Source organism: Populus euphratica, unplaced genomic scaffold (assembly GCF_000495115.2).
Source record: "Populus euphratica unplaced genomic scaffold, PopEup_1.0 scaffold11.1, whole genome shotgun sequence".
NCBI lineage: Eukaryota > Viridiplantae > Streptophyta > Magnoliopsida > Malpighiales > Salicaceae > Populus > Populus euphratica.
Window position 1 is genome coordinate 1,316,349 of NW_011499878.1, and position 61,339 is coordinate 1,377,687.

The following is a 61,339-nucleotide window of genomic DNA, read 5'->3' on the forward strand; positions in this document are numbered from 1 at the left end:
TGATATTAATAGAACACACTGCAGGATTAGAAATTGGTTTCACAAAACAGTAATTTGATGGTTAATTGTTCAGTTCCCAGGCTGTGAAATGATCACGAGAACAAGCTTATACTTTAAACACAAGGATATTAAAATTAAAAAAAATGTATGTTCCTATAAAAAAATAAAAATTTATCTAAAAACAGAAAGAAAGAAAGAACAGTAGGAGGAGGAGGAGGAGGAGGAGGAGGTAATTTGGAGCTGTTGAGGTTTAATTTTCTGTAATGAAATCTTTTAAAATCGTAGTAAATAACAATACGGTGAAGGTCACTTGTCCAAACAAGAATTACCGGAATATTAAAGAGAAAAGGGCAACCAAACGAGGAATGAAGTGATGGCAATGAAAGAAGGCTGTGTTTGGGGCTCAAAAGGGAATGACTTCCTCGTAGAAGAGATATCATGGTCCGCAAGGAAGGGCGTGATGGCTACGAGCCCTTTAAAATGCTTCATGTCACAGCGGGGCCCCGTTGAAACACAGTTTAGTATCTGTGCCCCTAACGAGGAGCTGGGCCATAGCTAACTTGCATCGTATTCGGTTCCTCATTCACCTTTTCATGCTAAAATTACCGGTCTGATCTCCATTGTGTGAACACTTAGCTCTCCTTTTCTATTTTTTTTTTCTTTCTTTTTTCTCAATTCAGCCTTTCTATTTTTTTTTAATTTTATTCTTTTTTTTCAGTTTTATCCTTAAACTAAATTTATTATTTTTAAACTAACCAATCAATTATATAATATCAAAATAATTTTTACACAATTTAATTTTAAAATTAGATTAAGTAAAAAAACAAGTTGAAATATTTTTTTAATTTTATTTTTTTAAGTTTATCTTTTATTTTTTTATTATTAATCTACTATGTTACTTTTAAATCAGTCAAATTAATTAAGTTATATCAGTATAACTCTTATACAATTTAATTTAAAAATTTTTAAAAAATTAAAAAAATAAAGAAATATATTTTAAATTTAACCTGTGGATCAGATTTAATAATAATTGCAAGTAAATCCTACAACTTTTTTAGTTCCGGCTAGTACCAAACTACTTAATATCAAATCACAGGCCCCTTAGACACCAAAGAAAATCATCCAGCCCTTCGAGATTTTGTTTGTTTCATGGTCATGGTACTGTCGCTATAGCTTTCGCTGGCCAAGACAGTCCACGCTAGTCAAAAATTTAAAACTGTATTCGTATCCCGACACCAAAGTTGACAGATTTGGTTTCGTATATGATTTTTAAACGGCTTTAATAAGTTTTGTCTCAATTGATGAGTTATTAAATTAATTTAGATTAATATTTTTTAAAAAATATATCATTTCATTTTTTAAATAAAAATCATTAATGGAGACCTGATTGGATTTATCCAAAATTATTCTAGCATGAAGATTAATCAAGTTTAGCTTAATTCATGCTTTTTCCAATTTAAAATGGAACTTGCTTTAAGTTTTTCCAATCAAACAAGTAAGATCAGGTTTAATAATTATGCATCATATGGGATTAAGTGGTTGTGATTTTTGAATGAATTTAAATTAGTCTTAGCTTTTAACTCAAATAAAATATATAAATTTACTTACTTATAGATAATTGTTAACTCAAATCAAAAGATTATTATAAAATCGAATCCAACTTTTATTTTAATAAAAAATGAAGACTCTTGGTCTTTGCTTATCAATTCCAAATTATATTAATCTCATTTCAAGTATCACACACACACACTACTAATGCAACAAGAACTTATACACACACACACACACTACTAATGCAACAAGAAGTCAATCGAACTCGGCATCCAAATTAGATGGAAGAAAATGTAAACCAGATTAAATGCCAACTTGAAAGAGTAATCTTGATAGGAAAGCAAAGTTCGTTCTCTCTCTCTCCTTTTCTTCATTTTCATGGTAAATATTTTGGCATCCCTGGCCTTTGTCAGTGAAAAGGCATTTACATACAATTCTTCTCCTGCTGGTGGGATCAACAGCTACGCGGGCCACTTTACAATGTCAACACGTAACATAAGACAACAAGAAGCTAATATGACCATCATGATGAGCAGCATATGGCCCAGAATGGGAAAAGGCAAAGAAAAATCATGATCGCCGTAGAGAGAAGCGAAGGAAAAGCGGAGGGGTGGGTTGGCTCGGAGAAGTACCGATGGCAGATCAGAATCCAATGAAAAAAACGTCTGCTTTGTGCTTTTAAAGGTTACAAAGCACACGGGAGATGCCCTAAAGCTGTGTGTTGTGCAAATGTGGGTCCCCAAATGGTATAATTTGGTTCCATTTCACCCTATAAAATTCTTTCGTACCTAGGAAGCAAATGTTGAAAATTCCCACGGAGATAGAATATGGAATGTTAGAAAATATGAGGAGGCTCCATGCTACTCATCATTCTCATCCACTACTGAATGCCCTTTTGGATACAGTGGAGCTTTGCATCATTAACCATTGATCTGATCCACTCTCCATTTCAATGGCAGGGAGTAATATATATCCATGTGGGGCACAGCTCCATAGCGGCTAGCTAGCAGTGGCTTTTCTCAGATGGTGGATGGTGTCGTCCCCCCCATCAAATTTAGTATCCATTGTGAAAGACCTCTAGGCCTCATCATACTAGGCCGATGGCCATTCTAAGTCGTGGGTGTGTGTATTCTGACAATAATATCATTTGTTTCGAGCGAATGAGCTTTCTTAAAAAAACACTCAACCACTAGATACGATTACAATATCAAGACCTCTTCTTTGCTTTTCTCTTCGATCGAAATTGCAAACGGGAAAAATTGCTAATAAATAACCATTTTTCTTAATTACAATATCAAGACCTCTTCTTTAAGAAAACGAAGAAAAAAACAATGTATGGAGATCGAATCAAATCATTTTGAAAATTGTTTCACTTTTGATTTGTAAATATTCATGTGCATGCTACTTCCAGCATAAAAAATCAAGATCTTTGTATCCTTCGATGCGTAAAACTCTCACACGACTTTTCACGTGCATGGATGTTTAAAACCAGATAAATTATTCACTTAATCTCTGCTTCTAACGGTGAGTGAGCAGATTAATGCCTAGTTATTAACATGACTGCATAATTAAGACAATTTAGCCCAATTTTTTTATAGGGCACTCAATCACTCCCCAATTTACTTGCACGAAAATGTTTAAAATATCAAAAACAGATAGACAACCTATCCACTTGTTAACCATGCATTATATATCCAGTCCACAGGTCACTGTGAGGGGAGATGCTATCATCCTAGCTGGCAGTGTGGAATTTTCCTTTAATTCATCAGGAATCGTTTGATTTCTTTCCTTTATCCCTTTCTCTCTCGCAACTCGAATATTTTTAATAAACAACAAAAACTTGATTGATAGCCATAGCCATCGAGGGTATGGGTTTTGTTAAACTAGAAAGAGGCAAACAGCTATAGCCATCCTCGAATGGGTTTTGTTAAACTAGAAAGAGGCAAAAGAGGCAGTCATCAGTTGCGTGTAGAGCAGGATCTTTGTTATTTATTGACATTCATATGATTATTCGAAGATTCTACGTATACTAACCATTAATGAGTGTAATTAATTAATTAATGAGTTCAATTTACTTGTTTGAAACCGTCGCAATCTACTTAATTACTAAACTCGGAAGGCGCAAGTATTTACATTGCTTTTCAATTAGGTCCCTCAATAGAGATTTCATTCAATTAGATACACAATGAATCGAAATTTCACCATTGGGCCCGCCAACTGCATGTTAATTTTTTATAAGATTTTAAAAACGAATGTTTGTGAATAGAAAATTAAGACCATCTTAAAGAGAACTTGACGTTTGTTGCTAAGATTTACAATGATTTTGGATGGATAGACTCAAACAATGAATTATGATAAATTGGGAGTCGATGAGAGAGAAAAAATATTAATTTGGGATCTAATTCATAGTGATTGTATAATTGAGGATCAATGTGAGGTTATGCCTTTATCCTATTTTTTTTTTTTTTAAGATTAACATGATGTACAGGTTAGCTTGTGCACCACGAGTAATGTGAGATTATTTGAAATCTAATTCAGAGTGATTGTATAATTGAAGATCCATGTGAGGTTATGCCTTTATCCTGTTTTTGTTACCGCAATTGAGGATAAATGTGAGGTGATCCCTCTATCCCTTCTTTTTAATAGATATTGCGGTATAAAAATGTCTTTTTTTCTCGAAAATATATTAAAATGTTTTTTTTTTGTTTTTTTCTTACATTAAAACTATCAATAAAAAATATAAAAAAAATAGTTTGATGTTTTCTAAAGTAAAATATATATCTAGAAACAAAAACTACTACTATACTCCTAATCATTCACAATTTGATAATGATGATGAATTGAATTGTCACACCCGTTATGATAATTCCATCGACTTATTAAAGACTTCATTAACTAGGAGTGTTAGCAAAAGACAGCATAAGTAAAGTTTTGTAAAATTCACATGATTCAAGACAATGATCGATATGATGGGAATAAGAAAATTAACACTTGATGAAATATTCTGTATAATTAATATGAGCACCAATAATTAGTTTTATTGTTGCAAGAAAATGACTTGGTGCCTAATTGGCTGTAGCTCGGAAGGGTGTGGCGGATTAGCGACAGCCATAAGGGCATGATGAGACTGCACTTGTTCCTATCTACGCAAAATTCAGGTTGGTGTTTGAAAATTATGCCTTTCAGTTTCTATCACGGAGAAAGTTAGCAAATTATTATCGGAAAACTTTGTTGATTAGTGGGTTTATGCTTATTCAAATCAAGTTGTTAGGTTGTTATTTCAGTGCCACGACACGAAGGAACACTTGAAATGTCATTTCGGAGTCGTAGAATTGCAGCTCTGAAGCAATATATATATATATATAGCAATGATTCAAATACAGTCCAAATAAACAACAAGCAATGTCAGTTTTTAGCTAGAAATTGTTCTCTTTGAAAATGTGTTTTAAACTGTATTTTAAAATTTTGAATATTTTTCAATTATTATTTTTATAGTATTTTAATATCAAAAATAATTTTTAAATAATAAAAAAAATTAATATGTTTTTAAATAAAAAATACTTTTAAAAACAATCATTACCACACTTCTAAACATCCCACTAATATATACATACATTTAACTTAACTAGGATCAATTCATTTTAAAATTTTAGTTATGAATTAAGTGGATTAAGTGGAATATAAAGTAACTATATCGGTGGGTTAACTCAAATTATAATTTTAAAATAAAAAAAATTAACAGTGATCCCAAAGTAAAACCGTATTGTTCACCTACAGAAATATGATAGTATACTGTCTTGTTCAATTGTTCGGTATTTTTGCCACAAGAAGCAAGGATCCGGCATTGTCCAACTATCAATTAAATGATAAATGTAAGAAAACTACGCGATACCTAAATACATAGTAAATTGTATGTCAAGGGGTTTTTTGTCCCTTTCTTCCCTTCCAAATACGAACCATTTTTTAATGAGATTCCAAAAATGGTAAGGTGTCAATTTAATGCTGCATTTTCAGACAATATTAATAATAATAATTTATCGTTTCTTATTTATTTCTTTTCTTAATAGAGAAACCAATTATGAAGAAACGGAACCGAGTGTCTGTCTCCAACACTGTCAGCGTTCCTAATGAATGAAATTACAGAGTCAGAAATTAAAAAAAAAAAGTAAAAAATAAATAAAGGTAAAATGATGCTGCGTTATTTTCTGATCTATGAAAATAAGCTATAGTTGTATAGATATTTCACCTCAAGGGAGCACAAGAAAACAACTGGTCGCGAACCCGTGTAGTGCAAGGTCACTGTGATAGATGACTGATCAAAGAAGAGTTTTGACCATAGATGTTAAATCTGTCCCTCGACGAGTCAATTTAAATTGTATTTTATTTTATATCGGTTCCGAGGTTGATATGATCATATCATATAAAACTCGATAGTCAATTTTAAATATATTTAAAAATATATATATAAAAACAAAATAATTTTTTTAAAAAAATTGAAACAATATTGTTTTATAATTGACCTGTAAACATGCAACACAAGCATATGATAACTATGATTGTTCTATGTCCCAATGAATTGACCAGTCTCACCCCACTTTTATTTCGGGATGAAGTGCTAAAATGCTAATCTTCTTGTCAAATATTTCAGCTACGCCATTGCTTCCCGAGCTTGATGTCGCAAGCACAAACTCTAAAAGAATGAAGCCAAACGAGATAGAGAAATAGCATTGCACGCGTGGGATAAAAGCAAGAAGATCGCTATTGGGACACCAAATCACTGTCTATCGATATTTTACAAAAGTGGTTTGCAATTTCATGGCATTGGCTGAAGGTGGTCAGGATTTCTTTCTGAAGTTCCAGAAAGAAAGTTGTCGTGGAGGCATTTGGTGTGGCTTAATATATATAATTGGAGAAGAATTAGGTTGATTTGATTTTAACTTTTGAAGTTGTTCGAGAATGGGTGTAAACGTGATTTTAAAAAAAATTAATTTTTTTATTAAAAATAATTTATATATATATATTTTGGATTATTTTGATGAGTTGATCTCAAAATAATTTTTAAAAAATAAAAAAAAAAAAAAATTATTAAAAAAAATTTTAAAAAAATAAAAAAAATATTTTTTTGATGCATTTAAGTATAATTTTTTTTAAAAAAAGTAATTATAACTACACTTCTAAAATTCTTATTGAATCGTGTGATACATTTAATTATAAATTTTTTTAAAAAAAAATAATTACAGCTACACTTCTAAAATTCTTATTGAATCGTGGTTTTGATATTGTGTTTTTAGAAATTTTTTATTTTTTTATATTTTTTTTATTGGTAAATACTTTTACTCAAACCATATTTTTTTTTTAAAAAAAGGAACTTTAGAAAATGGTTTTTGAAAGTTTGACTAAACATTTTATTTTTATATTTATTGATTTTTGAGAGAAAAAAATCCTTGAACTTCAAAAAGAAAAAACCAGTGTTTCTATAAATCTTTCATGTAAAAACTGATTTGATGATTATTGTACTCAATCAAATTTAAAAACAAGAAAGAAAATAAAATTACAAATCATGGTTCAAATTAATAGATAGTTTTTTATTAAATATTTAAAGCATACTCACATTTTTATAAACTTTATTTTGTAAATTTTAAATTTTAGTTTACATAACTTATATATTGTTTGGAACCAAATCACATATAAAAGAAAATTTGATTCATAAGCAAATTTAAATTTCAATGATAACCTATTATAATTTTTATATTTAGAATAAAATATTAAACCATGTAATGGAATTCGATTTTTTAGAATAAATGTAGAAATGAATTGAATTAACAATCTTTACTATTTTATCCTTAATTCTTAAAACATTTGTTTTTGTTATAATTTTCTTTGCTGCAAGTACCCCTATATTTATTTAAAATATTACAATATATAGACATTTAAAAGAATATATAAATAGACTTGTATCTTATTAATTATTTTTAAAATATTTGTTGAAAATATTAAAAAATATATGTTTGTTAAAAAAAGTTTTCCATCAAATTAATCTTTTCAATTGAATGTTGAGAATAAATTAAATCTTAGAAATATTCCAATAAAAATCCGATCATTTTACTTAAATAAAATAAATATTAAACTAATGCAAATCATATTATCAAATAAATAAGACAATCACTAATATAATTTTGACAATATTAATAATTCATAGTAAATATGTATTCTCGTGCCAAAACTTTTGGTGAAGAAGTTGTGTTAGAAGAAGAGATTGAAGAGAGAGTGGGGATCTTGACAGGTTATGAAGGTTACTTTGTAAGGTTTTTAGGAGAAAAGAAAGAGATAGTAATTTTAGAAAATAATTTAAATGTTAATTTGAATGAATTACTATATCAAATTTCAAAGTGCTGTTCTTGCCTTTTTTTTATGAATTGAATTTTATTTAGAATTCAAACCTCAATTAACAAAGTTTTAATCGGGCTATTAGAGGGGAAAAAATGAACTATATATTTTGTTTCGCTTTACTATAATAAAAGATACTCTTAAACCAAGCATGTCATTCAAAGACAGGATCTCTTGCTCGTTCGGTCTTAATAAAGCATTGTTCACTTACCTGGTTTGTTAAAAAATATTAATAAATTAACTCTAAGATTTGACACTAAAAGGTAAAAAAAAAAAAATGAGAGCGCCCATTTAATTATTAAATTAACCCTTTAATGCTTAGACCAAATATTTTTTATACTGGCTCTTTACAAAAAGAAAAACATCAAAAAATGAAAAGGAATAAAAAACAATATTTTCGAATAAACTCTTAAATCTTATTGTGTGAAAAATGGACTTGAGATTCTTAAACTAGATAAATAAATAAAAATCAAGCAAAGGAGAGGATATAAAAGGTATTTTCGAAATCATGGAGCCCATAATTTTAGATACGTGGTACAGACCTTAGTGTGTTTTTGTTGTTGTTGGGGTTATATGAACAGAAGGCTTGACTACGTTGTTTGTCCTTAGTGGCAGGTCCTTATTGGCAGGTAAAGGCTTTCCTCTTCTTCTCCTCTCTGCCGACGCTGTCGGTTTCGATAATTAAGGACTATGAAACGCGGTCGCTTTCCATCAAAGTGGTCCTCCAGTGACTGTCACGTTGCGATAGAAACTGTGTTGTTAAAGTGAGTTTAATTTAAGAAATTATTAAATTAATATTTTTAAATGATTTTAACGTATTAATTAGAAATAAAATTATCAAAATAAAATTATTTTAATATAATTTCAAATACAAAATAATTTTAAAAAAACTCCCAGAAATAAAAACCATCTCACACCTGCATTTACGGTGAAAATGCTAATGCAGAAAAAACACAGAAACGTGTGGGGGAATGGGGACCACATTTTCTTTTTCGGCTTTTTAACTGCCCTTGGATTCTGTTACCTCTGCGCTCTCCTCTCTCCTCTCTCCTCTGCTCCACTAGCATGATCTAAAGGGTTCTGGGTGCCTTTTACGGGCCTTGTCATCTTGACGCGCCACCGGTGTTGGGTGGGTTTAGGAAATTCGACCATAGTGAGTTGGTTTTGTCGATAATAATGATTAAATAAATACGACGGGTTGGTTATCTAAATAAATTTCTGCGCTGAATTAATTTTTTTTAGTTAGTATTAAAATAGATATTTTTAAGATATAATCATTTTAAAATAAAAAAAAATCTAATAATTTAATACATGAAAGAGACCAGCAAGATCCGTGTGTTATTTGAACAGTGCATAAAAAAGTAAATAAAAATAAAATATCATAAATCAAGGATCTCATATTTATTTTCCTGTAATTAATTTAATTTAATTTAATTAAAAAATAAAATTTATTTTTTAAAAAATCAAGATTTAATGAAGGGAAAAAAAATCATTAAAGTTAACCCTTGTTATTTTCAAACCCACAAAGAAATTTCATAGAAAGCAAAAAAACTTAAATAATATAATTTCGGTGGATGAAATCCAAAAAATTAAACTTTAAAAAAAAATTAAGTAGATGTAGATAAATTTTATAAATCTAAGTTAATTTCTCAAACTTACAACTTGTTAAATTACAAACCTAAACTAAACTAAAAAACTTAACATTCACAGGATTAAATGTTAGATGATGAAATCAATAATTTTCATTTAATTAGAAAAATAGAATTCCTTTAAAAAATGCTAAACTTAGCAAAGATAGGAAAAAAACTAAGGCAGCCCTTGTTATTTTAAAAAGAAAAATAAATTTTATAAAAAGCAAATATAAAGAATGTTGAAGGATGAAATAACAAAAAATAAAACTTTAAAACAAAGAAAAAAAATAGTGAATCACGACTGAATCTTGTAGAATCGGGTTAAATTCTCAAAACCCATAATTCGTTAAATTTTCAACTCAAAAGCTTAATACATGAAAAATTAAATATTGAATGGTGAAATCAACTAATCCAGTTTAATTTAAACACAGTTGTTTTCCACGAAAGCTAAAATTAACGAGAACAAAAAAAGGGGGGGCAACTAGTGTTATTTTCAAAGCGACTAAAAATTCTCATAGAAATAAATAAAAATACAGTTATTTTCCACGAAAGCTAAAATTAACAAGAACAAAAAAAAGAGGGGGCAACCAGTGTTATTTTCAAAGCAACTAAAAATTCTCATAGAAATAAATAAAAAAATAACAACATATTGAAAGATAAAAAAAAACAATAATAATAAGAAAACCCGTGTCAATTTTATCAATGGAGATTAATCTTCCAAACCAGCAATCTGTTAAATTTCAAACCCATGCTCAACAAAAAAGCTAAACATCCAATTAGTTAAATGTTGGAGGATGAAATAATAAAAATATATATACTGCAAGGTAAAAGTATACAACAATAAGAAATAATATGAGATTTTACATGGGAGAAAACTAAATAAAGATGAAATCACAAAAATTATATCAAATAAAATAAATAGCAGTCAAAATGATGAAACCAAATATAACATATGAAAATATCTAATAGGAATGAAATTAAAAAAAATAATTTAATTTTATAAATTATTTTAAATAAAAAAAACTGTAAACAAGGAAATAAGGATGCAATGGATAAAAATCCTTAATTTCATTAACTATTCTAAATATATATATATATATATATACATATAAAATATAGTAAAGAGAATATAAATGAAATCTTAAGGAGAATAAAAAATCAGGGAAGTTCAACAAGAAAATCGAGTAAGAGAAAAAAAAAAAGTTTAAATAAGTCAAATCAGCCACTGTTATGCTATACATGTCACTTATTTATGAAGGGAATGCCGAGTCATTTCGGATGCTGTCTTGGAGGTAAGGTATTAGCCATTAGACAAAGATGTACATACTGCTTGAAACTTGCAGACATTGTTCATGTGCCTTTAACTTTATTATTTTTTTTTATTTTTTTATAAAATCATTCTATTACCTCAAACGACACTTAATAACTATTATTTTACTGGATGCAAAGGATGGGGAAAAAAAAAAACCTAAGACAAAGGTAAAGATTTTTAAAATTCAAGTTTGATGATGTAATTTAACTGTTATAAAATTGAACTTAAATATAAAAATTCCCCCCCTCACCAGAGTTTATTTTTTTGTTGTTGTCAATAGTGATAAAATAATTACACTCTGCAAGAAAAATACAAAAAGATAATTTAACTTTAAAGACGAACGAGTTTTGTTAAAAAGACCTCCCTAGCCCCAAAACAAATCCAATTGATTTTGTAATCACCGGCAAAATATTAGCTTTACTGTATAATTTACACAAGAAAACACTGAGCTCTTTTTAACTTTTTTATAATATATTTTAGTTCTTAGTTTTTATTCAAATTCTGGAATAAAAAATTTTAAACACACAAAGTTTATGTAAAAATGTATCCTTAAAATAATATAAAAATAATTTTAGTTTAATGCATGAATCCTTCGAGAATAGCTATTGACGTCGGTAATAATAATAGTTAAATAGTAAAAGAACATAAAGTATAATAGCCAAACGATTTTAAGGATATATTTCTTATATCAACTTTGTGTTTTTAGAAAGATTTAATAAAATTCTTTTAACTATTAATCTGGATATTTGAATATATAATTTTAAAAAACATATTTTTTTTAATTACCAAACAAACCTCTTTGAGCTTGATTAAATCGTATTTGAGCATTGACACCATTTTGCGGCGGGAAATTAAGGCATTGGCCACGAATTTCGTGGAGCCGTTTCAGAATTGTTGGATTCTCTTAATTTCTATTCTCAACCTGCTGTGGAGAAGGAAAGGGAAAGAGACAGCGAGAGTTTAGCTCTTCTCTGTTGTTAACGTTAGAAAACATCTCTAGGTCCCTTCTTCGCATCGAAAAATCTACCCATCCTAAAATCAAATCATCTGAGTTTGAGAATCAATTAAAATTATTGTTTTTTAATACATGTTTAAGTATTATAATAGTTTTTATAGCTGTGTTTTGTTAAAAATATACTTAACTGTAATTTTAAAAATATATATTTGATTAAAATTATTTTAAAATAATTGTTTGTACTTAAAATAAGTAAAAATAAAATTTTATAAATAAAAAATAAGTTATTTTAGTTTTTATAAAACTAAAATATAAGACACAATTATATAAAACCAAAATCTATCACAGTACCAAATTTTCTATTTATTCCATCGTTGAAGTATTTCAACGTGGATGATAGCTTGTCTTGCCAACAAAGCACGTCAAGTTGACTTTTCTAGTTGAGAATATATATCATTGTGTTGGCAATGAAGGAGATAAGACAACTGCATCACATTAATGAAAACTTGCCATTCAAGGCTTTCGACATCTCAATTAAAAGCTCTGTCCTTTGCGTGTGCAAGCAGGTTTCCAAGCAAAAATCGGCCGAGTTCATAGCTGATCCCTTTTCTTATAAATATTTGTTAAAACAGCCCTTACTAATATTTGAACCTTCAATACAACTCACTTGTCAGACGTCTTCCATGTATCGTCACGTTACATGTCTAGGAGGGTGAAGGGATAAGATCACATAAAACCACTATCCAAAAATTCAATTTGTGAATATTAAGGGACCAGAATTTGCAAAAGGGACTGAATTAATCAATTTCTGAAACTTGAGGATCTACAAGATGCATTTACCATTCACAATCATAGTTACGAAACCCTTCTAGCCACGCCAATCAGGTTTGACCAGGTTAGGTTCGGCAAAGAGATCGTTATATTTACATGAGGAACTGGGTGCGTTCTAGTTTATATTTATTGTTATTCTCTGTAAAAAGTTTTAAAAGTATTTTTTAAAAATATATTATAATATTTTTTAAATTTTTGATATTAATGAATCAAAACTATATAAAAAACTTAAATTTATTTTCTAAATACAACTTACTTTTATAGCAATATTTGAGATTGCAGTTTTACTGTGCTTTAATAAATATAATTTTTTTTTAGTTTTGAATAATTTTTTTATGTGTACGAATTTATGCGGGTACTGAACTGCCGCGGTTGTAATTGGTGGGACTGTCCAATCACGATGACCTGGTGTCTTATGATTGGCCTGTACGAATTTATTATCCAGCTCATTTGTAAACATCGAAAAGTACTATTAAGTTAATAATGCATCATCCACCGTCACACATTTTTGCCCAATTCAAGCCAGGAATCAATAGTGTTGGTCAATAACAGCCGCGTTTTTTTTATTATTAAAAATAGAAAACAAATTAAAGAAACAGGAGGAGGTAAAAAAATAAAAAATAAAAAACATGAATCGATTCACCGTTAAAACAAAAAAAAACCAGAGAGGAGCTGTGCCTGGTAAGAGAAGCAGAAGCAGAAGCTGTGGTCTGATCAACTGGACAGAGGAATCTTGACCAGGGGAAACCTTGGCTTTTTCAACATTAATAGACCGTATAGACATCTCATCAAACAGTCGCTGTGCTGTATAGTAGTTGTATCTGTACTGTATGTGTACTCTATGCCTGTGATCGATTATGTAAGCTGCGCCACAGTGCCATGCAGTGGCATCAAGAAGATCGATTATGCCTCCGATCTATTTACTTTTTTAAAATTGATCATGATAATTTTTCTTGCATGCGACCATATCCATGTCGATGATGTACAAAAAATTTAAAAATATAACTAAAATATTATTTAGTGTTTTGTATAATGTTTAGTTAATATATTTAAATGTTTATATTTTTTCCTTGATTTAAAGAATTATAGGATTATAGTAAAAACTTGAATAATTACAAAATACAACCACAATTGGAGAATTTAAAAATCTTTTGATAATAAAATTGATATATTTATGAAAAACATATTAAATTACTTCAGATAATAAATAATTTAAAATAACCTTAAACTTAAGGAATAAAAATATTTGTTCTTGAGTTTTAAGTTGATTAATATTATAAAATCTATATATCTTTATTTGAAATGATAAAAAGTTATGAGTCTTTTATCTAGACGGTTTATTGAATATTTAATTTTACCCCTTAAAACTTATTGTTTTCAAATAGAAAAGACTATAGAGTCATTTGCTTTTGATGATGAAAGACAAATATTCATTACATATCATTAATAAAATAATAAATGAAACAGATTTTTTAAGATATTTTATATACATCACAGGTATAAAAAAATCATTGCCCTTGTATGAATAATAATTTTAGATGAAGAGGTATGAAGATTTATTATGTTTTTAATATGATCGATGATCATTCATGACTGAGCTTGTAGTCTTAGAACCTGGTAATGTTCAAGTTTTTTAGATTTGACATGTTCATTAAATCTATGTTTCTTTAAACTTGATTAACTGACAAGTCCACATTATTTAGATCTGGCTTGTTCATCAAACTCGTGTTACTTTAGATTTAGGTAACTACAATATCCAAGTATTCTGAATCTAATATGTTTATTGAACATATTTTACTTAAAAAAGATTTATTTGTAAATATCTTAACTAAAATTTAATCCGCCACATGTATAAATTAAATTTGATGTCTCCCTTTTAAATATCAAGAGTGAAATTATTATTGTGGAAGTAAACCTACTAGTAAAATCTAAATCATGGATACTAATATAATATATCACTATGAATAATAACCTGAACTCACCTCAATTGATGGGTATTGAATAATAAATTATAGTTGTGAAAAATATAACAGATAAGATATAACATCTAAATTTTTTATTTAATAAATAATAAGAAGGATATGAATATATAAAAAAAAAATGGCCTGTGGACATCCATGAGGCATGATTGGTCAAATTTAATAGATTTGTTTACAATTTGGCATATTTGACTTAGTTGGAATCAACTGAATTTAAGAAATTTAAAACTTGAATATTTTAAAGCTTTTAATGTATGCATATATGTATATTTTTGAAGATGGTGTTTGATAATAACTAGGTACAAGAAGTGAATTGGTTAAAAATCAAGATTAACTTGTGCCTTCATTAACCTGGGATAAAATGAGATCAAAATTCAACCTTTAACCCGTTAATTTTTTGTAAAGATATTGTTTTAATAGTTTTTTTTTTAAAGTATGTAGCTAATAAATTTTATCCATAATCAATCCTCCATTTAAAAATTATAACCACGGTAAAAACCCTATCCCAACCCACAGGTTGGATCATCCCTTTTTCCTTATCAGCAAGAGTTATAACTAAAAAAATCGGTTAAGATTCTTTCAAGTTGATAATGGATTGGTAGAAGGGAAGCTAATTTGAAACCATGTTTTTTTTTCAATCTTATTAAAATTCTAGCCAGCTCGATTATGTATAAACTTAAAAAACAAGAAAATAATAAACACGGTGATCTTGTAATTCTATATTCTGAGAAAATTTGAAGTAATTCTGATTTTCATTTTGTCCACGAAGGGCTGGCATTGAATATTGCATTACATCAATAACTATAGCATTTAACTTCCCCTTTCAAGCCACTAACATGGCATACAAATGAACAACGACTGCTCATGGCCTGGTTAACGCTGCTCATTAATGGGTCTGGACATGGCAGTTCACACGATGTGCCGAATTCACCATCAACTTGGCTAGAAGAACTAGAAACTCAAGCAGAAACTGTTTAGATTTACTATTAATCATGGCCTTTGAACTTTACTGGTAGAGCAATAAATTAGTCAAAGTAATGTACACCAAATTGATAATGATGCATGTGATTACCAGAAGAAATTAATACAGCGCTCAAAAGAAGAAAAGGCCTTCACAGAAGTCACAGAGAAAAACAATTACGCCCATTGCTTTTGAGGCTTTCAATATCCATAAAAAATTATTGGGAAATTGAAGGAAACCTCAAGCTTAAACATTCTACTCGGTTGAAAGAGACCCTTTGACCATAGAAAACTAAGTACAGACCCACTCTTCTTCATATATGAGTTTTTATATTATAGAATAATATTATTTATCAAAATAATTTTTTATATTTTTGGTTTGGTATGTTAAATAATAATAAAATATTAATTTTTTTAAAATACACTTTTAAAATACTCATTAAAGCAAAAACTATCATGCTAACTAGCAACTTGAAATAATGATGCAAGACTCTAAAAATGTACAATTCATTCATTTTCTTTTTTTGAATTTTGTATCTATACATTTGAGTTTATTTTTTTTTAAATATGGTTATTCCTAACTGCAGCTTTTTAAAAAATCACAATTCTCATCTTTAGCTTGTATCAAACAGTGTTATTGTTTTAAAAAAATTGTGGTCACTGCCAATTTATCAAAATAAAATTAAATGAGCTGATTTTAAAAAACAAATCCTAAAAATTTATTGTATGGACGTATAAATAGTGGCAACAAATGTAGCAAGTAAAAAAGGAGGATCCTTTTATCGGGTCATTGTCTGCCACTTCTTTTGGCACCCCGATAGACCTCATGATTTTCAGTGAGCATTGTCGACCATCGACAGTCGGGTGGAACGCAGGCTACTAGCTAGGCTCCTCGAGGCAGATATGGAGGGTGACTGTTGTCACTTTTGATGCTTTCCTTCGTCGTCACCTCACCTAAACCAGGCTTGGAAAAGAGAAAACTAATGGAGATAATTCCAGAGTGTCAGGGGAAGAGCCTCTCCCACTCAAAGTAGAAAAAAGAAAGGCAAGTTTGAATTCATAATGGGAAGGACGCTCCTTAACTTGAAATGACTGCGCAGTCCAACCAAGTACAAGCGGACTTAGATACACTGAAATAGAATAAGACAGGAACGAATTTCCTTTTTGTTTTTATTTTTTAATAAAAATTTAAAACATGTTCCGAGAATAGTTCTTCTAGCTGGAAAAAATAAAAAAATACATGTACGTTATAAGTATTTTTTATAAAAAAATTAAATTTATAATGATCATTTTAATATTTTGTATTCCTATACTTTAATTGTAAAATATTTTTTTTTATTTTATTTTAACAAATAAAATAAACTCGTGTTTTAAAAAAAATAATATTGCTTATCTTTTTTCCATTTAAAAAATAAAAAAACTTATAAAGAGAGATTAATCATGGAGAATCTCTAGAATATGTTTTTTAAACTCAGTATAGATGTGAAAAGTTTTTAATTTTTCTGAAGGAGAAACGTTGCATTTAAACATGAATTTTCATTTTATAAAAAAATAATTATTGATCTGTATCTAAATAATTTTATATTACCATGAATGCAAGATGAACTCGTGTTTTTTTTTTTTTACTTATTTCACTTGAAATTACTACAATTTTAAAATTAAATAGAGTGTATGATTTTATTAAAATACGTGAAATTGATTGATAAACCACAACAACATTCCATGGTGTTTTTTTTTATACAACTTGCGTTGCTCTTTGGCAGGAGTAATCTGCCTTCTATTGATTCCCTTTTGTTCCGAATACGGGGAAAGGAACAAGCACAAGACAATACATTATTAATTGCTGTCGCTTTTGTCCACTTTCTTCACTCGCCCTTCTAAAATAAATAACAAAACAAAACAAAATAAATACTCCATTCACACTAGCCATTCAAACCAGGCAATGGCAGGGTCAGTCCAGTTCATCAAATGTTAGTTCGAAGGCATGGTTTTAAAGTCTCAATGGAGCTTGATTCTAGGTAATTCCTGGTTGAGAAGGTCAATTTAGATGGGTTTTATTTTTCCAGACAGCGAGTCACTGGTCCAACCTAATTTTTTTAATAATGTTTCGAGGCATAGTGGACAAAAGATTAGGCAGATTTATTTATTATCCTACAGATTAGGCAGCTCATCTAGAGATTAATTACACATGTCCCTTTAACACAATGGAGCATACCTAGGCAATTATCCCCTAAAATCTCCATTATTCAAAGCCTACAACTAAATTTTCCTAGACAGGCTAAATTACAATACCACCTGTAACACAATAATCTCCTCTTGTCCTAGTAATGCAATCAAGAGATTAAAGGTGTAATTAGTGATGAGCGGCTCAGATTTATTGACCGAGGATGATCAAATGAAAGCACGACACATGGTGTGGCCACTACACTTTCAAAGATCATGAGCTGTGACGGTGGTCCAAAGTCGTAACACGCACACAAAGACAGCACAGGAATACATTACCCTCACACTTGCCTCATATCGGATCCAGCTCATCTCTAGATGAATTAAATGGAAAACAAAAAATTGTAAAAATAAAAAATGAAGAATAAAGTTTCACGCACTCACCACGGTGTTTCAGTTGACATTATCAACATTTATTTAGTAAGATAAAAAAAAACGTAAATAAAAGAGATAAACAGGAAGAAAATAATTAAAATAATTATTTTTAAGCGAGTAAAAATATTTTTATAATTTTTAATAAAAATGAATGCGATTTTTTTTCTCTTTTTTATTAAATTAATACCAGTATCTATAACGTGCGTTATAGAATTTTCACGTTCCCTCTCTTCCAATCAAATACTATTATTTTTACTTGTCCCAAAATAATTACATGTTCAAAACATTAATTCATATATTCGTCAACAATGTCGCTAATTAAGGCTAATTTGGAAATAAATCTATAATTTAAAAATATTATTTTCTAAAAATTTTAATGAAAAAAATATAATATATAAATTTTCCAATTTTTTTATTTACATGAAAAATCAAATAAGATATTTTTTAGAATGAAGAAATATCTATTTAAGATATAACAAAAAAAACTGCTCAGTCCTGATATATAAAAGCTGACAAAACTGCAGGACGAACTTTGTTGGAAAAGAGAGAGCGAGGGTGGCAGGATACCACCGCCATTTCTTGCTCCGTCAGGGGTAAATCCGTCAAGAAGAACCACACGTAACTTTCAAGGCACCATTTTTTTTTTAATAAAAAACACTTTCATTAATTTTTTTAAATAAAATAATTTAAAAAGCATGATTGTTTTGGAGCATTTTGCAACGTCTTCCCTTTTAAGTGACACCTCGAACCAGAATATTTTTCACTCTCTTTCTCCCACCACCACCACCACCACCACCACCGTCACCGTCACGACTCTCCTCTCATTTCTCATTCCTCTTAGATCCCATTTCTCTCCTCAACCTCAATCTTACACTTCATCTAATCTCTGACGCTACATTTCTACTGTTGACTGGTGAGTGAGTTTTTTCCTTGTTTCTTCTATTCCCATTACCCTCTGTATTGGCGAGCTATTTTTTTCTTTGGCTGTGAGAAAATAAAAACGAAAATGGAAATGGGTTTTGTTTGGCGTGCGTGTGTGTTATGTTTGTTTCTACTTTTTGAAAAAAAAACATTTGATTTTATTTAGTCCATTTTTTAATTCCTTTTTATCTAAGTGGAGATTATCATTTCTCTATCTGTCGGTGAAGGGTTCCTATTGTAAGTTTTCTTCCAATTGAAGTCTTTCTTCAAGCTTATATTTGTTTTCCTGTTTTGATTATATAACCTATGGCCTTAGCCTTTTCTTAGTCAGTAGCTAAAATGACTTCTTGTTTTTTTTTTTTTTTTTTTTATCAATATCTGTGGATTTTTTCTTGATATCAGTGCTTGATAATGGTGCCATTTGGCAGTAAATTCACTGTCTGGTTTTGATTTTTTCAGTTTAGTACTCTACTCTCACTCTTTCTGTTACTGTTACTGTTTCACTTTGATTTTTTTTTTTTATATAAAATTTTTAATCCCATTTGGTATAGATAAAAACATCCTAGTTCTTCTTAATGTGATTAATTTTATTAATTATTTTTTTGTTGAATTTCTGAGATCTTTATATGGTATTAATTACAAACTCGCTTATTAGATCTTGGTTTTAATAATTAACAAAGCATTATGGGGCTTAATGACAGCATGCATGTCATAGATGATGATTTTTTTTTTTAAATTTCGGATTTGGTTAGAAAAAAAGAGATTAAGTTATGAAGATGCAGGTTATGATTTGCATGATAATAATAAAATCATTGTGTTTGCGTAGCTCTGATGTTTCTGTCTTACTGGGTTTGATTGCTGAGCTAATGGGGGATTTTAAAAGGGAAATTTAATAAGAGAAAATGCTATTATTCCTAGGATTTGCATCACCATTAAAACAAGGGTGCCGCAAAAACCTGGTTCAATTATTAATCATGTTTTTAATTTTTAAAATGCAGGATGATTGTTCTGTAGTCATTTTCTCGAGACTTGCATGTTAAAATATTGAAATGGAATTCGTTTTTTTTTTTTAGAGAGTTGATGAAGATTATGTGTTGTGTTCTGTCTATTAGTTGTTTCGATAGATTGGAAGTACTTGTTTTAATATGTTCGGTTATTGCATTATATATTTTCTGACTGATTTCTATCATTTTAACTCGTATTTACACCTGAAATTCCCAGCCTGATATGGATCGCCGGAGTTGGCCTTGGAAGAAAAAATCATCCGACAAGACTGAGAAAGCGGCTCCCGCAGAAGATTCCGGTGGATCACAGGGAGAGAAGGTATATTCACTGATATAAGTTTTGTTTTTGCTCTGTTTGATAATTCTGTCACCATTTTCTTCCGTTACTGGTTGCTTGTTTTTGATGTCTTATCTCTAGCATCTTCTTTATTTGGATGGCTGAAGACATTGCATGCTAGACAATTGAAGCATTCCCATGAATTTCTCTGTAACTTTGTCCTCGCTAATGAGTGAATTTTTGTGCTGCATATTTTGACATAATTGATGCATATCAGAAAATAAACTGCAGGCTTTCTTGAAAAGGAACTTCCTTCTCTAATTTGCTACATGCCATTTTAGTTTCTTGACCGTTTCAGATTTATTATATAAAAAAGACTAAGGATGAATTAGTGGCTCCTGGTGGAGCATCATATAGTCTCAGCTCCTTTGGGAAGTTAATGGTTTCTCTGTTTAATTCCTTTTTTCTGGTATTCTTTCTATGAGAACAGGATAGCTATAAAAAACCCAACTACGTTCAAATTTCTGTGGAATCATACACCCACCTGACTGGTTTAGAGGATCAAGTGAAGACATATGGGGAACAGGTTGAAACACTAGAGGATCAGATCATGGACTTGAATGAAAAGCTGTCTGCAGCCCATTCAGAGATGACTACCAAGGAAAACCTGGTGAAACAACATGCTAAAGTTGCTGAAGAAGCTGTTTCGGGTAGGACACTGGTCTTGTGATACGACTCGAAGATGATCATGTCGTAGCTTATTTACTCATCAAAATTCTGAAATTTAGTTTGGAATGAATTGTATTGAATTTGGATGCCTTTTAATGCAGGTTGGGAAAAGGCTGAGGCTGAAGCTTTGGCATTGAAAAATCATCTAGAAACAGTTACACTCTCAAAGCTCACTGCTGAAGATCGGGCATCACATTTGGATGGTGCTCTCAAAGAGTGCATGCGGCAGATACGAAATCTAAAAGAAGAACATGAACAGAAAATGCAGGAAGTTGTACTCAACAAGAAAAAGCAATTAGACAAAATTAAGATGGATTTTGAAGCAAAGATTGCGAACTTAGATCAAGAGCTCCTTAGGTCTGCTGCTGAAAATGCTGCACTTTCAAGGTCATTGCAAGAGCGTTCTAATATGCTAATCAAAATAAGTGAAGAAAGGTCACAAGCTGAGGCTGACATCGAGCTTTTGAAGAGCAATATTGAGTCATGTGAAAGGGAAATAAATTCACTTAAATATGAACTCCATGTAATTTCTAAAGAGCTGGAGATTCGTAATGAAGAAAAGAATATGATCATGAGATCTGCTGAAGCAGCTAACAAGCAGCATACAGAGGGTGTAAAAAAAATAGCTAAGCTGGAAGCAGAGTGCCAAAGATTACGTGGTCTTGTTCGGAAGAAATTGCCAGGTCCTGCTGCACTTGCCCAGATGAAGCTAGAGGTTGAGAGTTTGGGTCGGGATTATGGAGACTCTCGACTGAGGAGGTCTCCTGTTAAGCCTCCAAGTCCTCATTTGTCCTCAGTGCCTGAATTTTCTCTGGACAATGTACAGAAATTCAACAAAGAGAATGAGTTTCTCACAGAGCGTTTATTTGCAGTGGAGGAGGAAACAAAGATGCTGAAAGAAGCTTTGGCAAAGCGTAACAGTGAACTGCAGGCTTCTAGGAATCTGTGTGCTAAGACAGCAAGCAAGCTTCAAAGTTTAGAAGCTCAATTTCAAATCAACAATAACCAGAAAAGTTCCCCAAAATCTATCACTCAGGTTCCTGCTGAAGGTTACTCTAGTCAAAATATTAGTAACCCACCTAGCTTAACCTCTGTGTCTGAAGATGGAAATGATGATACCCAAAGTTGTGCTGACTCTTGGGCAACGACATCGGTCTCTGAGGTTTCCAATTTCAAGAAGGACAATCACAGTGACAAGTCAAATAAGGCTGAAAATGCAAAGCACCTTGAGCTTATGGATGACTTCTTGGAGATGGAGAAGTTCGCTTGTTTAAATGCAGATAGTGCCACTCCCATTTCAAGTTCTCCAAACAATAAGGCTTCTGAAACTGCAAACACTGATGCTTTGGCTGAGGTCTCCTTGCAAAAAGATGCACTGTCTGAAGAGAAGCGTGATTTGGATCCACTGGTGAATCACGCGTATTGCAATAAGGATTCTTCAGCCATAAACTCAGGATCTGATGCTGATCTGTCGTCATGTGTGAAGCTCCAGTCTAGAATCTCTATGTTACTTGAGTCTGTGTCGAAGGAGATTGATGTGGATAAAATTTTGGAAGAAATTAAGCAGGTTGTGCATGATGCAGAAACCGCAGCAAGCTGTGGTTCCAAGGAAGTACACCATTCCGATGCAACTTGCGAGAGGCAAACTTGTCCTGAAGATGCTGTTATAATGGGAGAGAAGGAAATCACATTGTTGCAAGAGAGTAAGGCAGCCACACACACTATGCACACAGTAAGCGAGGAGTTGTTGGCTGCCATTTCTCAGATTCATGACTTCGTACTATTGCTGGGAAAAGAAGCAATGGCAGTTCATGACACTTCTTGCGATAGCATTGGTCTGAGCCAAAAAATTGAGGAGTTCTCAGTTACATTCAAGAAAGTTTTATGCAGTGACAGAAGCCTGATTGATTTCATGTTTGACCTTTCTCGTGTATTAGCACTAGCCAGTGGGCTCCGATTCAATGTCCTAGGGTATAAATGCAATGAGGCGGAAATCAGCAGTCCTGATTGCATAGATAAGGTTGCTTTACCAGAGAACAAGGTCATTCAAAATGATTCATTGGGAGAAACATTTCAGAATGGTTGTGCCAACATTTCCAGTCCTACTTCTAACCCGGAGGTGCCTGATTATGGAAATTTGGTACCTGGCTATGGATCAAATACCACATCGTGCAAGGTCTCATTGGAAGAGTTTGAAGAATTGAAATCAGAGAAGGACAACATGGCCATGGATCTAGCTAGATGTACTGAAAATTTTGAAATGACAAAGTCTCAGTTACATGAAACCGAGCAGCTTCTAGCTGAAGTTAAATCACAACTGGTTTCTGCAAAAAAGTCTAACAGCTTGGCTGAGACACAGCTCAAATGTATGGCTGAGTCATATAGGTCGCTTGAAACACGTGCACAGGAGTTGGAAACTGAGGTAAACCTTCTGCGGGTGAAAACAGAAACTTTGGAAAGTGAGCTTCAGGGAGAAAAGACGAGTCATCAGGATGCCTTGACCAGATGCAAAGAACTAGAAGAGCAACTGCAAACGTAAGCTTCCATCCTTTTCTTTTACTTACTATCTATCTTGTGCAAACTTAAATGCTATGGTCCATGTGTTCGCCTGACTATTTCATATTTTTTGAATTATCTTGTGGAATTTCCTGATGCTTCATCTCTGGATTTGAAGTTGTCTCTAAAATGAATATTTTATCTTATTTTTAGGAAAGAGCGCTCGTCAGCGGATGACATTGACCTCAAGAGCAAACAGGTGGGGCATCTGTCCTCGTCATCATTCCTTAAATTGTCTTTCGATCAGTCTAAATTTGATTCTCATGTTATTAGCAATAAGAGGAAAATTATAAGAGATATAAACGTCGGGAATGAAAGGCTTTGCCCGCAGATGCTTTCTGAAAAATTAATCTAGTGCTCCAAACATGTTTATAATACAGTAATTTACAACAACATTGTATATCACTCCATGTTGCAAGCCCATCTATGGACCTCACTAGAACAGATCAATAATATGAGCACTCTATGAAAGTTGACGTCGATCTCTAAAAGTAAAATGATCTTTTTTATAGAATGCAAGCCATCATTGATCAGTGTAAAGAGCTAAATTAAAACTATTGTTTCAGGAGAAAGAAATAACAGCTGCCGCAGAAAAGCTAGCAGAGTGCCAGGAGACTATATTTCTTCTTGGCAAGCAGTTAAAATATTTGCGTCCTCAAACAGAGTTCATGGGATCTCCTTACAGTGAGAGGAGTCAAAGTGGCGATGGGATTGCCAAAGACGAACCTACTGTAAGTGGCATTAACTTGCAGGACTCTGATCAAGCTGAGATGGACACAGGTGCTTCTGTTAATTTCCTCAAAGCAGGTAGTGAATCTCCGTCGGATTCACACAACAATCCATGCTGTCCATCTGATACAGAGTCAAACCTCTTGAGATCACCAGTTGGCTTAAAGCATCCAAAACACAGGCCTACAAAATCAACTTCCTCATCTTCATCTTCTACCCCCACGCCAGAGAAACACCCTCGAGGATTTAGCAGGTTCTTTTCCTCGAAAGGGAAGGATGGTTACTAGGCTTGCAGCCCGCGGGCATAATAATGTTATGGTTGATAAAGATCAATGTAGTAATAAGCTGGATCACCAAATATGGAGTCATCGACCATAACTGGTGTTAGAATCACTTGTGGAGTATTCAAACTCGAGACCCTGAGTTTGTTAAGGTTTCATATTGTAAAATGATGCTTTGAACACTGGGTAAATTTTTTTGTAACTAATGACTGTATATGGTATCCACATCTATCGCTACTACTTTCTTTATAGCATTTGCCTTATGTAACTTTGTCCATCGAACGCCACATGGTTTGTGGACCTTTATTGATGCACCTGTAACTCTGTCGATCGAACATCACACGGTTTATATTGAAAAAGAGAGAGAATTTTAAAATAACTAGGGAAACGAAAAATAAAAGAAAAAAATCTATTTATATTGGGAAGGAAAATAAATGAAGGAAATCTAAAAATAACTAGGGAAAAAAAAAATCTTTGAAATAACTAGGGAAACGAAAAATAAAAGAAAAAAATCTATTTATATTGGGAAGGAAAATAAATGAAGGAAATCTAAAAATAACTAGGGAAAAAAAAAATCTTTGAAATAACTAGGGAAACGAAAAATAAAAGAAAAAAATCTATTTATATTGGGAAGGAAAATAAATGAAGGAAATCTAAAAATAACTAGGGAAAAAAAAAATCTTTGAGGGCTAACTAGCCCATTATAGAACAAGACATGTAGAATAGCCCATTATAGAACGAGACATGTAGTCATGTACAATGTTCTAGGAAAATGTTAGAACAAATTCATACATGACACTTCATATCCTTAAAGATACCGACTACAACCACATTGAAATGTCATTGTTTGTGGCAGTTTGACTTGGTGGATATGCCAAAATCAATATATGGGCCTTGCACTACACAGGCCTGTTGAATACTCATCCTCGAGGTGATGCTCAATTACTCGGCTAACATGAATCGTCTTTAGCAATATGAATTTTGAAGTTTTCCACAATTTTTTTTTTTGTTTCTGAGGGAGATTTTCCGTTTAATAGCTCTAAAGCATCAACTAATATCAAATTAGATTTGGGGTGTACACATGGCCAAATATGACAAAATTTTCGAATAGAAGACTCATCGAAATCTAATGGATGAATCAAACCTTGGATATGGCTGATATTATCTGGTAATTATACTCGAATTCACTATATTTAACCTTAGAAAAACCATAATCTTTATTGGGTTTTCAACTACCAACCTCATCATATATCCTTAGAAAACTGTTTCTGGTTGGCAAAATGGTATCTCATCTAGCTCCATACATATATCCATCCACTGGACATGTTGATCCCGTTATAATACATGCCTCATGAAAGCATTTTCTTCAAACTAAATGAGATGGATATTGTGGTACTAGTAACTATATGCAACAATTATTTCTACAAAAAAAAAAGAAAAAAGGAAGAAAACTGTAATCTTCCCGTATATCTTTGTTGCGTCTCCTAAGCAAGCATGTTGATCCAAAATAAGAAAATAAGAAGGATTACCGGTGTCTTATACTATTCTCTAAATATTTATGTGTGTGTGTTTGCCTAGGGGAAAGAGAGCTAATGATATTTTTATTGGTCAGTAATCGTTTATAAATACACATATGTGACCTATAATATATATTACTATAGTCAGGTATATATTGTCAATTATCTCACATTATTTTCCGTTCAATTTATCATATCTAAAAAAAATATAGTGTGTTAATTTCTCGTCTTTTATTCATAATTCAAATCTTAGAAGGACAGTAAAAAAATATTTTTTTAAAAAAACACATCAATTTCTTAATCTGGATATTTTTCTTGAGAATGGAACTGAAAGATGTTATTAATTATTGATTCGCAAAAGGTAGGTCAATGATGATCTTGAATGTTAGACGGTCACAATGTAGTTCGCCCTTAGGGCAATTATTGGGTCATGTCCTTGAAGGATTTTGACTGTCAAAAATTTACTCCAAATCCTGCTGATGATAGACTGACCCCCCTTTCATTAATGGGATGTCAAAGAACATTTTTGTATCAGGTTTTGATTCTAAAGTGTAATTTCTTCTTGCTTGATAAATACAGAAGACCGGGGGTTGCTACACACACACAGACACCGTTAGTCAAGAATTTCTGATGGTGCATGTGGTTGAAGGGGCAACATGCCTGCCCTACAACACAGCTCACCTCCTTGCGCATAAAAGGCTCTCCTTGTCCAACACCAACTTGTTGGAGCGAAAAAATGAAAGAGAGTAACGGGATGGCAGTTAATTATACCCATCTCGTACATAATCAAACAGAAGGTGCGCATGCATGCATAATATTATCCATGCAGAGATGGTATTAAATCCTCAAATTAATGTAGAGTTTAATATCTCCACTTGTTTATCATCTTTCTTGCTGGATACATGTTTTCTACCATGTATTTCATGAGTTGTACACATTTAAAAAAACCGTACTTTGAGAAGGAAATTCTGCGAGGTCGCTCGCCCAGTATAAAAGCTCCGAGATTTACCTAAAACAGATGAATATGGTAGACGTTGAGGTGGAGGGGCACAGTTTTTGGTGACTTTCTCGAAAAAGGCGGGAGAAAGCGTGATGCTATCTTGCTTCACACATTCGGATACTCATCTGGAGGTCCCAGTCCCGTTCCGTCAGAAAAATGAATCTGATGGCATTTATGTTATGTTATGTTATTTACATAAATACGAGGGTTGGCCATCCTCTGTTTCGAAGCCCTGTATTCGTGTATGAAGAATGGCACAGGGATTCGAGAGGCAGATGGCTTTTTTGGGTGCCTAGAAGCACCAGAATCGAACAAAATCTTCGCAGTAAGCGCCTTTTGCGCCACTCTTTTGAAAGATACATGTACGGACAATCAATGAAATCTGAGGCCTTTCTTTCTGACGCAAAGGCGAGCTGTGAAATTTTATAGATCAGCTAGATTGATTCACCGAATACCCATTTCATTTTCAACCATATCATTAATGGTTTGTCCCTTGAATTTTGCCCATCTGCTACTGTGTGCCCTTCGACCTTCGCAAAGCGAGTAAAAATGAAAAGAAAAGGAGAGAGAAGTGAGGTTTTTTTCATATAGATGCAGGAGCTAAGAGCCTAAAAAAGAAGAATTATGGAGAAGAAACCGGGAATAGCAACCCAAATAGCACCATGATGTAAAGGATCAGCAATTCCTGCAGGCGAGAAATCAAGATAAGGAACGCCAAGTTCAAAAGAAAGGTCCCGATTAACCTACCAACATCAGAATTTACATCTCTTTAATACTATTAGAATTCAAAACCATGCTGACAATTAATTTTTTAAAAATTTGGAAGGGATACTCGTCCATTTGCTTATTGTTATTCGACAATTAAACCACACCACACCATACCTTTATTTTACTACAATTAACAACATTTTAAAAACCCAGAAATATAAAGGGCATGCATGGTTCATTGATGATATTGCAGATATTGCTGGTATTCTTCATAGATAAAGTGCTCTGGAATTAATATAAAAACACATGTAAAATAATTTTTCATAAAAATTAAGCCTGGTAGCATGTTAAGTTGATGTTTTTTTTTTTTTTTTGTCAGCCACTTAAAAGATGCTCTGGATGTGTTTGTAGAGTAGACAAATAAGGTAAATTTCATGAAAAAGTTTGGACTAGTCAAACATATAGCTTGATAAAGAACACATATAATTTTTTACCTGATTAATGAATTAAGTTTAAATTTAATCAAAAGATTGTCTAGATTCAGTCCTATAAGATATGCGGCTCGTTGTAACAAGTCAGGGCTGGAAAAGCAAGCTTTCAAATTAAACCCAAAAGATGTAGTTTTTACTATTATCCTAATTTTTTTTATAATAATCATTTGATTTATTAATAAAACAACCATTCAAATAATGGTTGGGAGAAACACAATAAATTTAAAACAAAAAAAAAAAACTAAAAGAAGAAATGATTGAAAACAAATTTAATTACAGCATATTAGTAACATCGGAATCTAAGGTTTATTCATTGCGTGCTTTCTGCTTGTGTTTGTCCAAACATGAATGCCTCCAGCACTGTGAATGAGATCAGTTTTTGTGTATGAAAAATCAGATTTACTAACCTTTATTCAACAAAACAGATGATGAAGAATCAAGTCAAAGACAACATCGCAATTACTTACGTGTAAATCAAATCCCCCAACTTTCTCTTGCTTCTTTCCAATTGCAAGCGGCCGCCGTACATACAATAAATTATTTATTTTCTTTGGATTATTTTTCTAATAAATATTGAATTTAATTACTTTTACTATTTAGCTTTGGATTCTTTTTATCAGAGTTTTATAAACAATTGATTTTTTTTTTATCGTAACATTGAATTTCATTGAATTTCAGACTTTTCATCAAAAAATATTAAAAAGATTTCTACCATAGTGTAGAGCTGTAATTAAGTTTAGAATTCAAAAACCCTAGTGTCATAGAACATTTCACAATTAAAAGTTTTAAATGAATTGTGGTGTTTGTTTTATCATCAGAGGAGGGGCATAGCTACGAGGGGACAAATTGATGTACCTTTGCAAAATTACTTACCTTTTCATTAATGCCAAGCTAGCGAAGATAAGCACAATGTGACATTGTAACCACTCGATTTGATACAACCACATGAATCTTTATCATTAGCATAATCCAATTCTTCTAACTTTTATATCATCACTTGATATTATTTCGAAAGTTAGGCTAAAATCACATGTATATAGCTCTAACTTCTCAATTCTCGACCACTAATGTCTTAATCACTAGGTAATTTTCTAAGTCAATTCATCCTGGCTCTTTTATTGTATATCAATTACGGCCACTTCTTGAGGCAGATATCAATCTCTTTAATGTGGGCATGTATGTTTGTTTGTCACGAAAAAGCGATCTCCATTTCTTGCTTTTTTACGATTGGATTCATAAAGGTATACCATATGCATGCTTTTTTTTATAAAAAAAAAAGAACTACAGAGTAAGGTCCTGGATTTTATTGTTTCCCATTAATTCTCCTCAATCATGAGAGGTAGGGAAAGCTGAACTTGTCATTTCGGTAGACCGTGGAGTGGGCTAGGTTTAAAAGAGATTAGGTAGAAGTTGACTCGTTTGAAGGAAGATGACTGAGGGCACGTTAAGCTCAAAAAAAGAAATCAGGGACGTGGTAATCGACCCATTTAAACCTACATAACCGAGGAAGTTAACTCATGGTTCAATTAAAAATTAATTTGATTTTTATTTAATTTTTTAAATCAATATCATTTTGATTAAAATATTGAATTAACCTATTAAATTCAATAGTGGATATGAAGTGAGGTTTAATAGATTTGATTAAAAACATTTTAGTCCAAGAGTTACCTGTTTTTTTTTTTCTTTAAGAAATAACAATAAAATTGGGCAAACATGAGCTAACAAGAAAGAGACATTGAAAAGACATAGAAGAATAAATAACCAGGAAAAAAAAAAAGCAAACTCGCCAACTTGAGTGATCGTTGATTTACGACTGAATCTAACTTTTCTCTGCCTGTAATTTTACTCAGAGAATTTGAAATCATCGCCAAGAATGCTATTATACATGTGAAGGTTGTCTAAATTTCAACTGCCTGTGTTCCCTTACTTTAAAATAACTTAGTATATTAATGCAGTAGACACACACTAAAGACTTTCAACGTATGTACAAGCCTTCTCAATCCAGGAATTTCTTTTACAGCGTCTCAGGTTCTTCTATCATATATTAGACTATAAGATAGCTTTCTCTGAAATAGAGTCCCAGTACATAATCAATAGTTCTTTGAACGTGACATGCAATATTTCAAGACGATGGTGATATACACGATTACATAGGTAAAGTAGTTGATTTTTAAAATATTTTTTATATTAAAATATTTTATTTTTATTTTTATTTTTAAAATTATCATATATAAGGATAAAAATATATAAAAATTTTATTTTTAATTAAAAAATTAAAATTATTTTAAAACAGGACGGTTTAAAAAAAAAAAAACATTGGACCGAATATTGAAAACATGAAGCCATCCAAAAACATTCCTGTATAACGTCACGTTAGGGTAAATAGTTGTTAAAAATGACACAGCCTTAAATTCAATAGATTGATTTTTAAAAGTACAGTAAAGGCACCTCATTCAGTGAACAAGATTATAATATTTCTTTGCTAGTGTTATCTTCAAACCTAGCTAGCTAGTTAGGTTAACAACATCTAGGAAGAGGGTCCCATGACCATGTTTTATATATTCTACTCGTCTACCTTCCTCTTTTCTAATCAATTGTGGTTTATATAATTTTTATTTTTTGGTTTAAATCTAAGGTTGATGTTTAAAAAAATTAATGACTTTTTTAAGATCTATAGACTAATATTATACATACATTTTGAAAATCGTGCACAAAATAACTTCATTGTAAAATAAAGGCGTGAGAGTTGCCCGTTGAATATTGAAAGGATTATGGTTTAATCCAGGACTGAAAGGTTACTATCAAAGGCCCCGTGGTTATAGGTTTATTAATGCGTGCATGACACTGTGATAATTTAATTTTCATGGTTAATAATAAAAAAAAAAGTTTTTTAAAAATATTTTTAGTTGTGATTTTTTAAAATCTGTATATTGTTAAAATCATTTGAGATAGATTTCTATATATAAAATAAAAGAAAAGTAAGTTTTTATTAATGGAAAATAAATTATTTTAGCTTTTATAAAATCAAAATTGAAAGAATAATTATGTATGGATATAATGGGAAAAAAAATTATTTAATTAATTAAATGATTTTTTTCTCCAAGGTAGGGAAAAATAAAAGCTACAGCAATTCAAACGGTCTCTAAAAATGTAAAATCAAATTCATACCCGCTAGACTGCATGGTGTCCACTGTGTCGGCTATTCTCTGAACAGAGGGCACCTCACCGTGTAATTGCACCTTAACTAATGTGCCAGAGACTAGCTGCTAGGGCATTCTTATCTTCTGTTCTAGCGATGCGCACTTCTCACCTTTCACTGGATTAACCATCTGGCTCGGCTCGAGAATTTATGGAGTCCATGAAAGTTTTTAGTTGAGTGTCCGGTGAGGGCGGCTCTTAAGGCCTGGATGTGGGGTCATGGACCACAAACAGTGAGATGGGACTACCCTAACAAGAAGCATGCCCTTTTTTTTCAATAAAAAAAATATGATAGATCAACTCCCCAAGGCAATTCTTTAGTGTAAATGATATTTTGAACTAATTTTTACACGTAAAAATAAAGTTTTTATTGATTACATTTGAGTCGTGAATCATGCATTTTTCCTATAAAATTAGATCGTGTTTCATTACTTGATTTCTTAAAAGATGTTATATTTATGTAATTGTTTTTTAATAGATGGATGACTTCAAATATGTGTGTGTATATATAAAAATAAATAAATGATTGAGTTAAATATACAATCATTTTTTCCCTCAAAAAGCATGGTACGTGTATAAAGAATTATTCCATCCACAAAAAAATATTTTTTTTGCATCATACCATTTATGCAATTATAAAATTAAATCGAGAAATAAAAATCACAATTTAATTTAACCTTCATAAATATTGATCCGACTCTAATAGATATATTTTTTTAGATAATTATCATACTTGGATATTATATAAATATTATCAAACCTAATCTAAATATATATTTATATTATGGAAATATATATGTAGAATACTTATATTTTTTAATCTAATATGCATATATATATAATATTTATAATTTTATTAGCTAGGTTTGGAAAATTATTTTTCTTTAATTTATTTTTGTGAGTACAAATATTTAAATTTTGTACTTATAGATAATAGATGAGTATAACCATGACCGTGAGAAAATGAAAATACGGAAAGTAGAAGGACATCTCTGGGATCGCTGTAATAAAAGAAACCCTGAGTCACTGTTTTGGAGCGTGCAATATGAGCACTTACTTGGCGGGCCACCACTTAATCACTGTGATTATAATAAGCTGATAAGAGTTGTTTGTACAGTGCGGTAAAGAGTTGATTTTAAAAATATTTTTTAAAATATATTAAAATATCAAAAAGTTTAATTTTAATATTAATAAATTAAAATAATTCAAAATATATTAATTCAAAATTAAAAAAATCTTTTAAAAACAGTGTTTGACAGCAATGACAAACAGTCTCGAAGATTATACCAGATTTCAGCAGGGGCCCCTACCACGTGGGCTACGGTGGATGTGATTGATGAAAGTCTTATGTTTTGTTTTCTGGATTAAATTATTATTTTTTAATATAATAATGTTAAAAAAATATTTTTTAATATATATTTTTTAAAAAAAACTCACTGGAAAACAACCGCTTTGAGCACCCGCTTTGCCCTTTGATTGCGGTCGTAGCTTAAATAATGGATGGGCAAGGAAAAGGAAGAAGGAAATTCCCATGGAGGACAGAATAGGTTTAAAATATTCCAGAAGATACAAAGACTTTTTATATTTTTAATGAATTCCTCTTTTTATCATCGATTTTATCGAATGATTTTTTTTTACTGCTACTGCGGTACTGGCATCCAGAGTACTTGAAATGTACCTAAAGCAAAAGGGAGTCACTTTTTTTTATCAAATTCTTTGTAAAAAATATCCACAATCCATAAAAATTGGTGAAGCAATTGCTAAAATATTGCTATAAAGTTATGTAAGAGAAGAATTAATTAATACCCAGCTGTTTCCTCAAAAAAAAAAAAACAAAAAAAAACTACTCAGTTGTTGAATTTAGATCACAGAAATATAACATTAATTTGGTTGTGTTTTTTTGGTATTTTCTTACTTATTGGAAGAAAATACCCCATGGAAAGGAAATGAGAGTTGTGCTGCGACATGGGTTTTATTTATTTACTTATTTTTGCTAATATATTTCTGACAAAATATTCTAACTAGGTGTGTCCGTTAGGCACCATCTTTAACAGTTTTAACGGCCAAGCTGGGAAGATCAAACCCAGGTATAATATTGCAGCCCAAACTGCCACAGACAAAACCCTAAAATCAAGTGAAAAGTGCGATGCTGTGTCCGTACAAGCTCCTGCACGAGAGAAAGAGAGGGAGAGAGTAAGAAGGGGAGCAACCCTATTTGTATTCCTTGCATTAGTTCTCTCACAGGGTACAATTTTAGTGGTTGGCTAAATTTTAAACACCACAGTGAGGAAAACTTCAAGCTTCGAGATTTACAAATCTAAACTCAGTGATATTTCACGGGGGTTTTGATCAGTCAGAGTCACCGTCAAATTAAGAGGGGAAAAAATTAAAATTTTATAAGAGAAAATCGAGGAAGAGAAGCAGTGAAGCAGCTTCATCTCTAACTACCATGCCTTAATTTTCTCCAAACAAACAATATAGCCTAGCACTGATGCAGATTCCTCCAAGCTCAGTATCTGACCAGAATGGACTGAAAAACAACTTCTTCACAAGGAATAGTGAGGCCCATGTCATGATCAAACCCAAATTCTTCTTCTGCTTGTTGAAGCAAAGTTTGAAACTCGGGTCTACTTAAGATAGAGATAGGCACAATGTATCTGCTTCTGTTTTCACCAACATATACAACAAAGTGGCCTTTCGGGACATCCAAAGGAAGGCCTTCTTGGTCATGATAGCCTTGTTTCTTTCCTAAGCTTGAGCACCTCTTGAGGATCTGCTTGATAACTGCTGTTTGAGGCAATTTGTTTGATTTCCTGATAGCCATTTTTCGGAGAGTAGTTTGAGAGAGGAGGGCTTTTTGGGGTTGCGGTAAGTAAGAGATGTTGAGGTAATGCGTGAAAAAGTCGAAGGGATTGTGGGGGTATATATCGTGAGACTTGAGAGGCAGAGAGAGGAGCGGTGTCATGTGGGGTCGTGGGGGCAAAGGACAAACCAGGGGTGTTTTTTGGGTCTGTCTGACCTTAAGGACATGCCGGGTGTTTAGCCCATTGGGTTTACACCACCTTGTTGTCGTTCCTAGGGACATCACGGGCGCGCTCTCTCTCTCTCTCTCTCTCTCTACACACACTAAATTGGGAGTTCATGTTACATGGCAGACCGATATAATTTTTTGAATATAAAAAATATTTAAATGATGATAATATTTATAAAAAAATAAAAAAACTTGCCACTCGAATTATTAATTTTATTATATTCAATAACAACTTGATTTAAATAGAAGATAACAATAGCAAAAAAACATTAAAAAACATATGATAATAATTAATTAAAAAAATAAGTCATCAACATCATATATATATATATATATAAAAAGAAAAACAATTTGTTAAATACTCATTATCACTTCTTCACAGACATCAATCACAGCCAAAAGAATTTGATAAGATGGTTCAAACTCAACTACAAAATGATATTTTTGGTCACTTAAAGACGAAGTGATTATAGCGTGACTAATACATGCTAACAAATTATTTTTTTAAAACCATCACTTTGCCTAATAACAAAAAATAAAAATCAATAGTGTAATAACAAAAATATCCTAAAATCCAAGGCATAAAAAATTAAACTCCAAGGACAATGAAGAATTTTTACTATGTAAATAAAAATGATAAAATGAAAACACCTCTTTTTAGTTGTCAAAATATTTTTATATATAAGGATAAATTAATTATTTTAGAGTATATTTAATAATTAAAAATATAAATCTACCCTCAATAATGTATTAATTTAAGGATATTTATGATGTTTTACTATGTAATTTAAAAGAAAATTTTTTATCATGCTCTCGGTAAATTTAAAAATATCAAAATGCTCTCCTTACAAAGACAACTTTACCTTTTTTTTTCTTTAAAAAAATATAAGAAGGTAAATTCGTTATTCTTGTCTGTAGTAAAATGTACCCAGAGAAACATGTGAATTCATCACTTTTTTTTTTTTAGTTGTACCTTCAATTGCAAGTTCATGGAAGCACCACTGCAGTTTCCTATGCTTCCTCTTCATTTACTTGGTTTTTTGGGCAGACATTGATCTTCAAGTCAAAAGTGAAACAGTAAAAACATTCCTGCAATAGTACTATCACTTTTATCGTCAAAAGCAATTTTATTGGTCGAGATCACCGTTATCAAACCTATCCAGTGCAGAAGGTCAACTAATCAAGTGATCATCGACGCAGAACTTGACTTGGATATGTTTGTTTCTGAATTATGATGGGAAATGATGCCGTCAACCCTGGACAATCACAATATGTAAACCCGCGATCTTGATCAAACTTGAGTATAGTTCAATGTGCTCATTATAATATATATTTTTTTTAATTTTTATTTAAAATGATGTTATATCAGTCTAGTTTAAATTTTTATTTAAACTACGTTGTTTTGAAGTAAATCCGGGTAAACCTATTAACTCGATCCACTGCCTCATAATCCAAATCCAAGCAAGCCATAACTTTGATCTATATAATTTCCATTCACATTTAACAGTTTTCATGCCAGCTGTTTAACTTTTCTGTGTGGAATATCATACATTATTTTTCTTCAAGTATCTTAGAAACAGATTTTTCAGTGTTCCCCCTTACGAATGGTTGGACACATTCTTCAATTTCTTATGTTTGATCTTTGAAATTCTCAAATCACGAGTAACTTTGACTTCGCTTCTCTTTCACTCTTTCACCAGGACTAACAGCATAATATCCTAGAAGAAAGAGCAACGTGTGATCAAGTCTAAGTGCAGTTCATATGACATTCCTGTGGTAATTCAGATGGAAAATCCAGCCAAGGTTCTACAGGAATAGCCAAGACTTGGCTTAAGATTTAAGGTGATCTGGGCTCGAGTCTTTGTATGTAATTAATGATCAAAATGGGGCCTCTTCTCTATATATAAACGAGGTTAATTGACCTGACACTTGTAATTCTATATCTTCATCACTTACGAGATACTGTAAAAAAGAAGAGGAGAATTTTTACCCTTCTCTCATTTCTACATTGTTCATGGTTCAGTGATCAATAATATCTGTGCTGACTGCTGAGGGTTTCGGTCATCTTAACTGCTGGGCCTGTGATTCTGTGGATTGAGTGACAGATAAAGAACAGTTATTCACATGCATGTGCATCTGGTACGACTTGCCTTGCAGGGTTTTGCCATAGCAAATTAAGCATGCCGTGCATTTACTCTCCTTATATAGCTATAGTTTAGGAAATTCATACATGTATTTGAGAAATAATTTGACTGCTTTCAACAATTTCTTTAGTTGAATGCACTCCATCAAACTAATAGTGACACGGCAGCTACACACTTCGATGCTCTATTAATCCATGTCACTCCTGTTGATCAGCTCTTTCCTTTGCTCTTGGAGGGAGGAGTAGTGCTGATTTTATAAAAAATTCTTGATGTTCATCTACCTTTATTTAGAATTAAGAAAATAAAAATCCGATGCTTTAACTTGATGAGGGCTAGCAGCAATAGGCTCAAGCCAAGACAAGACCACGGAAGATGATGATCCTCTCATTCCCTTCCTGCTAGGGGTGCTCTGTAAAAATTGAAGAATCTTTCGTAATCTTGGAGAAGGGAGGCAGCACGGCCCCATTAATCAGTCAACGATTCCCATCACTGTTGTAATTCTAACACCACTTTTTACGGTATCCAACTCCATAAATATGGTTAATCAATCATCATTAATCAATCTTTTTGCTTAGCTAATATATATCAGTTTTAATAGACATTTAGTAGTTCATATACCTTACTCATTTCACACACACATGTTGAATCCACACATTTATACAGTATTTAAAGCATGAAAAGTGAAGAAAAATCTAAAGCGTGTGAGAATTTGAGGGAGTGGAAAGCTTTTCCTTCCCAGTGAAATAAAAGTCCTGATAGGTTTAGTTTTTCACTTCCTGAGAACTCCTGTCAATATATAACAGATGGGTACCTGTAAGTAAAATCAATCCATAAAATAAGATGTAAAGAATGTTAGAGAAGTTAAGAGGAGAGATTAGTGCCCTAAGAAAGGTGTTGGTAGAAAGTATATCTAAAAGAATTATTGGATAAATACATAAGAGAGAAAATTGTATTAATTTAGTTAAAGAAATGGAAAAAAAGAAACATGTTTTGTAATATTTTTAGGACAAATTTTTATGATTTCAAAATATAAATCTCAACTATCTTTGTTTTGTCTATTTTGAGTTAATAACTGATCAGAAAATATTTATGTAATTTTAACACGTTTATTGCCTTGGAGGAAATTACTGGAAAAGGCTTGCGATGGTTCTCCAACTAGTCATAGCTAGCACAACAAAATAAGAACGTAAATGGTCTTGGTCAGCCATAAATAGGGAAAATAAATGAGAGAGAAACAGGAGTGCATTAGCCTAATTCCAAGCCTGTCTATAATGCAGAATACCTTAGCCCCCCCATGTTCTAAGGCCCAGAAAACTTGCCCTTCAGCTCCCTTTTTAATGTTTCATACGGCTCCTGTCCTGCCTTGTCCTCTTTCTCTCTCTCTTTCCCTATTTTGCTTTTTACTAGATGATTGACCTTTATTACACTCCGGGTCAGGTTACGCTGTGGGTCGGATCTTGAATGGAAAAGAATGGTTTGGTGCTGATGATATATTTTTTAGTAAAAAATATTATATTATGTAAGGATTGATTTAATATAATTTAGTTGATTTTTCAAGTTAATTCATATAATAGATAAAAATATAATTTAATTAAAAAAATATTTTTTTAATATTAAAATAATAATATATTAGATTGACTTGAGTTAACACAAGTGAATAAATCAAATTCAAGACTTGGATTTAAATTGTAAGACTATAATAATTTTATAAAAAAAATTAAAATATTGGGTTAACACAAGTGAATAGATCAAATTCAAGACTTGGATTTGGATTACAAGACTATAATAATTTCATAAAAAAAATTATAAGTATAATTCTCAATGAACTTAATATTAAATGAAAATATTAAAAAATAAAATAAAAAATACTTAGTTATAAGTATAATTCTTAATGAACTTAATATTAAATGATAATATTAAAAAATAAAATAAAAAATACTTAACAAAATGATTCAAATTTACCTATTAAATTTACAGTATTGATCATAAGATCAAGATAATCACATAAAAAATAATAAAAATAAATTATGAATTTTAATCCCTAATGAATGTAATATTAAAAGATAAGATTAAAAAAATTAATTAAAAAATATAAAAAATAACTTGAGTTATTAATTAAAAAAATATAAAAAACAACTTGAATTAATCTACTAAACTCATGACTAATTAAAATGATAACTCAATAAAAAAATAATATCAAAAAATAAAATTAAAAAAATATTAATTAAAAAAAGATAATATTTAAATAAATAATAATACATGAGATGGGATACCATAAAAAATACACTTATTTTAGTTTATTGTTAATAATCATCATGATAATAACCAGTACAGTGACAGTACCTCACTCTCGTTTAGCTTGCATTTAAGTTAATAATAATCATCGTGATAATAACGAGTACAATGACAGTACCTCACTTCCTTGCGACAATACATGCATGCTTGTATGGTAGTTGTCTATCAAGCCTCGTTTGAGATTGTGTCCTAAACTATGATGTCAAAATTTAAATTTATTTATTTATATAAAATTTATTTATTTATATATTGCTTTAAAAAGTTGATATTAAAAATAAATTTAAAAACTATTATTTTAAAGAATTTATAAAAAAAATATTTTAAAAAACAATTATTATATCCCAACGCCGTGACTTTATAAGCAAATTAATACTTGAACGTGTACACATTTTTAACACTTTCTTGTCGTCCTTCACGGGCTCCTTGAGAAAATCTCCCCAATAGATTACACGGGCTATAGCTATAAGCAATTCAAAGAACAGAAAAATTGAATGGAAGATCCATGAATCTTGCTGCTTTAATTAGTCCTTGGTCAATAACTTGAATCAAACGGCCGGTTTGATAAATCATGAGTCTAATTATGAAAGTCTTATAATGGTATGACTTGACTATAACGGTTCTAGATCTTTGCTATTTACGCAACCGATTGAAGGTTGCCTATGATGTTTGATTGAGGATTTGAAGGAGAGCTGAAACAAGAAATGGGCCATGAGGGTACTCACACAGTCTTCATAGGAAGCTGCCCCCATGTTCTGCGAATGAGATTAGCCGGTGAAAGGGAGATAAAAACAGAAAAGTGGGTCCTCTATAATTCACTGAAAAGCAGTGACTATTGATGGCTAGACGAAGGCAATTTCCTGGGTAGAAAATGACCGCCTATTATAAGCTAAGCACATGAAGACCATGTTACTTTTGCCTTCAATACCTCTTGTAAAGACAACGTTGTAAGGACTTTGACCCAATTCCCTCCCAACTACTTTAGCCATGTAGCTTACCCAAACATTTTCAAACTGTCCCATTTGGATCTTTTGTGGAAGGGCATTTCTTACCGTATACGAAATAAAGGGTGGTGAAGCATTTGCCAATGAAAGCCAGATCGATCTGTGCATCCTATCATTTGATCCCACATTTGTATCCTGTTTTTTGTTTCGAGATTAAGTAGAAAAAACCCGTAAGGAGTATAGGGCGTGGGTTAGAAGCTGAAAAGGATCGATCCAAGAAACTATATCGACAGTAATAAACATGCTGAGGACAAAGAAAAGGTTGCCATGGACCATGCAGGCTACAATGGTAACAAAACCCTGGCAATAACAGCAATATACATGGAAATGTTGCCATCCTGGGAAGGCCTTAACCACCACATATGATCATAGAGTCCAATGTATTAACAATTTTGAAGACAGACGAGATTGATGGCAGCTTTCAAACCTAACATGAAAGTATGTGTAAAATCAAGAAGAAAAGGAATTTTGCTTCGGCCCCCATGACAGCTAAGCCCCAGAAAACGAAGAACCCAAAGGATTTCACGGATTTGTACCTCAAACTCATTAAGGTGCACATGTAGTACTGTAACAGCATGGAGGGGGAGAATTAATGTCAAATTCATTTGGTGTGGAACACAACTGTATGATAGTTTTGTGTTGCACGTCGCAAAAGGGACCAATGTTTTGTTACCATGGGTCCAAGCCAGGGTGGATGGGCTGGGTGTGGATTACAAAGATGAAACGTGTGCCTTTAAGGAGCCCATGAAGTCGAGATAATTTTCTAACTTGTAAAGCACATTCAAGTGCTGTCAAACTGCAAAACAACTAACTGTATTTATGGATTGATTTTTTGAGATGTTTCAACCACTTTTTATATCGGGTTCAGAACCGACTTAATTTTGGCAGAAAATCTAGTGGTTGCGGTTATAAAGTGGTAAATCGTTCGTGTTTTTACCTCCATTTTTCTGTGTTTTGCTCTTAGGTGTTAGAGAGCAGAAGCCCAAAGCATTAAGGACAACTAGTCGCAGTGGTGGTCCTCCTAATGAAGAAGGACTAGCTATCCTACAGGTATCCCAGTTTAATAACAAGGTTAAGAGTGCAAAATGGCCTGATTAGACCTGCTTGGTAGCACATCATGTCCCCTCGGTTCGGGTTTTAGACCAAGTTTATGATTGTTTATAGAAAAATTATTTTTTAAAAAAAATAAATTTTAGAGAAAATAAATTCTTAAAAAATAAATTATTTTTTGATATTTGATAGTGTTATAGAAAATGAACTGGAAAACACTTTTCAGTGTTCGATTTTGTTATGAAAAATGAACTGAAAAATAATTTATTAATATTTTATTTTTCTCAAATTTATTAAAATAATAAGGAACAAATCTTACAAATTAAAAAGTTAAATAGGAATGAAATTGAAAAAAATATAATTTCATAAATTATCTCAAATAAAATAAATAACTAATAATCAAAATAATAAAGATCAAATCTAAAAAAAAAAGATGAAGAAATTAAAATAGTAATAATTAACATTTCATAAAATATTTCAAATAAAATAAGTAACAATCAAAAGAATGAGAACCAGATTTGATAGATAAAAAATTTCAATAAAAAAATAATAGTAGAAAAGCAAATAACAATTATAAAAATGAGGATTAAAGTTAATATAAAAAATAAATTTTAAAAAATAAAATTGAAAAATAAATATTCAAAACAAAATATATATAGCAATCAAAAGTTTGAGGATCAAATTTGATATAATCAGCTAAGAATGACATTTCTAAATTTCTCACAATTTTCAGAAAGTGTTTTCCGTCTAAATTTTTCAGGAAAATAATTTCCTGAAAACCAAGCCAAATTTTTCTTTAACTGGAAAGTGTTTTCTGTTGACCAACTTTTCTAACAGCAAACAAACACAAGAAAGTTTAGAAACAAACACAGTTAAAAAGAAAAATACTTTCTTGAAAATAAAACTAAATTTTTCTTTGACTGGAAAATATTTTTCGTTGACCAGAAAGTGTTTTTTATTAATTGAAAAGTATTTTTCATTGATCAAAAATTATTTTTTATTGATTAATTTTTTTAATAATAAATAAACACAAAAAAATTTTAAAAATAATTTTTTAAATATAATTTTTCAAAAAATAAACGTGGCATCGACATGGCTAGGTAGTTGAAACTATATTTTAACTGTTAAAAATATTAAATTGTTGTTTTTTACATGGATAAAACTTTTTTACTTGTTGAAAGCCCACAGCCACACCAAACCTATTTCGTTTACCTACCATCAAATTTGAGTCACTTTTGGTACCTCAAACCCCATTTTGCGTACGATTCGAGTCAATTCACTCATTGGTTATAAATTTCTCATAAATAATATGTTCTTTTTTGGCCGCTACCATCAAATTGAAAGGATTGTTGACTGACCATTAGTGGTTGAATATTCGAATCCTTGCACGTTAGCATCCTAGCCAGACAGAATCAGAGAGCTAACCACGCCTGTTAGGCCTATGTCCAGTGCCTTCCAAACCAGAAGAGCCCAGCATGCAGTGAAACTGGGCCCCTCGTAACGGTTATTTTGGAGAGAGCGTGCCATTATCGTGGAGAGAGCATGCAACTATTTGAAAAAAATTATAGTCCTTGCAGTTGCCGAGCCTCCGACGATGAGACATCGGAAATATCTTGCTCTAGGGTAGTATAAAATATTGTATAAAATGGCAAGAAAAGAAGAATCATGAGAGGGAGAAAACAGGTAGAAGGCATGGAAAGGCCCACCCACCAGGAGAACCTGTTGAACACCAGGAGGCTACATCAGCAAATGAGCTACGAACAACATCGTTCATGACGGTACAAAAAACAAAAAAACCCATCTGGTTCTTCTGGAGTGATAGTTGATGGCTGTTTCTCAATTCAATCTCTACTGCATAACCGGACATGAGAATTTCTTCTCATCCCGCTCCTTCTGAATGAAATGATTATCCAATCAAACTATCAGTCTTTTGAACTTGCACGCTGGTAGTGTTCCACAGCCAATCCACACAAATCTTTTAAGCAAACAGAATGCACAAAAGCACACACGTTAGTAGCTAACCGAGATACAGCTCAAGCTGACACAAAGATATTATCGCAAGGCTCACGGGGAAAGTAAGAAAACCACCTTGGTTAACCTTATAATTGGCAGCAATAAATGTTTTTCTTGCGCGTGGATCATTGTCTTAAAAATGAATGACAGAACAACTCAATATTTTTACTTTCATAACAAACAACACAGTGAAAAATTCCATGCTAACCGCCAGGTATCGAAAGAAAACTCTTCAAATAAGTAAACCACCACCCCGAGTCAGGAAAAACTCATGCTTCTCTTGAGCTAGCTCGGCATTAATTCTGGTGATAAATCATAGGTTTAAGCAGATGCAACAGCTGGCATTGCCTCTTCGGCCTGCAACTGCTCATAATATTTGACAAGGACTTCCCAACCACCAGGGCACATAAAACCATCTGGAGGGTTCTCACCATTTCTAGCATAGGTCCTCATCTGCAACAAAACAAAGCGGATACCAAATTACAGGTAGAAAATTATATACAAAACCTTCAGCTGCCTAAAATACGAGGATAAAAAAAATCTTCAACAGTATTACAGGAAGTTTGAGAAGGTTCTTAAGAGCAAACTTCCACATCTTGAACCAACTATATAAAACCCACGAAACCATGCAATAACTGTGCAGTAGCAAAAACAATCACCTAATGATTTCCACATTACCCTTGATCAAAGAATGCGCACAATCAGCAGTGATTATGCTTTCCTTTCTACTCTTAAAATAAGATTTGCTTGAAGATGTCATATTCTTTGTCAACAAATGGAACTTGAAATGATTGGATACCTAGGACTTTTGAGTCAAACAACTCATCATAACTGACTTATGCAAATGAATTATAGACAACAAGGAGGAAATCAAGGCTTTATTGAGCGTCAACTCGGTTTGATCTGTAGAAAGAAAAATAATTATGAAATCAGATATATTGTTCCTACCTTGGTTCCAGAGATGAAGAGGAAATCTTTGGAACGAGATGGATCAAAAAATGCCATCTTCTTTGCCACAGTGTCATAGGCTGCCACCTGCACAGTATAATAACAGAAAGATTACTCAATGGCTTCGCTGAGTAGATATGCCAAAAACAAGGATGTTAGAGCCTTGATTTCTAAACATCAGTAATCCATCACATCTTAAGCCACAAAACTTAAGCCCAGCAGATGCATTACAAACTCTCAAGTGTAAAGTGCCACCATATTGACGTTAGATACAAACAGATATCAAAGCGGAAAACAGTAAACAACAGCACCTCATTACTAGATCTAACCCCGTCTTATATGAGCAGCCACCTGGCCCGCATGTTTGTCAACAAATTGTCTTCTATACTACCTTCAAAATGTTCAGTCTGACCCTATTGTGCCTCGTCAGAGTTAGCAATGGTTGTAATATGTTTCTGCAATGATGATGTTATTAATGCACTAAGATGGAAATAGAAGTTTATGGTGTTGTTACAGATACTAGCCAAAAGTGACAAATAATGCATAGGAAAGGAGCTTTGACAGAGAGGCGAGAGGTTGTGAAACCTACCCTAAATGGCAAAATATTCAACTTCTCCAGGCCTGGAGCCATGCTTAGAACTTTTTTTCCATGATCAGGGTCATATAAATCTCTCTTCTCTGTCGGGTGACCCATACCAGCAGGATCACGACCTACAATGTAAAAGTTAGCACCTGCATTTACCCGTGCCTTGGCATGCCATTGCACTTCAGTAGGACCAGCATAATGCATAGGTGACGGGAATACAGCAACTATTGTAGTTTCAGGGTCAAGAACTCCATCTTCTAGAACCTGCTCAAAAGCAGATCCATGAATGCCAATTCCACAGCAAATAGAATCATTTTACATCATTGGTTAAAGAAAAGAATGGTAGCGGTTTTCCTAGGGTGTCAGAATATGTATCATCACAGAATGGATGATCAGATCAATGTCATCACAGGCTATGTAGAAGAAATTACTGAATACAACCTTACTGTGTTGTTCCATCCGAACATCCAAAGGAACGTCATCAGCCTTTGTGAAACCTCCTAATGGATGAAGCAGTAGAATCGGATTCTTATAACCCATTTCCAAAAGCCGCCTGCGTGTATCATTCATCAATAAGGCATGCCCATTATGAACAGGGTTTCGTAACTGAAATGCAAAAACTGCATCAGCTTGACGCCTATCAAATTCCTTCCTGAGTTGTTTGGGAGAAAGCCTGTAATGATCAAGTCCATCATTGTATTTAATGGGCTTTAGCACTTCTAGATCTCCACCTAGGAGCCAATTTCCTGCTGGAGCAATGAATTCCTCAACGTACGGCAATCCAGGTGCTGTTGTCCCCCATGTTCTAGCTATTCTTTCTTCTTTGTTATGCTTGTAAATCTCAATACTGCAATAAAATTTTAAATTCAGAAAATCCCCTTTTGGTTAAACGAAAAAAGTCAAGTAACTTGGCAGGTCGGGAGCAGCTTGCATAAGTGAAATGATTTTTTAAATTCAAAGGGCAATGCAGCATGACTACCCACCCAACAACGGAAAACCAAAGTATAACAGCAGGAGTCCGCTTTCCAGCAGTGTAAAACACAGCCTCTGCTGAAATTTCAGCCCTATTCAGCCCATAGGGTTTCTAACATGATGATCACATCCAAGACAAGACCGATAATTGGGTTTCGACACACATGGTAAAGCTGTTGGCTATCCTGAAGCTGTTTCACATGAACATTTGCTTCAAACATGTAAACAAGAACATCCACTATGTGTTTAAATGACCTCTAATGCCACACGACAATGGGTATCAGCACCATCAATGCATTCAGAATTCCAGACATGGAAGTGTGCCCTCCTGGAACATCAAAAGTTTAACTGAACGAAAGCAACTTCGTAATGCATTTATTTGCTTCAATTCCCACATTCAGAAACTAGCTCTTATCCTTTCCGAAAGATCAACTACCATTGTTTTTTTACTCGTAAACACAACACAAGTTATTAAAAATTCATGTCAAGACAACAAACAGCATTCCATTTCCACATAAAACTATAAAATAACAAATGGTGTAACTAGTATAAATTCCAGGTTTAACTGTGCTGATCATTAAATTGGCACGCTTGACCACATTACAGAAATGATATTTTTGTGTGTGTATTCTATTGAGATATAATTCTGCCACCATGGCAAAACACGCCATGAATTAAAAAAAAAGAAGAAAACATATACAAGAGAAGGAGATTAACTAAACCTTCGAAGAATAGCAAGCAAATCACCCTCAGGACCAACCAATCCAACATCTTTTGAAGACCCAATACTCTTTTTGGTCTCGTCATCAATTGCCAAAACAATAGGGAGCGACATATTCACAACAGTCCCATTTTCCATTCTCAAAGAATTAAAATGCAAACTCTGCAAATACTCATTCTCCCTCATAAACCCTTTCAAGGGACTCGCCCATCCTTCACTTATCACATGAACCCACTCCACATCAATCTTAGCCAGCCTCGCTGTAGGCAGTGATTCTGCTTCCAAGGTTTTTGACCCCCTCTCACTCTCTGGCACTATAACATCCACCAAGACCCCACCATCTGGCTCAATCAAGGAGCTCTTGATAACTGTACCGGATACAGAAGCTTGAAACATTCCGGGTCTTTTGTTGTTGTATAGAATAGGGTTCAATGCGTTTGAATGGTAGATTGGTTTTGGTCGGATTGCTGGGAATTTTGTTCTGTTTCTTTCGTGACAATTAAGGTTAATTATGCGAGGAGCTATGGTTAGTTTAATTGTTAAAGACATGATAACGACGGTGTTTTTTTAATGTTTTTTAAGGTTGCTGTCAGAATCTGGGGGCTGGTTGTTGTGGGAGTAAGGTGGAGAGGCCTTGGGGTGGGGGAGGGGGCGGCCTCTGAATCTGGGCCGCATTTTTAACAGGAATATGATTCGACTGCCAAAGACATCCACACGTTTGCTTCTGGGAGGGCAGTAAGGGGCTAGAAATCATGAGAGATGAATGAAAGCAACTAGGCAGTGATGGCCACAACTTGTCGTGGCGTGCCCCGGGAAACCACTGTGATTGCCAAGAAAAAAACTGTATTTATAAAAAATTTAAGGCACTTTAATGAAAAGAGTGTTTCTTTTTTCTTTTCTGAAGGTTTAGTCTGTTTTTTTAATTGATTTTTAAAATGTTTTTGATATAAAAAAGTAATATTTTTTAAAAAAATCTGGTGTGCTGAAACCATGGCTGGATAGGTATTGCCAATATCTTGAAAACCAAAATCATTCATGTTTGCCGCCATGCGTTTGGTTGTATCAGGAAATCATTCCGCCTCTCCCCGACTTTTATTTACTCGTGCGAGTGTCGGACTCTTTTACTTGTACTCTGTTTTCCTGTGGGATTGGAAAAGGGGTGGATGAGAGAGGAGAGATTAGACAAAAGGGGTTGGAATTATTCTTTGTTTTGGCACCAGGTATGAAGAAGAACCCTTGGAAGAACAAGAGATAATCGTTCCTCGTTTATAATTTTCAATTGTTTAAGTATATTGGTTCTTGTGTAATTCGTCATTTCTCTTCTCAGTCATTTCCACCTTATCCAATCTATTAATCTTGGTAAATGACGGTAGCGGCTAGAAATCGCCTAGGAATGGTCCGATTTAAATACCTTCACATGGTAGACCCCAGTTGAACAAAACTGAAGAAAAATTGAGAAGATCCATCGAATTGAGACGAAGAGAAGGTAGAGCTGTCGGGCAAAGGCTGGCTCTTCTTGTCCACCTGCCACAAGAGTAGTTTTTTCACGCTTGTTTTTGTCAAGGGGGCTGAAGAAAAGGTTACTCCTATAAAGGATCTTCGAGATAAACAGAAAATCTCAAATTCACAAGGCCTATCTTTGCCCCGCCACCCTTCTTGACCCTAATGGTTATGCCAGAGAACAATCCATTTCCAGCCCCCGTTCCCGACCCGCTTGCTGACCCTGTTACCTTCTAAAAAGACACAATCACCCTTACATTTATCCCCAGATATCTTCCTCTCTTATTCATCACGTCAAATTACCCCCGGGCATCTCTGTAAAAAAATTCCCCGTAACCTAACTCGCCGCATAACAAATCCTAAAACGTAACATTATCCGCGGACGCAACCTGAGAAATTTGCTTTTCTCATATTCTCCGTGGCAAGGGTTAGCTTTCACTTCATTGCTGTTTATGCTATCTATTCAATCCGTTTCTTTAAGCGAGTTGGATTGGTGAGTCGCTGGTTTGAGTGATTTGTGATGGGAGTGCCGGCCTTTTATCGGTGGTTAGCGGAGAAGTATCCGTTAGTGGTGGTGGATGTGATCGAAGAAGAACCGGTTGTTATCGAAGGCGTTAAGATTCCTGTGGATACAAGTAGACCTAACCCTAACAATATCGAGTATGATAATTTATATCTCGATATGAACGGGATTATTCATCCCTGCTTTCATCCCGAAGACAGAGTAAGATTCCGATTCTCTCCCGCTCTTGCCTTTTTGCTTCCGTTTGAATTGATTTTCTGTCTTTGGAAGTTTATTCTGTGTTTTAGAATGCTATTTTGGTCTTAATGGAGTTGAATCAAACTGGATTTATTTATGTTTTTGATAATGTGATTTATTTTTTGCTTGTTGAAATTTTATTTCTTTTGCAGCCTTCGCCTGCTTCTTTCGATGAGGTGTTTCAGTGTATGTTTGATTATATTGATAGGCTTTTTGTGATGGTGAGGCCTCGGAAATTGCTGTACATGGCAATTGGTGAGCGATTCAAATTGGGTCGTTTGCTTTTACTGTATTTTATAAGTGTACTGATTTTGCGGGAATGACTTGTAGATGGAGTTGCACCTCGTGCTAAAATGAATCAGCAGCGATCTAGGCGTTTTAGGGCAGCTAAAGATGCAGCTGATGCGGTATGTGTTTATGTTAACAATGGAGGGCTCCTTTTCTTGTATGCAGTCGGAGAGTGTCATGGGTTATTGGTTAATCAGCAAACCAAGTTTCTTTGTTAAAATTACTGCTTCAGTTTTGTTTTATATTAAGTAAAATTATTTGGCATGTTCATGTATTGATGCAATGGCTGACAGTGGATGCTTAGTATCTGAAAGTGAATTGACGTAACACATAGCTTTTTGGATAAAGCACAGAGGTTAGCTTAACCAATTACTTATTGAAGAAGGGAGAATATTTATAAAGATATAAAAACAACTCTTGAAGGAATGCTTACTAGGTAAAGATTTTCTGAGGAGCACTTAGAGTTTGTTGGATGAAAATAATCTTTCTTCTTCCTGTGGAAAACTGATGGTTTTCGGAGTTAATCAAATTGTTTCTTTGAAATGAGAGTACTAGAGCCCATGATCCTGATACCTGCTTTGTAGTCCCTTTTACTTAGTCATTTCTTGGAAACTGCAATTATCCCTGGTGAACTTTTTGGGTGTGCAATAGATAAATCCTTGGTTATGCAGACATCCTGTTTGACTATTTATGGAACTTTCGGTAGTTTTGGAATCTTCAAGTTTTTGCTAGTGAACATTTACTTAACTTTTCAGGATGCCTGTGACTGTATTTATCGTTCATTTTTGGATCTGTTTCGGGATTATCTAGGTTTTCAGTATTCCTTATGTTTTTTTTTTTCCCATTCATCTTCATTCTTATTTTGCTATAATCTTCTAAAAGAGGAAAACTTAACACTCAGCCAGACATACGCCATTTCAGTAACTATCAGTAATTCCCTATTTGTATTGTAGGCTGCTGAAGAAGAAAGGCTAAGAGAGGAGTTTGAGAGGGAGGGCAGGAAGCTTCCCCCTAAGGAGACATCTCAAACTTTTGATTCCAATGTTATCACTCCTGGAACTGAATTCATGGCTGTTTTGTCAATTGCATTGCAGTACTATATTCATCTTAGACTAAATTATGATCCTGGATGGAAGAAAATTAAGGTATAACCCATAATGTGGTCCTTTGTTAATTTTTTTTCTCATGCAGTGCTTTGTTTTCTTTTGCAAATATAATGCTGTACTCACCTTTTGGTGTGTGTAACAGTAGCAAATGAATAATGCTTGAATTTCAGTTCACATTTCTATTTTGTGAAGGTCATCCTTTCTGATGCAAATGTTCCTGGGGAAGGGGAACACAAAATCATGTCCTATATCCGTCTTCAAAGAAACCTTCCCGGTTATAATCCAAATACACGCCATTGCCTGTATGGTTTGGTATATTTCTTCCTCAGCTGAGTCTCCTGATCTTTTATAGCCTAACTGTTAGTTTCCTTCTAGTCTAACATTCTTTCCTCTGTTTATTGGTGTTTCTGATAGGATGCAGATTTAATCATGTTGGCTCTGGCTACCCATGAAGTTCATTTTTCAATTCTTCGAGAGGTCTGTTGTGATGTTTAGAGATATTTGCATTTCTCTAAAAATGAATTCAATTTCAAACTTCTTATGCTGTTTCTTAGCTATTAGTTTTAGTTATTTAGCAGAGAGTAAATAGATGCCACTTATTTTGACCAAAGGCTTGTTCATCAATTATCAGAATAAGTGGATGGAAAGAGTCTATTTTAAATAGCTGTAACCCACTGCTGAACTTCCACTTATTTTGACAAAGGTTGATGAATCATCTGCTAAATGTTGGATTTTAATTTTCTTTAACGGCCTTTTTTTAATGGTTCGCTTCAGATTGTTTTCACTCCTGGACAACAAGACAAATGCTTCCTATGTGGTCAGATGGGTCATTTAGCAGCTAATTGCGAAGGAAAGGCAAAGAGAAAGGCAGGAGAATTTGATGAGAAAGGCAATGACGTTGCTGTGACCAAAAAACCATACCAGGTAGGTGCATTTTAAAGGTCTTTGAAAGTTGTGGGTGTAAACTTGAAAGTACATTGTTTCATAACTCTTTTCTGGATGCAGTTTCTCAATATCTGGATTCTTAGAGAGTATTTGGAGTATGAATTCAGAATTCCCAATCCTCCGTTTGAGATTGATTTGGAACGTACTGTGGATGATTTTATATTCATATGTTTCTTTGTTGGCAATGATTTCCTGCCACACATGCCCACACTGGAGATTCGTGAGGTTCGTGAATAGTTTACTTGAAAGTACATTGTTTCTGCGTTTTAAGATGGATATATTCACTTTGTTGATTGAACCTGGCACATGTGAAAAACCATATGAATCTTTTGGCAATACAGATTGTGAATTCTTTGAGTAGCTGCTTAGGATCCTTTCCCTGCTGAAATAAATTAACTACAGCATAACAAAGAAAACACCTTTTCTTTTTTTAAAAAAAAAACTCATTTCTTTCAGGGTGCAATCAACTTGCTGATGGCTGTTTATAAGAAGGAATTTAGGGTGCTTGATGGGTATTTGACAGATGGCAGCAAGGTACTTCAATGTTCGTGCTATATGTTCTACTTAAATAATTGGCTGCTGGCAATGGGTTCTATCACTGAACTTATGACTGTTAGTAAGAGTGCTCATAAATTGTTATTTATAACTTTCTGTTTTCTCAGCCTAATTTAAATAGAGTGGAGCATTTTATTCAAGCTGTGGGTTCATATGAAGATAAGATATTCCAGAAAAGAGCACGATTGCACCAGGTTAAATTTTTTCTCCAAAAGTTTGGATGCATGCATCCCTTTTTGATGGAATTATATGAAGTTTAGGCATAATTGTTTTGTGCACCTTTGATCAATTCTGAATTTTATTGATTTTTTCCTGGTTACTAATTGTATTTTTTTTCCTTGTAAATGGGACGATAATGTGATATCTCTGGCAGGGTATTGAAAAGATGGATATGAGACAATAAGATATCTATTAGTTGTAGAAGCAAAAATATTTTCATTTATAAGCTACAGTCTATGGAACCTTCTACCATAAAGTTTTGGATAGACAAGAAGAGGCACTGACAGAAAGAAGCACCTCTTTTCAACACTGTGAACTAATTTATCTTGTCCTTATATTTCAGCGTCAGGCAGAAAGAATTAAGCGTGAAAAGGCACAGGCAAGGAGAGGTGATGATGCAGAGCCTCAAAATCAACCTAAATCTTTGGTTGCGGTTGCCCGATTTCATGGCTCTCGTCTTGCTTCAGCTCCCACACCTTCACCATATCAGGATGATGGAACACATTCTCAGACATCTGATGGTAAAGGATCATCCTCTGTTCGGAGGCATAAAGTTGCACATTTGTCTTCAACAGCCAATATTGGTGCTGCCATTGTTGAGGCAGAGAATAGTATGGAAATAGAAGTATGTTTTCCTGCTTCAGGAGAGGCACTTTAATGTAATTCTGACTCCTTCAGCCATTCTTTTTAGGACTCATTTTCTATGGGCTAGCCTTTCATTTGGTAGGAGCCCTTGCTGGCGAGGGATTAAGAGTCCATCTGTTTACTCATTTTATTATCTTATGGAACTGAAATCTGCAGTTTGTTTCATTTATATGATGGACACTTAATTTTTTTCAGGTACTTGAAAACAAAGAAGAATTGAAAACTAAGCTTAAGGGGTTACTTCGTGAGAAATCTGATGTTTTTAACTCAAAGAATCATGGAGAAGACAAGGTTTGAGTCTCCTATAGAAGTGTTGATTATCATTCATGTTCTATGAATTTTAGTATCCTGCCAAATTCTCTTTATTGTTTTTCCTTTTTTGGGCCACTAGTTTTTACTGATGTTTCTCTCCAATGTTCTTTTACCAGGTCAAATTGGGAGAACCAGGTTGGAAGGAAAGATATTATGAAGAGAAGTTTTCTGCAAAAACTCTAGAGGAAATGGAAGATATACGGAGAGATGTTGTAAGTACATGTACCACTGTAGCTACTGATTTTGAATTTCCTCCATCTTTGATGTTTCTATGAGACATGTAAGCTGATCTTATATCTTTGACATTCAACTGAGTAGGTTTTGAGATATACAGAAGGGCTGTGTTGGGTCATGCATTATTATTATGAAGGCGTTTGTTCTTGGCAGTGGTGAGTTTTTGAATTTTCATTTGTAGCAGTTCTGAGTTCTTGTTTCTGCTGCAACTTCTGCTCTTTTCCTTCTTAAACTTCATGCCTGCCAAAATAAGTGGCAATTTGGACACTGCAGTCTAGGTGTTGACCATTATAATTTTAGGAAATATTCTTGCATGGCTCTGTTGAAAGATGATTTGATGGTTCAGACTGACTTCTCAAGATAAACTGCAGTTTACATGTTGTCTTTGCACTTGATGTGTCAATACCTTAAGATATTCAACTCAGAACTGGATAAATTCTTTATTTCAGGTTTTATCCGTATCACTATGCACCCTTTGCTTCAGATCTCACACATCTTGGTGAACTGAACATCAGTTTTGAACTTGGTTCTCCATTCAAACCATTCAACCAGCTTTTGGGAGTTTTCCCTGCAGCAAGGTATCCTATCTATTTACTTCATATCCCCTCAGGGAAGCCATTTCTATTTGCAAAAACTCCTTGAAAAGGAGCTAATAAATTTTTTTTGCAGTTCCCATGCTCTCCCTGTACACTATAGGAAATTGATGACTGATCCAAATTCACCTATCATTGATTTTTATCCTACTGGTACACATCTTTACTGGAAAAGAGAGCTTGACCCATGACTATCTTTATATACATGCATGATCAGATGTGTTCTAACTTCTGTTGCATCTATCAGATTTTGAAGTGGACATGAATGGAAAACGATATGCATGGCAGGTTTGTTTTATCTTTGCGATCTTAATTCATGTGGCCTTCCAGGAATGATTGTGTGGTTGGAGTAATTTTCTGTCAAAGTGGTTCTCATTGATTCTCTTGTGTTTTCCAAATAGGGTATTGCAAAGCTTCCCTTCATTGATGAATCTCGCCTTCTTGCAGAGGTCCAAAAAATTGAGCACACACTAACGGTATCCATCTTGAATCAAGTTGTCTGCTTCATTATTTGTTTCTTTCATTTCTTGAATTTTCTTACAAGAAGATCCTATGGTTTGACATCACCTTACCTGAATGTCGCAATGTTTTGTAGGAGGAAGAAGCAAGGAGAAACAGTATGATGTTTGACATGCTTTTTGTGTCATCATCTCATTCTCTCTCTGAGAGCATATATTTACTCGATAATCATTGCAAACAATTAAATGACAAAGAACGAGCTGAAGTCAAGGAGCGTATCAATCCTGAGTTGAGGTCTGTATTGATCGAATCACTTAAAACAGAATAAATTACGTAAGTATTAACATTGAGTTTTGAAAGTGGGTAATTTTCATAGGGGTCCGGATTTGATTGGTTCTGATTTTTACATGAATTGCTCTTTGTTGCTTCTGGATGTTAACTTTGTTAAGTTGGAATAGGAAATGTCAAGTGATCATCTAGTTGCGTAACTATCCATTCTTAGTGTCATGCCTTCAAGCTTGAATACAACTGTCCTTTAAGAGTCGAACTTTGGACAGAATGCTGAAAAGTTGCGCTAGTTGGCTGACAATAAAGGGAAAGCAAACCAGTAATAGTATTTTAATATTGAAATCAACTGTCATCTGGGAAGCAAAGTTCATGTGGCTACTCTTTTCTTGCTGACCTGGATTTTCTATTATATGTTGGATTCATTTCATTTTCGAATATTTTTTGTAGTTTGTATATGGATGTTCATTCTTGTCTCAAAGATAATCTTCTGATGTGGGGGTTGTGCTTGAGAAATAAATCCTTTATAAACCACAGATTCAATTTTCTTTATTTTAATCAAGTCTATTTTCCATAATGGTGTTATCTGAAGTGTTGGATTCTTCTTATGTTCAACCAAGTTCCTACCATCCCAGAAAATGGATTTAATTATGTTGCAGGCTGTTTTCTAGCTTTGAAAATGTCACCTTATAATCTTTAGGCTACAACATATGACACTAGTTTTCCATTGAGACTGAAAGCTACTCTATGTTCCAAAATCATGTTATGATTGTGCTTGCTTCCCTATCAATCCATTGGTGGGAGTTGTTCTACCAATATGTTACATGATTTGTGGATTTAGCATGCCATGCAGTCTCAAAGAGAATCTTCTGATGTGGGGTTTGTGCTTGAGAAATAAATCCTTTATAAACCACAGATTCAGTTTTCTTTATTTTAATCAAGTCTATTTTCCATAATGGTGTTATCTGAAGTGTTGGATTCTTCTTATGTTCAACCAAGTTCCTACCATCCCAGAAAATGGATTTAATTTTGTTGCAGGCTGTTTTCTATCTTTGAAAATGTCACCTTATAATCTTTAGGCTACAACATATGACACTAGTTTTCCATTGAGACTGAAAGCTACTCTATGTTCCAAAATCATGTTATGATTGTGCTTGCTTCCCTATCAATCCATTGGTGGGAGTTGTTCTACCAATATGTTATATGATTTGTGGATTTAGCATGCCATGCATTCATGTGCCTGTTACTGTCAACTTTTGGATGTGACACTTGAAGTTTCTTATCTCAAGTCATGTTTTTAACTTTTGTTCACTACAAGCTCACCGGCTTGCTATGTTCTCAGATTTTGGGTTTAAAAGAACTATATTTTCTACAGTAATCACAAATTTAAAATCTGTTTGGATGATTTTCTGATTTTATTTATGGCTGCAGTGATGGGATGAATGGCTATTTATCTCCTTGTGCTGGAGATACTCACCCTCCTATATTCAGGTCTCCAGTTGTAAGCATGGAAGACATTTTGGCCAATGAAGTCATGTAAGCTTATAAATGTTTGAGTGTGATATGACTATCAGATTGTTTTAAGTCATAATTTGTCTATGGTTTGTTCCTGTTCCTTTATTGTTTTTTTCTTTTTTTCTATTCAGATGTGTTATATACAGACTTCCTGATCCACACACACACATCACTCGTCCCCCTGCTGGTGTTATATTCCCCAAAAAGGTATGTATTTGGTAGTGATGCCTAAACGGACCCACAATCGAAGTTGTTACTTGAAATCTCCTCTAGCATGATATGTTTTTTATTAACAGCAAGCGTGACTGCTTAGCTGACAAACCTTGTTTGTTTCTCTGTACTGGTTTCTCATATGCAATTCATTTGCATTTTATCATATGACATCAGGTAGATAAATAATTTTAGATGTGCAAAATCTGGTGCATGTGGGTGGTTATTTACTCTGAGCATATATAATCTGCAATTGCTTTTTATTTAAATTATTGCAGTTACAGTTGAATCTTTCTGCTTATTGAATGAAAGTTTGCTGGAATTATTCCAGTCATCTATAATAATTAGTTCTTGTAGGTTTATTATGTTTCTTTTGGTTATGTAACTTCTAACATGGAGCATGTATATGTTTGGCAAAGTTGTCTTAGCTTGAGAGTCACTATATCAATTTCTGTTTCTTTTTTGTAGACGGTGGATCAAGGTGATCTGAAACCTGAACCAATTTTATGGCATGAGGATTCTGGGAGGAGGCCTTGGGAGAATGACAGGTGTGCTTTACTTGATCTACCCTGCAAGTGAAATAATTCTTGTTTGGTTGATTGCATGATAAGATGCTGCACTCTTTCCTTAGCCCATCACACGCTCATTTATGCTTCAATTACAGCACATGTTCCACTTTTTCGGCTATAACTGTTTGATTGGTTCTTCCTTTCAGACGAAATCCCCCTGGAACCATCTCTGCCCATCATCTTGGGGAGGCATCACATCGACTAGTTTCTAATAGTCTACAACAGAAGATAGATTGCAATGGCTATGGCAATCATATGCATACCCCACCACCACCTTATTTTGCAGCTCCCTGCGGCCCACCACACTCTTTCTATTCAAATGGCCTGTGCAATCATGGACACTATGGAACTTTACAATCAGAAATAGATTATTCTCATGCAGGTTATCCCCGTTCTGCAAGTCCTTATATGCCACCTCACTATGACCATGGATATGGTTCGGCAGGTGCCAACCCCTCTTATAGAAGGTCCCGTTCTCAGAATGAAAGAGAGAACCAAATGAGTGGGCCACATCCAAGGCACGTGTACCACTCACCTGAATTTCATCAGAATGGTAGACCAAGATATCCACATGGGCCTGTGGCACATACGTCAATTGGGACCTCAACATATGCTTATCAAGGTGGTTATGACGCCTATCAGAGTTACCAATCACCTGGAGCTGGTAGTCACCAGCAATGGGGTGGTAGGTTTCCTCCGCCTGCCAACCATAGCAATCCCAGCAGCGACCGATTTTCAGCACTGGATCATAGAGGAAATAAAATGCCATCACAACATGGTGGAGCAAATCGGAGACCCCAGCCACCTCATGGAAGTGCTAATTGGAGGCCCCATCCACCAGCTGGATATGGTCGTCAATGAAGTGTTTCTTATAACGGAAAGGTACCATGATTTAGAAGCCTTTAGTTTTTGGGTTTTACCATTTCTAGAATGCTATATATAGGTTTTTTCAATGTATTTTTGTAGTTTAAAAAATCTAAATTCAAATAAAAAAAATGTATGCATACATATAATCAAATAAATTCAGATATATGTAATTAAATAAATCAAGAATTATATGTGTGAATAAATAAATAAATAAATAATTATTAATGATATTTAAAAATAAAAATTAAAAAAATAATAGATGTAGATTAAGATATTAAATTTTTAAAGATAAGGAATTTATTTATCTGGTCGACTTTGTTAAATTTATTTAATAAAATAATTTGTTTATTTAAGAAAATAATAAAAATAGAAATGCAAATGAAATTGATTAAATAAAATAAAAAAAATATTATGTAAAGTTATATATATTAGAAATATTTGTTGAATATTTTTTTCAAATAAAGATTATCCATACAAAAAAATATAAATAAATATTGATGAATAATAATAAAAAAAATTAAATGTATGACTAAAAAAATAATTGTTATATATAAAAAATATTGATGAATAATAAAAAAAATTAAATTTAAATATATGACTAAAAAAATAATTGTTATATATAAAAGGATTTTCAAAACAAAATAAATAAAAAAGAGTATTAATTTAAATATAAATTAAAAAATTAGAGAAAAATTATAAAAAAAAGAATCATTAATTTTTTAAAAAATTAAAGAAAAAAAAAAGAGTAAAGGTTAGGAGCTGCTTGGGTAAACTCAACATTTTAAGCCATAAAATATTTTTTTGTTTGCATATATTGTGAACCCAATAGTTTTTGTAAAAAAAAATGTCGCTTGATTTGTTTAAATTTTGATCATTGTGAGTTGAAAAATTGAGGTTTAAGTTTTTTTTTACCTAAAAGCCTGTTTTTATTTTATTTTTTGACTTAAAAAACTTAAAATACCATTTTCAAGACTAAAATCAACTTTCATTTTATTTTCTAACTTAAAACACTTATAAAATATTATAGGAACTGTGATAAATTTATCTATGACTTAAAAAATTTAAAATACCATTTTCAAGACTAAAATCAACCTGAATTCCAAAATCATTATGCTCAAATCTATTTTTTCATAAATTTTAAAAGTATAAAAACAAAAAAAAAAAAAACTCCTCTAATCAAATACATAAATTTTAAAAGTATAAAACAAAAAAAACAAACTCGTCTAATCAAATAGAATTATTTGTAAAAAATATAGTCTATTTTGGTGATATAAATTGATATCAATGATTATTATTATTTTTACTATCAGAATCCAGTGATTAAAAAATAAAAAAATGAACTTTTATACTAAAATTAAATTGAAAAAATATCCAGTGATTAAAAAATATAGTCTTAATTGGGGATTAAAAAATAAAAAAAATGAAATTTTATACTAAAATTAAATTGAAAAAATATGGAGACACTAAAATAATATACAATATAATTTGTATGATTTTTAAAATTTAAGAATTAAAGTATATTTTTTATAAAATTGATGGTATGTCATTCATGTTTAGTGTCTTTTCATTTTGATTTTTTTTTTATGTAATTTTATCTTTTCATAAGAAATCAAATTCAAGTAGTTTTCTATTAAAACTAGATCATTATAAGAAAGTTAGAGAATCAAATTAAAAAAACATAAAATTTTACATAACCCATCCATATTAACATGTGAGAAAATGAACGATAAAGCCTTGCATGGTAAAAAACTCGAGCATTTTTTAGTAATACTTAATTATATAGATGGCAGAGGGAAAATTTTAGTAATAAACAGTATAGAGTGTATGAACATCACATCCTCGACAAAAGCTGTAGATTATTCCAAGGAGCCATTTGATTTTAAGGAAACGTACATGAAGTTTCGTTTCTTTTTCCCTCCTCTCTCTCACGATCAATCGTTTGAAGTCATCGAAGCATTTGTTTGTTCAAGTGTCAAAAAGTTAATGGCCTTCAGTTTTCCATAGCAAATCTACTGTGTGCTTTCGCCTAGTTATTTCTTACGAGGTGATTAGCTATTCTGCTATAAGATTGTAGCGTGGCTAAGAAAGATTGTGCGACCTTCACTCTAATATCTTTGTGCAGGGGATGGTATCAGGTATGCTGGTGCACGAGCTGCCATAGTAATCTTCTGTTTTTGGGGAGGTGAGTATTTTGGAGAATCTTTTTGAGAGGAGAAAATATCACGCTTCCAAGTTTGGCCCCTCTTTGGTTCCTTGTGTTGAGCTAGCTAATCATAGCCCTCGATAGGCTATATTACCCCTTACCTTTTAGTATAATTATTATGAAATATCTTACCATGACATAATAAAAATTTATGGAAATATTATTTCCTAATAATTAAGCTTCAAGATTAATTCAAATAAAAAAACATAAAGTTTATAATTGAAACTTGTAAAATTTTAATTACTGTATCATATTTTTTAAAAATAGAAATTTTATAGGGAGATACTATTTGGAAGCACAAAAAAAAATTCTTTAACAAGAAGAAATGTAGTATGACAGAAAAATGAAGAAATCAGATGTGGTGGCATGCAGTGACTAAAACATGAAGATAAAATTTAAATATTCTAATTACAGAACAAGACTTTCTATTAGTTATATATTTTTTATGTGTTAGTTTTTTTGACACGGGCTTCAAACGTGAATTATTTAATATGTTTTACTAATCTTGAATAAATCAATTTGATAATTATAGAAATACACACAAATTAAGAACTCTTAAGAATAAGCTTTACAAATTTTGTCTAATGTTTTATTAGCATGCTCAAATATTAAAAAAAAATAGCTTTTGAGTTGAGAGATAAATTAAATTAAAAAAAAATAGAGAAATCATATTAAGAAAATATCGAAAATACACCAATCAAATATACGATTAACCATATGATAAACCGCACGTACACAGGCAGGGTAGCCCCAGCTAGCTTGGTGGGGTCGGAGGTGTGAATTAATTAGTTTGATCCTTATTGTAATTATTTGAACTTGCTTTAATTATATACCCTTAATCTTACTTTTTTTTAATAGAAGAGTCATACTGTTATCTTGAAGACATCAAATACATGATATTGAATAATTAAGGGACAGATTGCTGACTTGGGGAGCCTCAATTTTTGGAATGTCAAGTTTCAATCAGTTTCCCTTCGCACGGTCTGCAGTTAGGAGTCTGAATGTTTTTTATAAGCTACACGTATGGATGATTAGGTAGCTAGTCTAAGTCTATGTTCTCACAGGAATTGTTTATTTAGCAAAATCCTACAAGCCGACGTGTATAAGCAGAGGGGGAGGTGTGGCACGCCTCCACTGCTACAGTTCTTGATTTATTTTTCTGCTTCTTTTTTTGGTTCCAAGAACACCTTCCAAGGAACTAGCTAACACGAATGTCACGCCGAGAAGCTCTGCAAATATCATTGTGAAGAAAACTGAAACTCCCCTTCAAAATCTATACTCGTATTACTGCATCAATATACACTCGCAGTGTCTACTCTTATATATAGTTTTTCTTTGTTCTTTTAATCTCATCACTTAATATAATACAGAATTTTAATCTTTGAAAGTTTAATGAGAGTGATAAATGAGTTTGCTGCCTGTATAATTTTCTATTCAAACACAAGGAAAGAGGTCATGAGGGTGTTAACTGTTACTTTTAGGTGTTTTTAAAAAATATGTTTGTCTTAAAATAACATTAAATTGATTATTTTTGTAGTGTTTTTTTATATATAATTTTGATGTGTTGATGTAAAAAATAATATATATATATATATAATAATAATAATTTAAAAATATTTATAAACAAAAAAAAATTTAAAAAAAAAATACTCCACAGTATAATCCCAAACAATCAATTAAACATGCATGTATGTTAAT

The 61,339-nt window shown here is 32.7% G+C and overlaps 4 protein-coding genes across 7 annotated transcripts; 2 read left to right on the forward strand and 2 right to left on the reverse strand.

The window, feature by feature from the left end:
- The first annotated feature begins 18,897 nt into the window (after positions 1-18,897).
- On the forward strand, positions 18,898-24,955 carry LOC105128845 (filament-like plant protein 4). Of its 2 annotated transcripts, none has more exons than XM_011030680.1 (6): positions 18,898-19,117; positions 20,347-20,448; positions 20,897-21,116; positions 21,237-23,670; positions 23,845-23,890; positions 24,258-24,955. In XM_011030680.1, exons 2-6 carry the CDS (start codon positions 20,353-20,355, stop codon positions 24,705-24,707), a joined length of 3,246 nt encoding a protein of 1,081 aa, XP_011028982.1. In that variant the 5' UTR covers positions 18,898-19,117; positions 20,347-20,352; the 3' UTR covers positions 24,708-24,955. The 2 variants fall into 2 exon arrangements, with proteins under 2 accessions (XP_011028982.1, XP_011028983.1); XM_011030681.1 differs by lacking the exon at positions 18,898-19,117 and adding an exon at positions 19,513-19,583.
- An 8,849-nt stretch (positions 24,956-33,804) lies between these two features.
- On the reverse strand, positions 33,805-34,520 carry LOC105128846 (auxin-induced protein 15A-like). Its single transcript, XM_011030682.1, has one exon. The coding sequence runs from the start codon at positions 34,437-34,439 to the stop codon at positions 34,125-34,127; it is 315 nt and encodes a 104-aa protein (XP_011028984.1). The 5' UTR covers positions 34,440-34,520; the 3' UTR covers positions 33,805-34,124.
- An 8,689-nt stretch (positions 34,521-43,209) lies between these two features.
- LOC105128847 (ATP sulfurylase 2-like) lies at positions 43,210-47,154 on the reverse strand. Its single transcript, XM_011030683.1, has 5 exons — positions 46,378-47,154; positions 45,125-45,530; positions 44,687-44,947; positions 44,098-44,184; positions 43,210-43,602 (listed from the first exon to the last, which is right to left on the reverse strand). Exons 1-5 carry the CDS (start codon positions 46,923-46,925, stop codon positions 43,471-43,473), a joined length of 1,434 nt encoding a protein of 477 aa, XP_011028985.1. The 5' UTR covers positions 46,926-47,154; the 3' UTR covers positions 43,210-43,470.
- A 775-nt stretch (positions 47,155-47,929) lies between these two features.
- LOC105128849 (5'-3' exoribonuclease 3-like) lies at positions 47,930-60,731 on the forward strand. 3 transcript variants are annotated; one of them, XM_011030685.1, is made up of 24 exons: positions 47,930-48,600; positions 48,789-48,891; positions 48,967-49,043; positions 49,878-50,069; positions 50,223-50,342; positions 50,445-50,507; positions 50,805-50,954; positions 51,036-51,200; positions 51,432-51,509; positions 51,638-51,724; positions 52,093-52,374; positions 52,590-52,685; positions 52,823-52,918; positions 53,025-53,095; positions 53,390-53,518; positions 53,610-53,686; positions 53,781-53,821; positions 53,935-54,027; positions 54,129-54,286; positions 55,709-55,813; positions 55,924-55,999; positions 56,471-56,550; positions 56,718-57,453; positions 59,561-60,731. In XM_011030685.1, exons 1-23 carry the CDS (start codon positions 48,397-48,399, stop codon positions 57,430-57,432), a joined length of 3,258 nt encoding a protein of 1,085 aa, XP_011028987.1. In that variant the 5' UTR covers positions 47,930-48,396; the 3' UTR covers positions 57,433-57,453; positions 59,561-60,731. The 3 variants fall into 3 exon arrangements, with proteins under 3 accessions (XP_011028987.1, XP_011028986.1, XP_011028988.1); XM_011030684.1 differs by having other exon boundaries at positions 47,931-48,600; positions 52,093-52,398; positions 53,935-54,009; XM_011030686.1 differs by having other exon boundaries at positions 47,933-48,600; positions 53,935-54,009.
- The last annotated feature ends 608 nt before the right edge of the window (positions 60,732-61,339 follow it).

Excerpts from the sequence above, each read along its gene's own strand:
- LOC105128845 (XM_011030680.1), top strand. The coding sequence starts at position 20,353 with ATGGATCGCCGGAGTTGGCCTTGGAAGAAAAAATCATCCGACAAGACT. Across the intron at positions 21,117-21,236 it reads TGCTGAAGAAGCTGTTTCGG|GTTGGGAAAAGGCTGAGGCT; the intron begins GTAGGACACTGG and ends CTTTTAATGCAG. Across the intron at positions 23,891-24,257 it reads TTGACCTCAAGAGCAAACAG|GAGAAAGAAATAACAGCTGC; the intron begins GTGGGGCATCTG and ends CTATTGTTTCAG.
- LOC105128846 (XM_011030682.1), bottom strand. The coding sequence starts at position 34,439 with ATGGCTATCAGGAAATCAAACAAATTGCCTCAAACAGCAGTTATCAAG.
- LOC105128847 (XM_011030683.1), bottom strand. The coding sequence starts at position 46,925 with ATGTCTTTAACAATTAAACTAACCATAGCTCCTCGCATAATTAACCTT. Across the intron at positions 45,531-46,377 it reads TTGCTTGCTATTCTTCGAAG|TATTGAGATTTACAAGCATA; the intron begins GTTTAGTTAATC and ends ATTTTATTGCAG. Across the intron at positions 44,185-44,686 it reads TGAATATTTTGCCATTTAGG|GTGGCAGCCTATGACACTGT; the intron begins GTAGGTTTCACA and ends TATACTGTGCAG.
- LOC105128849 (XM_011030684.1), top strand. The coding sequence starts at position 48,397 with ATGGGAGTGCCGGCCTTTTATCGGTGGTTAGCGGAGAAGTATCCGTTA. Across the intron at positions 51,510-51,637 it reads ATTTGACAGATGGCAGCAAG|CCTAATTTAAATAGAGTGGA; the intron begins GTACTTCAATGT and ends CTGTTTTCTCAG. Across the intron at positions 54,010-54,128 it reads AAATTGAGCACACACTAACG|GAGGAAGAAGCAAGGAGAAA; the intron begins GTATCCATCTTG and ends AATGTTTTGTAG.